A 72,089-nucleotide genomic window follows, 5' to 3' on the forward strand; every position below is an offset into this window, starting at 1 on the left:
CGCGCGCTCACGCACACACACCCTCCTCCTCCCACTGCCACCAAACACCACTCAAACGTTCACACGCACGCGCGCAATAAATAATAAATGGAGCTCTCTTTGCGTCCAAAAGAAGTATCCACACACACACTCTGCCCTGTGATACGTGCCGTTGCAACAATTCTATGTTTGTTTGTTTATTTCACGCGCCTATAGATGGTTTGTGTATTATTATAATTATTTTTGAAAAAAAAAAAAAAAAAAAAATAAGAAAAAGAAAAAAAGATCCACGCTGTCATTTTCTGCTAGAATGATGCTCGTTGTGTGTTGTTGAGTACAGGGAGGAAAAGCGCAGATTAGTCCACGCCTCGCACGCCACGCACGCACCAAACAGGGTTTTTATGTTAATTATTATTTTTGAATGGTTATAATTATTATTGTTATGAAGCTGCCTGAAAACAAAAGGACACTTACTTATCTATTCAAACCAAAATCCCGGCACATACACACACACATACACAGCATCAGAACACTATAAACTGCAGCACTATACAATGTAACTACCTATTACCTCAGCTGTACTTATACATAAATATATATTATATTATTCTAATTATTATTTTTTTATTTTATTTTGTAATCTTATTTTCACTCGCTCGTTGAATGAAGTGACTTCAGCTTTTATATTTTTTTAAAAGATGGTGCGACGAGTTATTATAGTGACGATGATGATGATAATAATTACAATTATTATTATTGTTGCCTGCAATGCAAAAACAAAGCGCTATTTCATTTGTTGTTTGTGAAAGAAGACCATAGTTATTTAATTAAAAGTGAAACGGTGCATGTTCGAATGTTTATTTCCCATCTTTCTTTTCTCTGCACATGAAATGCGCGCACACTTTTTCTTCTCCTTCTTTTTTACGTCTTTTCCTCCTTTGTTTTTTATTCTGCAAGTGTAATATTGTTTTTTTTCTTACATTCCAAAGATCAAATGATGATGTGTATGATAACTAATAACGGTATTGTTGAACACGTGTTACCTCCCCTGATGTATGTGTGTAAGTTGCTTATTTCTCTGCCCACTCAGTGTCTATATACCTTCGTATTATTTGTAAATAGCCCGTTGAAATTTAAATAAAATGACTTAAAATGTCGTATTTTCTGGGCTCTGTTTCTCTCAAAATCACTTTTTTTATCTATTTTTTTTTTCCTAAATGTAAAATTTAGAAGAAGAAAAAAATCATCTTTTGATTTACAGCAGCTCTTTCTCGTGCTTTGCTCTTTCTCAGTGCAGGATGTTTGTAAAACACACACAAAAAAAATAATCTCATGTAATTCTATACGTTTGGGGTTTTTTTTTTTGCTCAACAAACGCACATCAGCGAGCTGACGTGAGAAATTTCGGAACCCGTTGGATGATTAATCTATCCCGGCCTTGACTGATCCTGGTACATTACGTCCTGTAATCTCGTTTTAAATCACACAGAACGTCCCTCCGTTTCACTCCCGTTCTCCCGTTAATTTAACGGCTGCTCGGGCTCGCGCGCATCGGTCCGACAAAGACTGTGGGGGCACCCTTACCCCTCCCTCTTCCTCTTCTTCCTCCTCCTCCTCTTATGGTTTTGAATTAAACAAAAAAAAAAACAATTAAATAGCAGCTCGGTTGTCTTTTAACGCTTTAATGAGTGGGATTTTTGCCCACGTTTCTCCTCGTACCGTGGCACAGAGTATATGTGTTTTATTTTATTTATTTTTTTTTCCACACATTACAAAAAGGGGGAGCAGGCCGGCGCCATAGCTCAAACCCTGACAACCAAATAGATAATCAACAAGACGAATGGCTTCTTTTGTGAGGCGCGGCTCCCGTATTAATTTTCATTTTCTTTTCTTACAGCAGGTATCGAAAAAATATAGAGCAAGAAGGAGGGGGAGCGAGAAAATAGCATTCCTCTCCATGAACTTTAAACACAAAAAAAAGCCGTGCCCCCCAAATTGGTCCGCTCGCATTTCTCGGCCCAGAGAAGATTCCCTATTACTTGTTGGTTGATTTCTCCCTGGGCTTCTTGCCACAGAGACTCCCTCGGCCCATTTATCTGTTTTTCTTCCTATTTATGAAAGGCTCCTGCAGCAAAAAAAAGCGCCCTCCCATCAAACTGTATACTTAGATGTGCTCAACACACACACACACATTCTGCACCATAATGCGTAAAAGTGCGTAAATACGCACGGGGACTGTAGCCTCAAGGCTTGTAAAAACAGCATTTACACACATTATTATTAGTATTATTATTGTTGTTATTAGCCACGATGATGAGTCACACAATTTCATCCCACTATTGTGTAGACAATAAGGTTCAGCACGACACGCACACCTGCATTTCTATCCATTTTAAGACTCGCATTGTCTCCCAAGACCCTTTCCCTAACCTTGACCCAAACGCAACTCAAGCCTTAGCCATAAAAAACTCCACCAGTTCCTCACAAATTAGCTTCTGCCTCGTTAGGACCAGGTTTTTGGTGTCCACGAGGACAAATACTGGTCCTGACAAGGTGAGAAAAACGGGAAAAAAACACACATTCAAAAGCCCACAGGCGGCGCGCGTCTTTCCACACATAATATTTGTACCACAGTGCTGTAATTTTCTTCCATACACGCGAAATTTCCAATATTGGAGCATCTAAACACATCACCCCCACCCCCAAACACACACACACGTGCACTCTCACATATAGTGCTTGCACAATAACCCCTAAAGCCCCTTGAGCGTCTACAATGTGGTTTAAAATAAATGGATTTGCGTGCGAGGTGACACCGCGTACAATAAAATCTATACCAAGGAGTCCTAATTCTTTCTTCTTCTTTTTTTTTGAGCCACCTTTATCAGCCGGGGCCTTCTGCTGTTTCTGTGAATGGGAGCAAGGGTTTTTTTTTTTGTCTGTGCGTAAGAAAGAACCATCAACACTAGCATCACCACACTATCCAGTGAAAAAAAAAGAAAAAAGTTCACAGCCATTATTTGGTGGACAGGGCAAAGGGGGGACAGCACCTCAAGAAAAATGCGAGAATTATACAAGAAGGGGAAGAAAAATCATTAATCACGTGTGCTTCTTTTAACACTTCTTCTCCGTCTTCTTCTTTCTTCCCCTTTGTCCTCGCGACAGCCGCACACAAGAGCCTTCTGCCAGGAGACGCAGAGGGCAAGGAACAGAGGGGCAGACACAGAAAGAAAGAAAAAAGAAGAAGTAGAAGAAGAAGACGTCTTGGGAAGACACTTGGAAGACACCCCCCAAACCCCCCCACTACACACACACACACAGGCAGACAAACACTTGTACACACACACCTCCCCCTTCCCACGCACCAGAAAGCTATTTTTTTTACACCCCACAAATATCCCACCATAAGAAAAGAAAGGGAAAAAAAGTTTTGTTTTTTTTCTTTTCCTCTCTTTCATTGGAAAGAAGAAAATCCCTACAGGGAAACTCTCAACGAACCAGTCGGAGAGTTTTTCCCTTCGCGAGGGCAGAGGAGCGAAGATGGCCCACAGGTCGCTGAGAGGACCGGCGTCCAAGGTAAGAGACACACAGACACAGAGAGAGAGTGAGTGAGAATGGGTGAAAAAGAGAGAAGGAAGGAGGTCTGGGAATATCATTCTGTGCCTCTGCAGACAAACGCTACTGTGCCCTGTGTTTTTCTTTCCTCCTTTTTTTATGGTTTTATTGCCCCCCGTGCGCATTTGGCGAGGTCAGGCGAAGGGGGCATTTATGGCCGTGGGGGCTTTGATTCTGTTAGCTGCGGTTGTTTGTGTTGTAAGGTAAAGAGAGAGAGAGAGTGTGTGTGTGTGTGTGTGGCTTTTGTTGTGCTGTTTTCTCCCGAGTTTGTGCAACTGTGGTGTCACCTCAGTGTCTGTCACTCACTCACTCACTCGCGAGGCCTGCAGCTCCTTCCCTCTGCTGCATCTGCTCCGCGTGCGTAAAAACCGCGGCCATATATGCGCGTCTTTTGCGCATGCGTTTATTTATTAATGTATGTATTTATTTATTTATTTCACTTGACACGATGGCACAGAGGCTTCATGGGAATTTTTTTTTTTAAACTGCTCTAGGCTACAGTGTTGAGGAAAGTCACTCAGGCAATATAATAAGTTACTTAATACAAATTATTCATTAGAAGTTCAGAAAGTTCAGTTGCATGACTTAGTTTAACCAGAAACTTTTTTTTTTTTGCTGAATCCACACTATTTTTAACACAAATTGCAAAGTGCACAAAAGCAAACATATGGTATCAACTCACAAAGAATATTAATAAATCAATTTAAATTTCTTTCGTTACTCGCGTGGACACGTCATCATAAAACAGCGTCTAAAGAACCCAACATCGCAATAACTCTGTATTGCTTAGTAATTGTTATCAATGACTGGTTTTTTTTAGTAATAGTAACCTCTTTACTAGTTAAAGTAATCCATTACTTGGTTAATATATGGTGGAGTGAATAATTCCTTGTTTCACGCGGAGCTTATTAAGCATTTTTATTTTATTTTCTAGCCTGCACGTGCTTCCGTGGTCATAAAGTGTTACAGTTGTGGTTTATTTTTTTATTTTTTTTGTACATATGGCTTTTAATGAGCTACTGTTGTGTGTGTGTGTTTTGTCGACCAGGTGCAACCAAGCCGCAGAGACCCGCGTAGTGGGAATATGAGTAATAATACGGTTGAGGGGTAAGGTTGAATAAGAAAAATTAAAAGAACTGGGTTGGAGCGGTGTGTGTGGGGGGGGGGGGGGGGGGGGGGAGTACTGGTTAATGGATACTCTCTCAGTCGTTGTGCTCCAAAAGACAATTTGCCTCGAAAACAAACGATCTGAGCCGCTTTTTTCCAAATGAACTGCGAACGATCGCGGGTCGCCATGTGCGCTCAGGCCTTCTGTATCTGCTGAGCCGAGCAGGAAACGCACTCACTCCTGGTTGACCTCTTCAGAAATCAATTTTCCTGGAATTAAAAAAAAGAAGAAGACGAAGGAGGAGGAGGTGGTGGAGGCAGAGGAGGCGAGTCGGGTCAGGGCGTTGCGCGGAGGAGAAACAAATGGCAGAAATATAAGAGGCAGGTATCGAAGGGAAGGCGGAGGAGGAGGCAGAGAAATCGATGGTCATGCAGGATGATGAGCGGAATGGCCAAGCTGCGGCCGCTCACACAGGCTGAGGGTTCAACCAGGGGACAGGGCTTTTTCTGACCGATGAGGTCCACTGGCTCTGAAGCCAACAGGCTGACCCCGAGTCCACACCAGTCCCCCCCCCCCCCCCCCCACCCCCTCTCTCTCCCAACTCCTGGCTCCCCCTTGACCTCGCAAGACTGCTAGACCCCTCCGCTCCCTCGGACATTCCTAGACCTCCGGGGCCCCCCGGGCCACTTAGTCATAACAACTAAGTTCAGGCCACTGTAAACCGAGGGCACCGCGGAGATGTCTCTGCTGCCTCACACACACACACACACACACAGACAGACAGGCCGAAGCACCCGGACAGGGGTCAGCTGCAGGACACTGCTGACGGCTAAGAAGAGGGTGAGACTTGGCTGCGATGCAGAAAGACACAGGAGGGCTGTGGGAATGTGTTTCCCCCCCTGAACTCCCTCCCATGACACTATGACGCTCCAGATCCGGAATACTGCTCAGAATAAAAGCCAGAATTTATGATATTATGGTCTTCTGTTTACAAGAGGTTTTGTCTTTTAAAAAAACACATTAGTCCAACTGCAATGCACAGATTCAAGTGTTTCACGGTTGAACTAAGTCACAAAGATACTTCAAAATTACTCAAACAAGGCAATCGGAGATGGGAAACTTCACCCCGGTCACACAACAAGCCTCTGGCGGCCACTGCTGGTCATATTGGCGAGTGCAGAAGCGCCAAACAAACAGACAGAGCCATTAAAAACAATACTTCACTCCCACTTCATGGGGTGAAGTGATAACTCAACACTTTGCCATTCATATGCAGTTCATCTAAGTTACTTGTGTGCGACTCCACTCCACTAGGTGGCGATATTAGCTGGCAGGAATAGCTAATACAACATCAAGCACTATTTCCTATCTTGCTTTCTACCATTCAAGAACTTTTAAAAACTAATCCAGACGGCGCGTAATCTCGGTGAACTCACCCACGTTAAGAGCCTGGATTCCACCGTGTTTCTTTGTCCATATATCAGCTTCTTCTGTTATTTCCAGGTGAAATCTACAGGGTTAGAGATTAAAGTTAGGATTTTGTTGTAATAGTAGTTCATCCACAACATTTGCAAACACACTTTAATACAACTAAACCGAAACTGGCCTCAGCGTTTGTTTGTTTTTTTTGCATATTCCCCAAATCTAACCTCCTTGGGGTTTGCAACAGCGACACAAAAACGTGCCAAAAGTACAGAGCGGGCTGAATTTATGCTCTGTTAGCTTAATGTTTTGTATACTTTGAAGTTAATGGAGGGTGGAAAAACCACACAACGATACTTGAAACGGTCCCAAATAGCCACCAGCTAAGGTTTATTCGGTCTGTGACGTTATCGGGTCGACCGCAAACTATGCCACGTGAAGCTGAAAGCGGTCACATCGCCACCTAATGGGACGGAGGCCGACACGCTTGTGCGGCGTCGGAGCGAGGCGTTTACCTGTGTGACAGCGTGTACACAGACTGAGTGCTCAGTGCAAACAGAGGCGGCACCTTACCAGTTTTCTTACAAAAGCTGCAGTGTGTGGTCTCTCTCGACGCCACTCGCTTGCGTTTTGGTAGAAAAATCAGGACGGGAGACTCGTTTTGACGCGATATATTAAGCGTTTTTGATTCGAATCGAATAAGAACAGACGAGCGATAATTTGCCGTAAAAAGCTCACCGTTCTCCTTACCACTATTTACTAAAAAAGTGCTGGTGGCTGCTGGTCGTGTTCCAGCCTGGTAATCTGACCTCCAGCTGGGCGAGGTGGTGTGTGTGTGTGTGTGTGTGTGTTGGGGCCAGTACTGATTAATCAAAGGAACAGTGGCATATGGGGAAAATGCTGTTGGCCAGTTTTGTCCCACTGTGCCCTCTTTTGCTGCTGTAAAAACGCTTCCCATACGCAGCGTATGGGCCCCGTCATTCCCCTCCCCCCCCCCCCCCCTTCTTTAAACTCCTCCAAGGTCTCCTAAAACATCTGTAGTGCCACTGATGCAATCTCTTGCAACTTACAAGATCCCTCTCCTGGGTCCACCACCACCATCATCATCATCATCATCATCCAGTCCTTCTGGGTGTATTGTCTCTGCCTCACACAACCGCACACACAGCTTTGTTTTCATTTTGGGTCGGCGTGCATTCATATCTGCACCATATGCACCGTTTGCTGTGACGGTGGCATCAAAAACATCAATCTACAAGTGACTAATGTCTCATTTTTGGACCATATGGTTTAGTAATGGAGGGTTTTTTTCTCTTGTTTATGTCTGCAAACCGGGAGAAAAGTAATATTTAAAACATTCTGTCCGTGTAAAATACACATTTCGGTGAACTATGGCGTTCACAAACAGAGGTGGAGAGGTTGTTTTTTTGGCACACGTTGGTGTTATGAAGGCATAACATTGTGTTTTGGAGTGGCTCCCAAAGATTTTTTTTTTTTGGGCTCCTTGAACAAATTAGCACTGTGTTCCCACAGATTTATGGGCATATGTTTTTAATGTAATCCCATCTACCAAACATCTACATATGTGGATGGAAATCATTCAAATATTAAAGTAAAGTATTGCAATTTGGCTTAAAAGTGGGGACTCGTATAGAACACTGAATCATCACCTTTAGTTTTTTACCACAAGTGCCTAAATCACTGTACGCCTGTATATGTGAATGTGTAATTTTGGTTTTTAAGCTTACTTACCATTCCAAGAAACATATAATCCTTAATCCTGGCAACTGGGTTGCAGCTTTGTTGAGATCGCACCTGAGGGAAAAAACCAACCAAACGTTAATTTAGCTTATACGGCAAACAATCCGCACAAACACCTTATATAGTACGTTGAATTAAAGTTCCTGTTTGAGAAACTGTACATAATATCTGCAGATTGATATCACTTCCCTTTTGAATTCCCTGTTAAAAATGGGAACTAAAATTAATGGCATCCCATTAATTCTGGCTCCATCTCATCAGACCGGTTCAGCGTTGAACGCGTCTATATTTAAGCTCGTTCTAAAACTCAGTCATGATACAGTGGTTAAACTGGGACACTTTCATCTGCTATGAATCTCCCAGTGCATGAAGTCCTGCGCGGTGCAGACGTTTTGATTCAAGCTGTGGATGTGACACATGTGGTTAGAGCTTCCCCCCCGTGGAGTTTCAGCTGCACAACATTGAAGTGTCTGATCACTTCCATGTTGTTTTTTTGTGATCATTAATCTCGGCCGCACTGTGCAACACGCAGTCAACAGGATCACATGTTGTAATAACCACATCTGAGGCCAAGTTCCTAAACAAAAATCATGTGTGCTTGTGCCACTTTTGGCAGAAATAGGAGTGAAAACCCTGCTTTTTTATGAATGTGTTTATTCTTAGGCAGAGAAAGCATGTTTTTGGGGGGGTTAGGGTTAATCTGGTCTTCCAAAAAAACGGGATGAACTCATCATCCGATAACAGCCTGCAAATCTTTCAACATTTGGCCTGGAATGGTGGTCTGCTGCTCGGCGGACATCTTGCAGATGTCTCACCAAACGCTCACTCTTTGTCTCTATTAGCGCTTTCACACCAGCAAGCACTTTGTTCTTTATCTTCAGTGTGTGAACACAATATAGTCGAATTTTCAAATTTTGGGATGCCTCAGCCGTGCCACGATGTGAATGTAGGGATTTGTTTTTAACGTGGACAGAAAATTACACTAAATCGCTATATTCCCCTCCTCGCCTGAGGTGGCGCTGCATCAAGAATTACTGACAGCAATGAACAGTGAAGAAAACTCACTCATCTGTTGGTTAATGCAGGACAACTTCGTTTTTTTTTTTCCCACATTAGAGCAAAAACACTAAGCTGCATCAAATCCTATCGATTTACGTGAACATACGTCACATAAGTACGGTGGCCCTGAGGTGCATAACACAAGCGCAAATCACAAAACACAAATCAAAAACACAAAAACATTAACTCAAAACGTTAATGTTTTCGTGTTTTCTGCTTTTGTGTTTTGCACCTCAGGGCCACCGTACATAAGCGCTGCAAGGTTTCACTTCTGTTTTCCTAGTAAACAAAAGTTGCACATGTCTCCAGTGCTCTTATGGTTAACTTGGATCATCCATTTAGCAATTAATATGCAGGTTCCTCCCAGGAAGCCGGAGAAACATAGAGAAAACCCACGTGCACATGAGAAGAACATGCCAACTCCACAAAGAAATTCAAACTGTGAGGCAACATTGCAAGCCGTTACTCCACCATGACACTGCTATTAACAGTTACCGACATCTAATAGTGACACTCCATGTTCCAAAGTGCACCAGGAAACTGCATCATGGCCCTAACACACCAGAGAGGACATCGGACAGGGGTTCAATTTAACCAAAAACAAAGATGGCGTCACCGACGTTCTTCCCTTTAATTTATTCAAGCCAAGGTGCGCATGGTGAAAAATATTTATATAAGTGGGGAAAAACACCAACATATGAACAATGTTCAAAAAATGCACAATAGCATAGCATCATACCATTTCAAGCAAGTTCACATCAAAACGGTTCAAAATGAAAACGCAGTTATTCGCATTAGGTCTTACCTCCTCTGTCACCTGACTCTTAGTGAAGGAGCGCGCGGCAAAGGCTGCTTATATATGCCCTTTGCCCCGCCCCTCCACGCGACTAATTATCCACAAAATCGCGATAAATCCACACAAGCACGATTATTCCATCAAACAACCCGGATGAAAATGAAGCCAAAGTGTTCCCCAAACCGACCGCGCCGTAATAACCGCGGTCCTCACCGTTAATAAACAACACTGACGGATAATTAGTCGTGGAATCACGAAAAAGTGACGTCACGCAAAGCTTCCCGCCATCGGCGTCATTTAAGCGCGCCGCTGACTTCCGCACGGTTTGTCACCCTGTCGACGCAACCCGAGAATGACGAGCGAGGTGAGTTTGAACCGAGTTTTTAGAAAAAAATCGCGATTATTCTGTATGAGCGGCGAGTGTGCGCCATTTTTGACCGTTTATAAATGTTGATGAAAGTGTCAAAAAGCAGTTGTGTGTGTGTGGTATGCATTTCCGGCTGTATGTTGGAGTGTGTTGCGTGTTTTTTGCGCTCAAGTTGCTGCGTCACAGATCGATATACTGGGCTAGAAAGACTGTGTTCTTATAAATACAGACGCGTTAAAGTTTGTAAAAAATGACACATAGTCACGTGATAGCAACTGTTTGCTCTGGTTTGCCCTTTTGGGCTGTTATTAGAATAAAATAATTGCAGATTAAACGTAAAAAAAAACGTATTCTAAGCCTATACGCAAACGAAACAAGTCTAAAATAACAATGTTTCGTTTATGTATCTCATTTTCTGCTCGTAAACCATCGTAAATGTCATAGACTGGACCTACATGTGAACTCTGATGTGACATGTATGAATCTATTTGGCAAAAATGTTATTTTTAACATTGCAAAACCGCGTTTCCCATAGTTTGAAGGCCTGCTTTGGGCGAGCATGTTGGCACAATAATGGCCTTATTGAAGGCAACTAAAAAATAATAGGATACGTGAGGAAATGTGATGCAGTGTAGGCTGTGAACCAAATGGATATTCTGTGCATCCAGGCAACCATTTAACAACACAACAAGTCCATCTTAAATCGCTTTAATTGATTCATACGCAAACCCCAGCAGCGGTATATATACTTCTGCAAAGTTTCTCCTTCGCGCGCGCCTCAAACCTTTGAACGGACTAAATCTAATTGTGCAAGTGAGCTCATGCAGGTTCATTAAAAACATGCTTGTTAAACGAAGCCCCCCCTGCTGCTCCGCGCCTGCATATAAAAGCCCGCTGAGCTCCGAGTTAGCGAGGGCACAACATTAGTGTTGGTGTATAGTGAGGTGGATTCTGCCTTCAGTGGAAACGCTGAGACGCGGCTTTACGACTCCTGCCCTGATGCTTCTCCACATCGAGATTTGCATTTCATTTTGTAATCTCAGTGGGATTAGCAGTTAAATAAGAGTGTGTCCTCCACACAGGTGAAACAGAGTGTGAGTGTGCGCGTGATTTGAGGCCTTCCAGTGCCTCCCTCGCGCTCATGTTTTTGTGCACTTTGCTGTCACTGGAAACAGCTGATGTTTCAACAGCAGATTTACACCGGAAGCTGCAGGCTTTTCCGAGGATCATCACATACACGCTTGGAACATGTTATACTAACTTATCCCCCTCTCTCTCTCTCTCTCGCTCACGCGCGCGCCCTCTCTCTCTTTCTGGCCTCGCGGTGGTTTGCTAATTGCCAGACAAATCGCCCACGTGCTTTTCTTTCTTTTCTTTTTTTTTTCTCTTCCTCTTCTCTCTCTTTCTCTCCCCACGCTTGTTGCAGCCAGCTTTGGCTCGAGAAATTTATTATTTCGAGGAAGCCGCGGAGAGGTCACGGGTGCAGGCGCGCGCGGGCTTCAGGAGGAGGTCGTCACTGGAGATATATGGCTGCCAGCCGCGTGTGTGTGTGTGTGTGTGTGTAGACTGTGATCCAATTTAAAAGCAGACATGTATTAAGTATTAAAAAGGCACGGCCAAATAATGGTGACCCGCACGCGGATGTCGGGTGCACGCGCGTGTTTCTGCTCCTACTGTGCTGCTGCTGCTGCTGCTGCTGCACAACTGTGCAAAATGAAGTAGTTAAATGATTTAAAGATAGTTCATATGTAATAAAATCAGGATCCTCAAACACTTCACACATTGAGTAGTTAGAAAATGAAGTTAATCATTTGTTTTGAGTTCATTAAGGAGATAAAATGTTCGTTTTTAAAGCTTTATGTACCTACATGCAGTAAGTAAATAAACTCAAACATCTTCAGTGCATGGAAACATGTGAAAAATGTCACTTCACTTTCCCTCAATGCAACTATTAATAAAAACGTGATTCATACAAGTACAAACCACATGAATTATGTCCAATAAGAAGAGTATTTTCAATAACACATAACTCAAAAACCTCCCCGAGTTCATTCGTAACAAATGCAGGAACATTAAAACACTTTAAAGTATATATATATATATTTGTTCCTATTACAGGCAGCAGTTTAAACACCAGTCAATGACACATTCAGGTTTTTGAAGGGAATTGATGCAGAAAAGATGTCATTTATCAGTTTTAACTGCCGTCTCGACTCCTTGTTGTGGGGGTGAAAACACGCTTCCTATTGTGATTATTTCCTTCCTCTGGGTCTAAAAATCACAACCTGGCCGCGCATATGCTTTGTATTTAAACACCAAAGGATCAAATATTAACAATTACACCGCCGTGACTCATGAATCATGCATTTATTGTTGTGTATCAGTATCCTTCAGTGCAGAGTGACGCTGCTGCTGCTGCTGCTGCTGCTTCACTGGAGACAAGTGGTGTTGTCGTTGTTGTTTGTTGCAGCATGCAGCGCTCATATCCTTTTAGATGTGAGTGATAAATGCACTTCCGTGCGCGTGTGTGTGTGTGTAACTAATGGCGGGGCATTACAGGCCCGTGATAGTACAGTATTAAACGAGGCTGCAGCTCCGCCTCCCTCTTCCTTTATGCTTTTACTTATCAATATCCTGATGACAAAAAGCGCGTGCAGGGGGCTGCTCTATAATAACATCCTGTGGTGTGGACTTACAACAGAATCTTGAAATTTAACTGATCCTTTATCTTATTTGAAGTTTTCATCACATGTAAATATGCTATGTAGGAAATTTAACCCCACGTGTTAATCTGTATAGTCATCATTCCGTGGCATGTTTGTTTATTTTAAGCACTCTCCCACCCGTGTGTTGTGGTGGGTTTTTTTTTTTACAGCCCACATTAAAGCGCGCACGTCGTTTCACTCTTCACAGTTTATATGAGCTGTAAAAGTTGAAGTGCGCCTCCATTAAAGTATTAAGACCCTAAAGCATTTGGCCAAAACGCCTGTGTGTGAGTGTGAGTGGAGAGGAGAGGGCCACGCGCGTGGAGGCTTCGTCCGCGTTTGTTGGCAGTAAATCACAGTGGATCACTCAGCTGAAGGAGCAGCGTGAGAAGCGCAAACGTAAAAATGTGAAAAGTCATAAAGTGTAATTGATGTGTACTTAAGCCCAGCAGGTTCTCAGTCTTTTACTATAGTGAGGCTGTGTGTGTGTGTCTGCGTGTGTGTGTGTTTTTCTTCTTTTTACTGTGCGCACACTTCACACATGACAGGATCAATGTCCTGACACGTCTGACAGCAGCAGCAGCAGCAGCAGCTTCACTGCAGCCCATTAAAAAGCGCTGCGTTTGCTTTTAAACTACACACGCGCGCGCGCTCGCGAGCCCTCCAATCACGAATATCAATTATAGAAGTCATAATAATGAATTAGGAGGTTAAATAGCACCGCTAAATATATATATATATATATTAAAAAAAACATGTTTGATTACACACAAAGGAAAAAAAACAAACTGTTATTGATTTTGATGTGGTCCTTAACATTTAGTCGCGAGAGGCCGCGGGGATGTCTCTGTCTCCCTCTCTATCTATCTCACAGCGCGAGGGGAAGACCTCACGTCTCGCGCAGGATAGGAGAGGGATATATATATATATATATATATATATAAATATATTTCAAAAAAAGAAAGAAAAAGAAACGGCCGCGCGCGTGCTGCCGCCTTTAACAGATTTACGAGCCGCAGTAAAAGACGACATGTCGGGGCTCGGTAAATCCATCTCTGTCTCCCTGACTGTCTCTCTCTCTCTTTCTTTCAGCTCAGCTCACACAGCCTCAACAAAAGCAGTAATAATAATAATAATAAGAGTAGTAATAATAATAATAATAATGATGATTTTCTTCTGTGATGTAACATGTAACCACTTCATCACACACTGGACACTTTAATTTTATGGCCATTCTCCACCTGAACAAAGAGACATATTCAGTTTCTCTCTTCTCTTTCTTTTTTTTTTTTTTTTTAATTCAAAGCCAGTTAATCATTAACGAGAGGGAAGAATTTACCTTGTCTTAATCCATCATGGACCAAGAACCCCCCCAACCCAACCACCCCCCCTCAGTCTCTGCAACTCCCCCCCACACACACACACCAACTCCAGCAGCATCAATTAGCCCAGTGGCCCCTCAGTGTTGCTCTGCACCAAGATTGGAAATAATATTAAAAAATAAGAAGTAAATAAATAAATAATCACCCAACAACCACACATCACTTATAAAAGAGGGCTTTTATTGACCAAAAATGTTATGTTTTATGAACACATGCTAATCTGTTACCACATAATAATAATAATCCTTATTATTATTATTATTATTGCTGTTTTCTGCTGCTTGTGTGTGTGATTCGTTCATTGCTGTATACTCGGCGCGTGCAGGTTTGCAGTGCTCGCGCTGCTGCTGCTGAGACTTATCTTATAGCTGTTGTTTCACACTGTGATTGCCATAATTTATGGCCGTCATTACGCGCGCCATCATCACCGCCGCGAATGTTTGATTCCAATCTTGTTGTGGGTTTAGAAAAAAAAAAAAAAGGAAAAGAGAGAGAGAGAGAGAGAGAGAAAAGGAAAATAAATCTCAGGCAAGCGCGTGCATCTGTGGTCCGTGAACGCAACTTTAAACGACTTCACTTCTGTGTTTGTTTGTTTGTTTGTGTTTTTCTGTCAGGGCAAAAATAAGTTGCTGTTTTTTTCCCTTTAGTTTTAATTTGTTAATTCATTTATTTTTCATAAATCTGCTTCAATAACTGAATGAAACTTAATATTTTCAGATTTTCCTAGTTTTAATTTCCGCGCATATGTTTTTACATATATATATTTGATCTCCTTCCACCCTCACGCGCAGGAACAGCCTCTGTGTCTCGAGGCTGCCGCGCGGGGCCATTGTTTGACCTTGAAGTGTTCCTTCTCTCCATGTTGGAGCCTCAACACTTCTTTTTTTCCTCCTCCTCCCTTCTTCGTCTTCGTCTTCTTATTTCTCCCTGGTGTCTCCAGCTCCATTGTTCTGCTCTGACTGGAACCTTCTATTGTTGTTGCCCCTCTCGCGCGCACACGCGGCCTCGCGACGGGGTTTTTTTGTCTCTCCTGTGTTTTCCTGGTTGATCTCACGCGCTCCATCTTTTTTCTTTACCCTTTTCTCCATTCATCTTATATATATATATATATATATATATATATATACATAAATTAATGGATTTCTATTTCCAATTGAATAAAATAAATGCAAATTAATAAACAATTTAGCCCAAAGATGTATGATAATAATAAAGTAGATGTGTTAAAGTGTTAATTTCGATGAAGAATGTTCCCCAGGTACACGTTTAAATCTGGATTTTGCTGTGTGCACGCGCCTTGTTTGTATTATTTATTATTATTATTATAATATTTAGTTTGTCTCTTTCTGTAGAAAAACCCCCCGGATCTGTTGAAATCTAACTCAGGACAGTGTCTTCTCCTTCTTTTCCTCTTTTTCCTCTCTTGTTCTGCCAAGTAACGGTGAACTGAGACAGATGTGACAGTGAGGAATAACGAAGAAAGCGTGTGAGACTTGCAGTCATTTTTCTTTTTAAAAAAAGGGACAGAGAGAGATAGAGATAGCAGTGGGTGACAATCACCTTTCTATCGCTCTCTTTTTATTCTCAGATACAGACCTAACAGAGGCTGAAAGGTCAACAAAACTCTCCTATTTAGCTGTTTTTGAATGATTATTATTTTTCTGTAATTTCATTTTATTTCATTTTATTCCTAAGCCAAATATCCTCCAGCTCTCCCAGGGTCCCACGAACTAACACGCCCCCCCCCCCCCCCTCCTTTTCCCCCACTAACTCAACCCCCCGCCCCGACGTAAAAAAAAAAAAACACGTCACGTGACTCATTAAATTATTAATGCCGAGGTTAAAGAACACGGAATATTTTATTCGTCAGGAGCACAACAGTGAGGCGCGGCTGCTCCCGTTTGGCGTCGTGTGACGTGGGGAAATTCAACTTGTACAAAAAAAAAGAATACAAGCAAGTGGGGGGAGAGAGAGAGAGAGAGAGAGAGAGAGGAAGAGGAAGGGGAGAGCGAGGGAAACAACGCCAACAGAGAAGAGAGAGAGAGGGAGAGGGAGAGAGAGAGGGGAAGAGAAAAAGAGAGAAGGAAGGGGCTGCAATAAAACAAATTTGGACGGGCGTGCGTCTTGCGGGTCGCTGTGGACGCCGTGAGTACTGCGGAAGGAAGGAAGGAAGGAAGGAAGGAAGCGTGGAGAGAGAGCGAGTGGACTGCACGCGGGGAAAAAGAGCCACACTTCTTCTTCTTCTTCTTCTTCTTCTTCTTCTTCTTCTTCTGCTCCTCATCTTCTTCTTCGCCGCGGCCCTTTTTTTTCCTCTCACTGAATCATATTTTTTTTAAAACACCGTGGTAAATATTCCACACACCCCCACTTGCAAACACACATATACCCATCATCCTCATCGTGCATGTTGCTGTTAAGTGTTTTTGTTTACACACCTGGCCCCCCCCCCACCCCGCCCCCCACCATCACCATCACCATCACCAGCATCATCATCATCATTGTTTATAGGTTGCAAATCAAAGAGAAAGCAGAGTTCTGGAATGGAAGCTGAGTTGGATATTCTTCCCTCATCTTTCCTGCCTTCACCTCCTCTCCTCCTCTACATCTCTCTCTATCTGCCTCCCTCTCTCCTTCTCCTTCTCTCTCTCTCTCTCTCCTCCCTCCTCAGCTTGCTACTTCTTCTTGATTTATAGTGAGGCATCGGTGTCAGCGTGCGGCCGCCGCTGCCATTGTGTGTTTGTGAGGGAGTGCTGTTGTTTATGGTTGTGCTCGCGATAAATCACGTTTTTTCCTTTTTCTTGGATGGTGGATGCATGAAGGCGAACTGATGGTGGTGATGATGATGATGCACCGGAACTAGGAAGCACACAGAGGGAGAAGTAGGGTATTTTCCTTCCTTCCTTCTTCCTTCACACACACACACACACACACACACACACACACACACACACACACACACACACACACTCCCCCCTTTGCTTTTCCTTTACACTTGATTATAACTCGGGCTGTTTTCTTTTCCTTTTCTTTTCCCCCCCTCTCCTCTCTCTCGTCATACTCAGTGTGACAGTAGCTGGCCGTGGCCGCGGCTCTTGAATTACTGCGGCGACCAATTAACGGGAGATTTGTTTAAATTTGGCACAGCGGCTACGCCTCGGCCGCCGTGAAATCTCATAAAACAAGAGTTCACCGCCGTCAGGGGGTGGAGAGGGTGAAGGGAAGGGGGGGGGGGGGGGGGAGATCTCATCCATCTAGCCAGGAGGTGCGAGTGAGTCCAAGTTAGTGAGCTTCAGCCAAAGAAGCCCCACCGCTGCTGCTGAAGCTGCTGCAGCTGCAGGGCTAAGTGATGCCGGGTTCATGTCCAGCACTCCTGCAAAGGCACAACATGGCCGCGGCCTTGGTTTAATCTGGAGGGTATTTTCTGCACCGATGGCAGAGGCTGTGAGACTCTGCGTGGCTTTGTGTTTGTGTTTCATTCACGTGTCAACAAAGCAACTTTTACGTTTTAAAAAATTGTGAATCTCCCATGATGCATCTGCTTTTATAGTTCATGTGCATTGAAAGTTCTCCTGTAGGTGAATTCGTGTTCCTGCTCCTTGGTATTTGTCTTTGGATGTTTGCTGGAATGGAGCTGTGCGCCATTATTCATGTCAGCACTGCCAGTGTCTCTGCTTATGCTCAAAGACTTGACTGGAAATCAGAGCTTCTTTCTTTCTTTCTTTCTTTCTTTCTTTCTTTCTTTCTTTGGTCCTCTTCCATGTTTTTTTTCATGTTATTTGTCTAATATGAAACTGTTGCTGCCTTCGTTTTACTCACAAATGCATATGGGACGAGATTGTGAAGTGGTTGTGTGGTATTTGCCTCCCCATTGCTATAGGTTGAGTAGTGTGTGTGTGTGTGTTTGGAGAGGATGTGTGTGTGTGTGTGTGTGTGTTGTGGGGGGGGGGGGTGTATGATATGCTATAAGCTCATAGTAATAGCAGCAAATGTGTGTTATGGCAAATATATATAGTATATTTGTATATATGTGTATATATATATATATATATATATATATGTATGTGTGTATATAATATATATGTGTGTGTGTATATGTATATATAGTGTGTGTGTGGAATCTGCTGGTGCATATGTGTGGAAAAGTACAAAATACAGAGGAAGACAGTGAATGCATCATCAGATTTATTAGCTCATACACCATAATATACCCATATTGTAGAGGCAGCTTGAATATTAGTCATACTAATAATTTTAAAATAACAACAAACACTATGAGAAGTAGACTTTAATTCAAGGGCGTTTCAAGCAGACTGTATATATGTTCAGAACAGGAAATGGAACACTTAAAACAAAGTGTGTATTTGTTGTACTTGAATTTAGTATAAAAACAACGACATCCTCGTCAATATTATAGTTTTAGTACATTTAAGTATACGTTAATTTGTCTCCTGGGCTGTTACTTCTACTAATAATCAGAACAATAATAATATTATAGCATGGCATACAGATGGATGGATGGATGGTTCACCGGGATTCACTTTACAATTGCATTTCCATCCTCTCTCTCTTTGTGTGTGTGTTTGTGCGTGTGTTTGTGTGTGTGTGTGTGTCCTCCATCGCTGCATCAGTGTGTAAAACCTCAGTCTAACCAAATTAGAGCGTCTCCGTGGTTTCCCGTCACATCGCAGTCAGGCAGGAGAGAGTGGCGCTTCTGAAAATGTGTCTGCCTCCGGTCCGCCGCCGTGTCACAAACAATATCCCGCCTCATTTCTGTGGACACAAAGAAACGAGAGAGAGAGAGAGAGAGGAGGAGGTGACGTTTCCATGTGTGTATACACACACATATTTATATATTTCTTTGCACCATCTCCACCACGCGCAGGGATGGACGTTTCCAAACTGCTCCTGGTCTTCCTCCTCCTCCTCCTCCTCCTCCTCCTCCTGCTGTTGTTGTTGAATGCACGCTTTTTTTGTTGCTCTAAGACCACAAGTTTTGTAACAAATGAATTAAAAAAAAAAAACACAACATGTGCTGCGTTCAAACAACAGTCAGAGAGTGAGCAGCAGCAGCAGGTTTATCTTATCTTATCCCAGGCATGTGTCCACTGTTAAGTGTGTTATGTCTGGCGAGATAGTCCCCACATCAAAACCCGGGCAGAAATAGTTCAAATATTTGAAACGGTGTTGAGAAATGATATCACTCCCCCGTCTGACATCCATTATAGCTGCTCTGCATCCGAGCTGCAGGGGGAGGGAGGAAGGAGGAGGGTTTTCAGCCCCCTGTGAGGCCTCCATGCGATCAAAAACGCGTCCAAAAAAACTGAATCTGCCGCTGCACGTCCGTCCTGTACATGCATAACCCACACAAGGAAGGGAAAGGGTATGGTCGCGATGAGGAGCACAGGTATATACCGTACATGGCTGCAGGGTGTGTGAGGAGACAGTGAACGCAACACGGTGAACACGTCAGCCTTGAAATGAGCGTTTACACAGAAACCGTGGCGTGTGAGGAATAAAAGAGGGGCAACACGAGAGCTGCTGCTGCTGTTGCTGCTGTTGTTGCTGCAGGCGTTTTCATTTATTTCATAGTGTTTTAATGTAACAGTATGTTCAAGTGCAACGGGATTATTTCAGTGGAAACGGCCATTTTAAACCACAGGGTGCAGGCTATTTACTGGGTAATGGTTGTCTCTGTGATTTCGATAGATATCTATTTATATATATATATTGATATCTTAAAATCGGCTGTAGATTTACAAAACAAGCTGAGCTGTGCTTCTTTTGTCGTTGCCTGTAGCGTTCATCACATTTATTTCCTGTAGTGCGAGGAAAAAACGCTGAAGAAAACGGTTGCATTTTCCCCCTAAAACTGTACATTTAAAGATAAAGTATGCGATTATTATGTGATTTAAACATCACATTTTTCTCGCGTGTGGTCAAAGACAAGGTCGCTGCAAACCCACGCGTCTGCACGAGGACGGCACGGCACAACAAGGAGCATCTTCCCACTCACTGGAGTGACTGTGGCAGCCATATTGTCTCGCAAACTCCCTTTTTTTTATTGTAACGCACGCCGAAAGAAAGAATGGATAATGCAGAAAGGACCAAATATGTGAAATAAATAAGTTAAAATGCGTTAAAATAAAAGGAGCAGCGCAAATAAATCCAACAAGAGTGAGTAATTATTGGTCTAATCCGCTCTGAGCTGAACTATAAAACGCCGCGTTGAGTTGATTTAATGTTTGAGCGATTACGCGCCATACAACCGCCGTTAAGTGGAAAATCTCCCCCCCCCTCCCAAAAAAACTACATGCAGAATTAAAAAATATAAAATAATTGTTTCCAAAAAAAAATAGTGGAAGGAAAAAAAACAAAGAAAAATGGAGCAGAGAATATCCGAAAACAGTCAGACATTAATCAGGGAACCGCTCGGCGTCATAAATCTGCAGCCACTGGACGTTAACAAGCGAAAGATTTAAGTGTGTGGCGCGTGGGAGGGGAGTCACGTTAACAGCACGAGGCAACGGCTCTTTAAATCAACCGATTGGTAGAAAAATAAAGAGCAATAAAATACCTATAAATATACTGTGATCAATAATTATAATAACATTAGTGCGTGGGAATCTTAAAATAAGCCAAAATATTCCTTTATAATATATGTATTATTATGTAATGTAGTGTATTATTATAATATATTATTATTATCATCAGTAGTAGTAGTAGTAGTGTGTGGAACTGAGTGTCTCTTACAGGCTGCAGATATCCAGTCTCGTGCTCCATCATGCACCGTGATGCATCCTCGCCTCGCGCCGGAATGATCCACCCGTTCGGGAAAAATAAATCACCAAGACGCCTCGCGCTAATTTATAATCGTCACTGATTCTTTGCAAGGCGCGTGGAAATAGTAGCGACTGGAACTGTGTCTCGTGAGATCCACATCCCAACACACAAACACACACACACATATATATATAAATATATATTCCCTCCATCCACGGGCCCTGCATGCATGCACCGCAGCGATAAGACATAAGACACACCACCGGAAATGTGTCCTGCCTGCGCGAGCTGGCTGTGTCTCCTTCTCTTGGTTTTTTTTTTTTATCAACGCGCGCGCGGACACAGGAACAAAAAAAAAAAAGAAATGTATAAATATCGTTCAAATAATGTGTAATTGAACTTCTCTTCCCTCCTCTTCTTCTTCTTCTTCTTCGTGTTATCTCTCCTCCTCTCATTGTGTGTGCGCGTGTATGTGGGTTGTATGCGTGGGCAGATAACACGCGCACACACTGTGTGTGTGTGAGAGAGAGAGAAAGCCAAGTGCATGTCTGAGATTTATTTCACACAATGAATAACGGTCAGTGTTTCGCTTCAGGGCAGAAAAGGCTGAAGAATGATGGTTCATATCCAGTCTGTCCAAAAATGTCCTCCACGAGCTGCACTTTCACTATTTTAATATTTTAGCCGAGGTTAAGTCCACGCGCACGACAAAGAAAACGAATTGATTTGCAGGTTTTTTTTCATTTTTTTTAGCTCTTGGGTTAATTGGAATGGGGTTAAAATCAAATTTCTGTCGCTGAAAGGGTTAAAGTTTGTCTTTTTATGTGACTAATGATTCTAATATTCCATCTGTGAACCTGTGTAAACAAGAAAACACTTCCCTCTGCACACGTGCGTGCGGTGCAGACGCGCACATGCGGGTCAAATCACAGCGGAATTGCTTCTTCTTCTTCTCCTCCTTCTTCTTCCCCTCATCCTCGTCCCCTCTGATCGCTCTCTGTTTGACGCCATGTAATAACCAACACCTGGCCCTCCACGCGCGGCCGGGTCACGCTGCTCCTCGCTATAACCTCCCCGTGTTTCACCCTGAACCAGACCCACAGGAGTATACTGGTAAAAAAAAAGGAACGAGAACCAGATTCTCCCTCTTCCTCCCCACTCCCGCTCTTTGCTTTTCTTTGCCTTCTCCAAACTCCCTGGGATCTACAGGGACCTGTCGTAGCTGTCAGTCACGAGCCCCGGTTCACAAACAGTTCACGGGTGTCAGCTCGAGCCTGCGAAGTCCGAGCGAGGAGAGGAGAGGAGAGGAGAGGACACACGCGCGCAAAGGGAGAGAGGGGAGTTAGAGGAAGAAGGAGGTGAATGCAATGTTAAGGTAGATCTTCAGTAATCCATTCGCAATCTGCGGGAAACGGAGACAAAATCTGAGGCACGTTCGCCTGTGTGGGGAGGTCACAGGTCAGCGTGGACCCACGGAACAGGACAGGAGCGAGGAGAAGCCGGAGAACCCACGGGGGCCTGCACCGGAGCTCGCGCACTCCAGGGAGAGTTGGTTAGGTTCGGGGTTGTTTGCTCTTGAGCGCGCGTACGGTGTGTTTTTTAGCGTAAATTGTGGATCATTCTTGGAGCTTTTGCGCCGCGTTATGTTGCTGATGCGTTACAGTGGCTGCAGCAGCAGCTGGAGGAGGTTTAAACGCAACACGGATGCCGTTCCACTGCCATTTTGAAACTCGCCTATAGACCCAGAGCCGAGAGTCGTGCGTAATAACGCAGTGGATGATAATACATGTCCAATTACGCACGGGATTTCGCTGTCTTCGATCATCTCCAGCGTCTGTGTCCAGAAACACTCAGCATCCAAGGAGAGGGGGGAGAAAAAAAAAATCTGCAAAAACCTTAAACCTCTGCAGCAGCAGGAGGAGGAGGAGGAGAATAGAGAAGAGAGGGAGATCCAGGAGGAGAAACATCCAGGGATTAGCAGGTATGATCTGCCGCTCACTGTCCCCCCGCGTGTGTGTGTGTGTGTTCCAGAGGCGTCCCCACATCCCACGCGCTCCGCCGCCGCCCGACATGTCATTAATTATCTGTTGTGTGACCGTGTGTGTGCACGCACGGCTCACGCGCTCCCGAACTCGGTATCAGGCGTCCACGGGGGCGCAGTGGCCGCGTCTTCAAGCTCCAACGCAACACAGATAGAAACTTTTTTCTTCTTTTTTTTGTCTTCTCCTTCCATTTCCTTCCTTTCTTCTTCTTCTTCGGTGTGTGAAGGCAGCTGAGGACAGATGCCCTCACACAGCAGAGAGGAGGACGCCTCTCTGTCCCTCTGTGTGTGTGTGTGTGTGTGCGTGAGAGAGAGAGAATAGCGACCTGACGTCTAGGTGTAAAGAAAGAAGATGCATGTTCGCCACACCGTGATTTATGGTAGTGTGAAAAGATTGCTTACTCAAGAACACCCCCCCCCTCCCATTCCACACATTGTCATGTCCTTTTCTGTCCCCCCCCACTCCACCCTCAAAACACACACACACACTCAAACAAACACACACTAGAGCAAATGGTGCAACGAAAACAAACTTTTCATCCAACCACATGTGAGCAAATGTGACTATTTATGACCGTTTGACTTTGAATGACTGTCATCTCACTTAATATGCTGCATTATTGTCGTGACCACATGTAGCTTTAAGTCCAGGAACACTGAAACCATAGGAAATAGATGGAATTGTTGCATTTCCTAGGTTAAAACATGACCTATTCTTCCTATACTCGTAAAAAAAACAATATAAAATTAGTTTTATGTCACCCAAAAAAGAGAAAATGTCTGACAATCTTGGAAAAAAACACTAAAATTGTGAATTAAGTTAATATTTTTTCTTTTGTAATACTTTTATTCTAATATTTTGTATTTCGTAGTAGTATTTTCTTCCTTTCTTGACATATCTATCTATCTATCTATCTATCTATCTATCTATCTATCTATCTATCTATCTATCTATCTATCTATCTATCTATCTATCTATCTATCTATCTTGTATTGTTTTTGTCAGTATTGGAGCACTGTCTTTGACCTCAGCGGTGGTTTCCCCGCCTTGCTTCCATGGTACACAGTACTTTAAAGTGGGTGGAAAAAGCCACAGTCGCTCCAGCAGAGCCGCTGTCTAATAGATTTTTTCATACATCACTGACAAACTACGGGCAAAGCGGCCATCAGAGTAAAATATTGGGGGCAGGCGTGCCTAACACTGTCACAGTGTATAAAGGCTGACAGCTCTGGCCCGGATCCATACATCCGCCACTCGGTCCTGCTCTAACAGGCTTAATAGCGGGCCTGTATCTGCTGCTGCTGCTGCTGCTGCTGCTGCTGGGCCAAGTGGCCTGATTATATTACCATCACTGGCTTCTTATTCTTATCCCGTGTGTCACAGGAGGAGCATTTGTTAGGGAAACGGACACCGGCCTGTTGTAGCGGTCGCAGGTTTGTTCGACACTCAGCGTAATGAGGCCTCAGAGCAATACAATAACATCTTAGCAGAATCCATTTTTTTACACTGCCAAAACCACAGATTTACACACAAACACATGCACAAACTACTGTCCCCTGCACTCACTCACACACACACATACACATTCATAGAGGGAATGTACCTGTCGTTGTCCGACATGCAGCCACAGGGCCTGGTCCAAACACAATGACTGAAGCCTGAAAGAAGATATTCAGTCAGTGTGATAATGTGAGTGGCAGAGCTTGGGCTGTGATAGTTAAACATTGATGAGGCTTTAGTTTAGAGAATCCTCCCTAGATCTTTCTGATGGCCTTAATTCCCGGGGTTTTTCTGCACAGGAACTAGTGGGAATGGAAGATTTTTCTGCAGATAAAAGCTGCAAAAACATATTATTGTTGAAGTTTACAACGTGTTTACAGCTGAATATCCCTCAACTCGCTCTTCACTTTCAGGCTCTTTGAAGAACCCATGTGAGTTGAGTTAGCGTCAAAACTGCCAAAGACATTTAGTTTGTCCTAAATGTGAGGTCCAAAATGGCTGCTTCTGTTTAGACCTGATTCTGGGTTAATGAAAAACAACAAGTAATTTTACGCTTATACAAAAGTAAATGTAATGTTTTACCCAAAATTTACACACTGTACCTTTAATAAGACTGTAAAATGTGCTGAAAATATTCTTCGTTGTGTATTTTAAGCTTATTTTTGCTTCTTTTCTGTGACTATTTTATTGCAAAGTGTTGTCATAGTGCATTTTTTTTGCAAAATTGCAGATAGGACGAGTTTAGGTTTACATGCAAGGCACATACGACTTCCATTGAGCACAATATAATAATATTAATAATAAACATATATATATATATCTATCAGAGGCAGCTAAATCACTGCTACAGTTTACTGTGTATTAGATGCTACAGTACTTAGTGTTTTCCTGGGCATTGGATGCATTATTAATGTTATAATCCTGTTAATGTACGTCAACTTTGTTTAATAATTACTGAGGAACACACACACACACACACACTCTCACATCCATCCCTCTTCATCCTCAGCCCTGACAGTCTTGGTGAGCTTGGCACTTTTCATGGCCCAGGAGGCAAAAGAGGGCAAATTGACTCTGCCCCTCCTCCTCCTCCTCCTCCCTCCCTCCTCCTCCTTCCCTCCCTCTCTCCTTCCCTCCCCTCTTCCTCTTCTTCTCTTCTCTCCTGGCATCAGGGCTTTCTTTGAGCGCCGGGTTAAAGATTAGTATCTCTGATAAAGATTAACTCGGTGTCAAAGGAAGGTGCTGATGGCGTGGGTTCACGGTGTGGAGCTGCTGGTGACACGGGGTCGAGCGCCTCAGGGTAGATGTGGCAAACCTGCTATGTTTTTTTGAAATGATTTTGGTTGTAAAGAGGTTGTATTGTGGTTCTGTTAATGTAAAATGGCTTTTTTTATACCTAGAACTGTTTAAATATGTGGAAATAAGATGACTTTGAAGAATCAACAGTGCTTTTTTTGTTTGAAATAGGCACGACTTGATGCTCTTAGACCGTAGAAAACTCAATGTAGTCGTCCTGTTCTCCTAAGGATGCCAATGCAGAAGTAAAACATAGATTTACCACAGGGCGGCTAAACCTACTCCGTTGGAAGGGAAGTCTTCTGATTCCCACTTGTTTTATAACGTCTGCAAACTTATTTCTCCAGAGTTAATGGTCTGAATCAGTCATTTCAGGTCTTCTTTAACAGAGCATAATATCAGATTTAAGGGGATGAATAGTGGGATTGACAACTGTTATCTTGCAATAGGAGTCTGTTCTGTGGATTTCCAGTTTAAAAACCTCAACATTTGCCTCTTAAAACACTTTTCAGCTGTTAAAAATACGTTCATGTTGATTATAGCTATAATCATTTATAATCATCTCTATTTTTTGCCAGTATTCTACTGATACAGATACCAAATCGGCTCTCATCCCTGGCTTAAAAAGAGCAAGAACCCCTTGCTTTTCCCTCCTTGTTAATCATTCACTGAAACCACAGTTCAGCTCTGATTGTTCTTGTAGAGACTTAGAACTCTAATAAACCTCATTCAGCAGAAGCCTGATTCACTTTTTAAACGGCTATATTCAAATGCCTAATGTTGTACAAAGCCTCAGTTCTATGTTGACGCTCAGGGCTACGGACTTTTATAAGTGGAAGTTCTGTTTCCCGATTTCACGAGGCTGAATTAAAGGAATGCCAGCACAAAAACAAATAATAATAATAATAATAATAATAATAATAAAAAGAGAAATGATTGGCACATCATTACGTGCAGCTGTTCTATGTACCTGAGTAGAGGAGGTTGTGTTATTTGGACTTGTCGTGACATAAACAGTGTGTGGGAGGGGGACAGCAAACCCCCCCAAAAAGCTTTTACTTTAAATAAAGTAGATGGTAAATAAACGCACACAGAGTTTTTCACCTCTCTGAAGCAGAGTGTATTTATCTGCCGTGTGAAAAACAGTGTTGAAACGCATGTGTCATTCGTCCAGGGAGGAGGAGGAGGAGATGAGAAGTGGTGCAGAGTTTGTCTGGTTTGTCATCGCTTGCCCATTCCGGTTGTGGCCGCGTGTCCACGGCGTCGCTCGCTCCTCGTATAGATGCTGCACGCTTGCGTTGGCCGTTCAAGCTCATTACACTTCAAGGAAAAAGGGGGCTTCCAATGGAGTTGATGAAAAATGTCTTTTGAGGAGGGAAACAAGTGAGGATATTGACTGAGTTCTTGGTGGTGGTGGTGGTGGTGGTGGTGGTGGCTGAAGAAAGGTCAAACTGTGTGTGTGATTTCAGAGAAAAAAATGTGGATGAAAACAGGAAAAAGACTTTAATGGACAAGCAGGGCCTGTGCAAGGCTTTATGGGGCCCTAAGCTGAATTCGATTGCCCCTCTGACACCAAACCAGTGTGTTGTTTTGTTTTTTTGCAGAGAAATCACAAAATTAACCGTGTATTCATTTACATATTCAAGGTGAAACTGAACTTGAAGTAAACAAGTTTAATGACTTTAGTTTTCAAAGGTGCATTATGTAATAAATCTAAATCAACTGGCCATAAAATCCTCCTAATATGTCACAGAGACTCAGGAATAATGTTCATATAACAAACTGAACTCACCAACATCAACATTACAGACAAAATATTTGCATTAAAAAAAAAAATATTTTGCAGACTGCAAATCATGTTTATGTTTTGAAATCATGTTTTGGCATGTGGCGCCACCTACCGCCGTCTATTTATCATTGCAGTCAGTAGAGTCTCATCTGCAGAGCAACCAGTTAGGTCAGAAAACGAAACTTAAAAGACCTCGGTATTTTGAATTTGAATGTAGTAACTGTTTTTGGCCACATTCTTGCATATGGCACCTTTAAATCTTAGAACAAATGTGCAAACGCCAAAATAAAACCAAGCAACTTCAGCTCAACACTATTTATCTACATATATCTGAAGATGTGTATATTTATTTATATATTAATGTTGTAAGAAAATAGTGAAATATTGCCATATTTCATGTTGTGATACTGTTTTTAAGTGCATGTATTGAAGGGAAACATTTTTAGCAGCAGTTTTCAACAGTAGTTTTGAGTTGTATTTTAGCCCCCCGCCACTAGTTGGCAGCAGGCTTTTACCACCATTAGACTCTCTCGCTTATCGTTTAACTCATTTGTTGCAGTTATACTATATAATCACTCAGTGCGCTCCTTATTTCTGGGTAAAATGGGAGGTTTGAAAAAATTCCAAATATATGGCTCATCCACTGTAGTGAACCCTAGAGTGGGAGGAGCCAAAATAAATAACACGTTATATTATTGTATGGCCAGATTCTCGCTTATGGCACAAATTAGCAGCAGAGAAAACAACCATGGACAGATTGTAGCTGCGATTACAACACGTCTAATAAAGAGCACGTGTGTTCACACAGAATAAGTCACGCATGTTGAAGTGAGACCAAAAACAGCGAGTGTTTCAGGCTTCTGTGGAGAAAGAAAAAGAAGGTGCATGATGAAATGAAATCTGAACCGTGGAGATTATTTGAAAAGAATGTACACGGTTGTGGAGAGTTTTTGGAGAGAGGTTGTTTGAGGACATTTAAGTTATCGTTAATGCCACAGTTCATTATCATTGGATTCCCCATTTTGCTATAATTTATAAGTGTAAGAACTTGGCTTTAAATCTTCATTGTGTTTGTGTTTATGACATTTATTTTTCTTCACTTCACAACTGAAGCAACAAGGTGATGATTCGTAATTTCAGTAACCGTTCAGGATTTATGGGTAAAAAAAACAAAACACGACCTTAAACAGTGAATGGAAAAGCGATTTCCTTTGGCTTTTAGCCGACGGGCTCATCATTAAAGAACGGAGCTATCACTCCTCCGGGTCAAAGGTCACTTTCAGAGAGCTGTGCAGCAATATGTCACAGTGAGTGCTTCAGTGAGTGCTGTCACTTCCTGTGTCCACACCACAAGCTTTTCTCTCCTTTTCTTTCTTTAGGAGACACCAAATTTTGGTTTGAACGTGTGCAACTGTTTTTGTCTCTACTAGGTTGTGTGTGGACAACTGTTTTTGTCTTTAAATCACTGTTATGAGGACACTCTGACATTGTGAGGACATTTTAGCTGGTATTAAAAACTAACTTAAAAAGAGCTTATTTTGAGGGTTAAAACTTGGTGTTAGGGTTAGGCTGAGATGGTCAAGATTAGGATAATGCGATAGGGGGATGCATTGCGTCTCTGAGCGCCCCCCACACACCTCTAAAGATCCAAGTGTGTGTGTGTGTGTGTCTGACCACCAGGCACCAGACCATGCAGGCACAGATAAGAAGCTCCTGATAAAGTTTTTGTGAGACTTTAAAAATGTAAAGATGTAAAGAAAACCTGCTTCACTTTACAACTTGAGAGCAATATATGCAACAAAAACACACAACTTTTTCCATAGTAAAATAGCAGTTTAAATAGTTTTTTTTTTACTCTATCGTTAACCAGTGAACACAAAACCGGATCGTTATTTAGAGCATTGGTTCTCAAAGTGCGGCCCGGGGGCCAATGGCGGCCCGCAGACACATTTCTGGCGGCCCTCGATGCGTTACAGTTGATAGTTTTAATCCAGGAGCTACTAAGCTTGTTAAATGTTTATTGGACATTACTGGATACAGACCAATAAGTGTAAACTGTACCTGCAATCGGGTCATTAAAATGATTACAAATGTTTTTTCCCTTTGGCGGCCCTCAGTCCAACGTTGGGTTCCTAAATTGTCCCTCAGGTATCAAAACTTTGAGAACGCCTGATTTAGAGGAAAAACACAGCGTCTATGGGTTGTTGTTTTTTTTTTCCTGTGGGATACATGGACAACTGGAGCATGTTGAGTGTCAGGATTATTCGTGTGGACGTATTTGAGCTGCATCCATCACCCATCACTTCATGCACATTCTGTGAAACCCTGCACTCTCTCACTCACTCTGACCTCCTGCAGAACAGTTTCTGCTGCTTCTGCCTTTTCTCCCAAAACTTTCACTTCATCAAGAATGAGGAGAGAGAAAGAGAGAGAGAGAGAGAAACTCCTCCACCTTTAGATATGTGACCCTCTCTCTTTCTCTTTCTCTTCCTCTGACATTTGGCTCATCAGCTGTTTTTTTGGGGTTGTGGAGTGGAGGCGGCCTCCTCCTCCTCCTCCACCTCCTCCTCCTCCTCCTCCCTTGCGCCTTTGTCTCGGCCCATAGTAGGCTAGCTGGCTAAGCTAGCCGGCCCCTTCATCACTTTGTGGCCAACTTTAGACTCGTCCACTCCTGCTCCCGAGGCTCCAAATTCCCGACTCACCCGCGGGGCTGAGGCTGAGGGTGGGGAGGGCTTTGGGGGGGACGCATGCCGTTTTCAGGACTCTCCCCGGCTGCATGGATTGGTGCTGTGATGGCGGTGGACGGCGGCCAGCAGAGCTGTGAGTGAGTGAGTGAATGGATGAGTGAGTGAGTGAGTGCATGGAGGGGAAACAATAAATAAGTTTCCAGCAGCAGCAGCAGCGGCAGCAGCAGCAGTGGCGCTGGTACAGGCTGGTACGGGGAGGTCGGGGGGGATCCTCGCTCGTGATTTATGTGTTTGGGTGAAGCTGTCACGAGCAGAAACAGAAGCAGCCTGAGATTTTATTTCCAGCCTCTTTAATAATCACAGCAGCCACTTTATGCAAGCACGAGGACAGCCCTTGTTTTTTTTTTGGTTTTTTTCATGGATGCTATAACTATCTATCCTACTATTACACACGTTTTCTTTCTTATTTTAGTTGGTCACAGTGTGGAGCAGTGAATGGATGAGGATTTACCAATGGATGTGAATGAATGAAAGATGGAGAATGAGTGCTTTTCTGTCCCACATGAGGAGAACCTCACCCCGGGTCCTGTGACACTTAGCGACCGCGATATGTGCCTTATATCCCGGATAGTGCTGTAGTTGTGTCCGCTGTGGATGTGGAGCCGCTGGTTCTTATTGTTGCTGCTTGTTATTATTCATATAATATTATTATTTTGATTTCTCGAATTATTATCACTATATAGCTAACATTTTCGTTTAAATATATATTCAAAATGCGAATGCAGCTATTATAATTGTAGAATAATTTACCATTTGTTGAAGGATCACACACAGCCATGTTGTTTACTCTCATTTATCTTCGTTATATGTGCGTATTAATCTCATTATTCCACTTTCATCCCATATTATTATTATCATTATTATTATTATTATTTCCCTCTAGTGATTTTTCCTTTTAAAAGTTTTTTATGTGCATATTCATAAGCTACTTGTAGGAATCCGTTTACTTTTTCCCTTTTTCAACGTTAAATATTGGATAAATAATGTTATTATTTATATAAATATATAGAAAAAAGAAAAAGACTAGCAGACTGGAGGTTCCCACCGGTTTTAAACGCATGCGGAGAAAACATGGCAGACCTATTAGGATGTGTAATATGATAACCATAATCAATAACATCTGAGATCACTTCCACCCGCGCAGCCTTCAGCCTCCTGTCCTCTCACAGCTCTTATCACTTCTTCCTCTTTTTTTAATATATATATATTTATTATTCCGGGATTTCTGCGAGAAATCAGGAATACCTGTCTGCGGTTTGTGTGCATGTATATGCCGCAGCCGCTCGATACACAACTGTCTGATTATCTGATTTCTACCAAGGCCCTTTTTGATCTCATCTCTCCTTCTCTTTCTTCTACCCTTCCTCTCCCCTCCTCCCTCCTTCACTACAGTTCCTAGCAGCTTTCTGGAAGCAGTTTCCCTTCATCAAAACATTGGGATATAAGAGAAAATCTCTCGGTAAGTTTTAATCTCTCGTTTTTTTTCTTCCCCTCTCTTGTATTTGTGATGCTCGGCCTCGAGTGTGTGTGTGTTTGCAGTGTCGTTATCAGAGACTGGACACTTAAAAAAAAGAAAAGAAAAAACCTTTTTGATTGCAAGTGGGTGTGATTAATGTTCTCTTATCTGTCTGTTCCCTTTGGATCAAAATGACCAGGCTTCATAAACATTTATTATTATTATTTATTTTACCATTTATTTACGTTTTTATTCGTTTATTTAAGCAAAACGCAGGTCAAGTTTCCCCCTTTTTGTTCAACCGCAATGTTTAAGTGCATTTTCTTACATTATTATTATTATTGAAAATAATAGTAGTCGTATTTTTATGAGTCCATTTCGTTAAAACAAATACAACAGGACGGGAAGATGGTATTAGATTTGTTTTTATTTTATTTTATGTTATTAATTGTGTTTTATTTCTATTTGTTTTAATTTAATAATTCCGTTAAAAATCGAATGTAATTTGCAGTTTTAATTTGAATTTGAGTGTGTGTGTAGGTGTGTGTGTGACATGTACTGACATGTTTTAATGTAATATAATGCAGAGGCGTGTGTGTGTGTGTGTGTAATGGCCGCCGGGTCAGAATCGCAGCAGGAATCATGTGCGGGTCAGCTCTTTATTTATTTGATAAGACACTGATTAAAACAAACAGCCAACTGCAGTGACTCATGAGGAGCTAATGCTACATGCTACATAGCAACACAAAGCTAACAGCTGTAGTGAAGGCAGGGCTGTGATTTCCAAATCTGTCACGATAAATATCATACAAATAAATCGAAAATCGAAAACAAAAATCGATTAGGTAAACAGAAATGTCCACATATTTGAGGTAAAACGTTAAAAAATGCTGATAAGTGTATAAGCGTAACGACCTGAATTATAGAATAACTTTTAAACAACTATATTCCGATATATATTGTTATCGATATTCGGCCCTAAGAGCAAAAAAAAAACCCTCTTACTTCCTCTTCTATAAAAGAACAAATTGTTCTATTACGCATTATTCGTGGTCTGTATTTAAGAATTGGACATGTGCAGCAGTCCGACTGTTTCCATGCACCGTAAAAAAAAAAAAAGCGTCATGCGTGAAAAAGAGGGAAAAAAAATATTAATCTCTATCTCATAGTGAGAGGAAATTCCTTCGTGTCATCTTCAGTGACCTACATGTCTGACATCCCAGAGGGGGGAGAGAGAGAAAAAAAGAAGAAAAAGAAGAAAAATGGAAAGAGGATTTCCATGGCTCTGCAGGGCAAAGAGAGTTTCAGTTGTGAAACCCAATATCCGTGACTCGATCCGAAACACGGAGGCGCCGATGCGCGTCTTCCATCCAATGAAAATAAAGAAGAAGTGCCATCCTGTTACAAGCACCGGCGTGCTTTCACAAGTCAATACAGGGACGGGGAAAAATCCGCACTGCTGCTGCTTCTGCTGCTGCTTCTTCCCACACTGTGGCTCAATGGGGGGGGAAAATAAGAAAGAATGAAAAGATAATAAAATAGCTGATTAGTGGTTTTGGTTAATGAGTGATGAGGGAGGGAAGATGGAGGGAGGAGAGGGGGGGGGGGGGCTTTTTCAGATCCTTCCACACAAAGAGGGGAAAAAAGTTGCAGTCGGACGCATTTCAGGCTCCCACCTTCCACCACCTACACTCAGCAGCTCATCCTCTCATTTCTGCAGCTTCACTGCGAATGCTATCTGTTTTAAAGTTGGGGCTGTTTATACGCACGCACACACACACACACACACACACACACACACACACACACACACACACACACACACACACACACACACACACACACACACACACACTGCTGGGTGCGAGAGGACTCATAAATCTTACGCGGCCATAAACGACAGGGGTAGCGTCCTGAATAATAAAAAATACAGTGTGTGTGTGTGTGTGAGAGAGAGAGAGGGAGGGAGAGAGAGAGATACGCCTTCTTACTTTCATTTCCATTTCATTTCTCACCTCTCTCTGTCTTTTTTTCCTCCCTCTGGTTTTCATTTTCATGTCATTCTTGTTCCTTTATTCCCCTCCTCTCCTCAGCCCCTCCCAGGTGTGTGTGTGTGTGTTTAAGTCAAAACACTAGCACAGGCATCACATCAACTCTTTTGAATGTGTTTTCTATCTTTTAAAAATAGATTATTATATGACAGATATGTTTGATTTGCCTCTGCTGTGCAGTGGAGGTGAGAAAAATGCCTCCCTTCTCCCCCTGTTTTCTGGTTTTTATTTACCTTTTCTCTGTGCATAAGCAGCTGCAGAGGGAGAGGAGGAGGTGTTGAAATGTTCACAATACACATGACATGTATGGTTTCTGCAGGGAGATGTGGAAGGGCCTAAGAGTGAGAGAGAGGGGAGGGGGGGGGGAGAAAAGTAACTTCCTGTAAGTTTAAAAAGATATAGACATAGGGAATATTTCCAATATGCAGATGTTAAATACTGTCACATTTACATAAGATATCAGCCCCTGAAATGTTGCATAAACTCTAAAAACTAAGATAATTTTAAGACAGATTACGTAATTAACATATAACCTTTAGTATTAGCATTTGTATCCACCAGAGATGTAAATGCATTATGATTTTTAGACTCTAAAACAGCTCAAATGCTGATTTTACTGTCAGCGTTGATGTGTTAGATTGAATTGTATATCTTACTTTATCCTGGTAGATTGTAAGCCTGATTGGTTTAAGTTATACATATTATTTTTTTCTAAATGTGTATGTTTAATTTGCATAATTAGGCCACAAACCTTTGGGGATCGAAAAAACTTAGCAGGCAAAAAAAACATACAAGTCCCAACTGCAAAAATTCAACTTTAATTAATCTTTGGATAGCGATAATGTGAGGAAAGAAAACAAAGGGCCTAAAGATAATGATCAGACAAGAGGAAGTTTGATGCAGGAGGACAGAAAGAGAACAAAATGAAAGTTTATGCACCAAAAAACTTTTTTTTTTTTTTACCCCACTATGGCCATTTAAAGTTCACCTGCAAAGTGACATTAGCTAAAAATTAGCATACTTATATATACAGCCTGTATGTATAAGAATTACAATTTGAATTTCAAATCATCACAAACTAATGCTAACATGTGTAGCATGTGTTGCTGTGTGTGTGTGTGTGTGTGTGTGTGTGTGGCCGCCATGTTTCACCTGCAGCCGCTGTGATTATCAGCATACATTCAGTGACGAGTGTCCAGGGTATTTCTCTCGTGCGCGTGGACTTTTTTTTTTTTTTTGTCAACAATAGCACGAGAACATCCACTATAATGAACTACTGCACTTACTGCAGCTGTATAGAGTTCTGTGGAGGTGGAGTGAAAAGCCCACCACCAGAGGCTGGCAGAGACCGGGGCGAGGCGAGAACTCACGCCCAAGTAGAGAGGGGGAGACGCGGCGGGGGAGAGATGAGGAGAGCCGGGGAGATGGAGGGAAGAAAAAAAAAAAACATTTATTTTAAAAAATGACAGGGGGTTAACATGTTGTTTCTGGGAGGCTGAATGTGCTTTTATTTTATGTTTTTGAAAAACAGAGGATTAAAAAAAATCAAGAAAAGGGGAAGAAACCCGAGGCCATTGTTATCAGCAGCAGCAGCAGCAGCAGCCAGTGCTGGTGCTGGTTGCTGGTGCTGCTGGGGCGGAGGGTGGAGGTGGAAGGAGGGGGTGGTGGTGGAGGAGGAGGAGGGGGAGGTGGGATGCGTGCGAGCAGGGGAAAGCAGGCGGGCAGGCTCCCGGTACTACGCTCCGTTCAGCTGGCGCTGTGCTATAGCTACATAGCCCCTGCCCGTGTTATTATACAGCCCCCATTTACCGGAACCTAATTCCGCCCGGACACCGAGGAGCCCCCCCCCCTCCCCCCTCAGCGACGCGTGGAAAGTCGATCCAGCTTTTTTTTATTTATTTTTTCATTTCTTTCCTCCTGAGCCGCCGGTGGCCGTTCATGCTACACGGTGCCCGGTTCACCACCGTCGCGCAGCCCGGTCTGCCGCCGCCGCCGCCGCTGTCGCTGTCTCCAGGCGGCGTTGTAGTGGTGGTTTGTCGCGCGCTGTGTCGCGCTACAGTCTCGAGGCAGCAGCAGCGGAGAGAGGAGGAGGAGGAGGAGGAGAGCGGAGAGGGGTCGCGAGGAGGATTCAGTAGATCCGTTGTTTATTATTTAATTACCAATCACTGCTATCGATCACCTGGTGAATGCGCGAGCGCGCGGGGGACTAAATTTGGTGATGCGGTGCTGCTGCGGCCGCCGCCGCCGATGCTGCGGGGTCCGCGCCGGACTGGACCGGGACCACCGGGGCTAAAGGAAGGTAAGATCTGAGGATATACCAACGGGGGGGATAAAAGAGCTGCATGAAGCAATAAAGGCCAGCAGCTCCGGTTCTGCTGCTGCTGCTGCACGAGCTGCACGAGCTGTACGAGCTGCTGCTGCTGCACGAGCTCCACAACAACAGGGGGAAAAAAAAGCCCAGGAAAATACAGAGAGCGTGTTTGTGGACGGCTCCGTGATTTATGGCCCAATAGACTTCAATCCCGGTTCAAGAAGAGTTCACAATGCTTTAAGCTGCAGCCGCAGCTTTTTACCCGCCGCAAGCAGCTCACCCCCCCCCCCCTCATCCTCTCCCCCCAGCCTTCCATCTCTGTCCTCTTTTTTTTCTTCTTCTTTTTTAACCCATTTCCTCTCATTTCTTCTCCTCTTCCATCCCTCACTCTTCCTCACTTAGAGCTATTTATTTACAAAGCAGGGCTACACCATTTCTCTCACACACACTCACGCACACACACACACACTTGCCCCTGGCTTTTCCTTCTCTTCCACAGGGGCCTCCCTTTTTATTTTATTTTCATTTTTTTTTATTATTATTATTATTATTTTCCATTTTAAACTAAAACACTGAAATTAAATAAATCATTGCTGACCCCTCTAATCTGCTGGATTATTCAGACTACACAGAGGCCATGGACACACACACACACACACACACACACACACACATATATATATATATATATATATATATATATCTATATAGCAACAATAGCTGTGATCAGGCCAATCCTTCATTGTTTCTGGACACAGCTCAATATAATTGCAAGCCACCACCTCCACCCCTTCCCCTGTGTGTGTGAGTGTGTGAGTGTGTTTTTCCATGTGTGTGTTAATGGGATAAGGAATACGTGGATTGTCCCAAGTTAATGCATTCTCCCTCACAGTCTTCCTGCACAGCTCTCCATGGCAGGCGCCATTTGTAATTTTATATCTCAGGATGAAGCACAGACACTGGACACCAAGGCCGACCTCTCTCTCTCTCTCTCTCTCTCCCTCCCTCCCTCCCTCTCTCTCTCCCTCTCTCTGTTGTTGTTGTTTGGGTGGCCGCCTCTCCTTGTCAGTGTAAGTGGATTATTCAGGGAGGCGTCTAGTAAACTTGGTGATTGTATTAAGCCCGAGTCCTACAAGCCAGTGGCAGAGACATTACGTGTCCTGTTTAATGGTGAAACAGCGATATGATTTAATAACATATTCCTCCTACACTCGGTGCCACGGCCCCTCTCTCTCTCTCTCTCTCTCTCTCTCTCTCTCGTTCCCTCTCTCTCTCTCTCTCTCTCCTTGGGACTATTCCTCAGAGTAAATAATTAGGATTCCAGCTTGTCTACCAGAAAGATAAATGGCTGACATGTGTGACGTGCTGAGAGCTGGAGAAGGGCTGCTCTGTCTGCTGCTTCACCAAAACAACAAAATAGTACAAAAAATATATATATATGAAGGAATAGGAGAAGAATTTTGTTTTGTTTTGTTTGGTTTTCGAGCCTGTTTATTTATTTTATTTATTTAATTCCTTCATGCTCTTCCTTCCCTTTATATATTTTCGCCTCACCAGCTGTTATTGACAGATGATTTATTTCTGAAACACCATTCAGTGTCAGGGTGCTACATTTCTTTTATTATTATTCTGCCTTCGTTTTTCATCTATTATTATTTGCAAATGGCAAACAAAACAGAGCCATTTTAACACTTGTTTTTTTCGTTTCTTTCATATTTTTCTTTAAATCACATTGTGTTTTTGCGCGCGCTTCCTTTCTGTTGCCCTGTCTCATCCACTGTCATGATTTACGGTCTATAAAAAAAAAAAAAACATCATGAAGCGGCTGCACGTGTGACATCTGTGTGGCCCGAGCCTCGTTAATTGGTCACCACTGCTTAATTTGTAACATATATCAGTGATAGCAGTTAGCTTAGCTTTGCTGCTACACTATATATACAGGAGTGTGTATGCGTGTGTGTGATATCTCCGTGTGGGCTCCTAAACTCATTTTTTATTTTTATTTTATTATTATAATATTTTATCTCCTCGGTGGAGAAATGGATGCCAGGTGCTCCCCTCGCGCTTGACAAGCCGCGGCCTCGCGCGGCCACAGGGCCCACCCCGGCGGTTCCTCGTGAGATAGGGAGCCCACGGGGACTCACACGCACACACACACACAGCTTTTTTTAACCTGGTTTTTTTCCACTCTTTCTCTCCCTTAAGGAGCCATGATAGAGCACTCTGACCGCTCGACCCTAATGCATCACCGTCTCGTGAAGCAGCCTCTTCCCTGGATTCTTTCCTCGCTTTATCTCGCGCTGGCATCTTTTGTCTTATGAGTGTTAAAGTTTAATTCTAATTCCACAACATATATTCCCCCATTTAATGTGAAATCTAACAATTTCCCCATGACCAAAACATTAAAAAATAATATTATTTATTTTATTATTCCACATTATTTCCCCCCATGAACGTACATATATCACTCCTACATCCCACAATTTCAATGTGAGCATTAAAACTTATTTTTAACATGCTAATTATGTGTAATATTAAAGCTAAATGTAAAATAAAAGCAATAAAAAATATAGGAATGTCCCCAGCAATGATTCCTCTATGAGTGAGGTAACAGGCGAGCAGACGGAATACACTAAATCATAGGTGGGAGGCAGAGGTTGACAGAAATAGGCTACCTACATCAGTCACGCTGAACGTGCAACACACACACACACACATACATACATATATGCACACACACACACACACAACCACGTCACGATACAAAAAAAAGAAAAACACCTGACACGGTGGGTGGGGTAGCGCTTTATTGCAAACACGTGCCAGAAAACAAACAGTGAATAAATGAGACAAAGAAATGAAAATAAATAAACGCAAAATAAATACAAGTAAGAGGGTGAAAAAAATCGTAAAAAGTATGAATTGTTGACTAATTGTTGACGACATTGAGCGAGCAAGAAACGGCCTATAATTGAATAATAATGATAATAATAATAATAATACTAAAAAAAAAAACAGGAAAAGTATAAATGGAAATGCTGACTCATCATTCTCAACAAATGATGCTGAAAATAATCCTGATGCAGTGATCTGTGTTTCATTTTGTTTTGTTTTATGTGAAAATGTGAAACAAAGGGATTAATTATGATGGTAATTGTTGATAAAATGATGATTTGTTGCATTACTCAGAAAGTGGGCTTTAATAATGTTGTTGTGATTATTATTATTATGATGATTTATATATCTAAGGACCACAAATAACCACAATCTTTTTTTTAAAGGACTAACGTCAAAAACGATGCTATTAAAGTAACAATAAGTGATCATTATTGTGTGAATGAACGTAGCATCTCTATGGAAACATTCATAAGCCCATGAGACATGAGAGCACAGTTTGCCCTCCTTGTGCCCCCACCATCAGAGCATCTGCAGGCTGTGCACCGGGCTCAGGGTGGAGGGGGAGGGTAAGGAGGGGTGGAGTGGAGGGTGGACGGAGGGGGGGGCAAAGAAAAGCAGTGGTTTCTATTCATGTCATGGCGCCTTTCACTGGAGGAAGATGGATTTATCGCTCTCATTTCTTTATTCTGTCTCTCCCCTAACCTTTCAGGTCAGATTGCAGGGGACCGTTGGAGAGACACCGTCACGTGACCCCCGGTACCAAATGGTCTTCCGGCAGTGGTTTTCAGCAAGGACCGGAGCACTGCGAGCAGACGCCGCCGCCGCCACCACTTCCCACAGAAATGCAGAAGACAACGTACTACGACAACTCCTCGACGCTTTTCGGTGGCTACTCGTCCTATCAGGTGCAGGGGGCGGCAGCAGCAGCAGCGGCCGCCAACGGCTTCGGGGGCTACGACGCCCCGGTCCCGGTGTCCCACCACCAGCCGGCCTTCCAGTCGGCGACCCATCTGGATGTGGACTCGTACCAGCGCTCTGCCTGCTCGCTGCAGTCGCTGGGCAGTAGCAGTAGCCACCAGCAGCAGCAGCAGCAGCAGCAGCAGCAGCAGCAGCAGCAGCAGCAGCAGCTAGCCAAGACCAAGGAGCTGAATGGCAGCTGCATGAGGCCCAGTCTGCCACCTGAGCACCACCCCAGCTCCCAAGTGTCCCCTCCGTTGCCCCCAAACCCCAACACTGGCAATACAGGGCCTCAGCAGCCGGGGGGCAGCAACGGGGCCTCCTCGGCCTCCAAATCAGCCCCCAGCAAGTCGTCCAACTCCTCCTCCTCGACGTCGTCGTCCTCCTCCTCGCTGCCCCCCAACCCGACTTTGGCCAAGCAGATCTTTCCGTGGATGAAAGAGAGCCGGCAGGCGACCAAGCAGAAAAACAGTTCACCCAGCAACAACTCTGGCAACGGTGTGTTCCATTACACCTGTCTCTCTCTGTCTGTCTGTCTCTGTCTGTCTGTCCCTGCTTTGATGTCCCCCAACACAATACCACAGCAGAAGCCCTGTAGCCTCCTTCATTTCCCTCCCTCATTAGTGTCTTTCCACCTACTATCCCGCCCTTTTCGTTCCCATCACCACGTCCTTCTTTCTTCACCTCTCTTATCAACATCCTCTGTCCAGGCCCCCACGTCTCCCCAGAGGTTTCTCAGACAAGTACGGCCCAAATAGGTTTTCCACAGGAGCTCTGTGGATTAGAACAGAGAGAGATGACCACTGGTAAATGGTTGAGCTGGTGGTTGTTGTTGTTGTTGGTCTGCACAGCTTTGTGCTTCTGGTGGACCTTCACTACAGTATGCATGCATGGCAGCATAGATGATGGTGGAAAGTATGAGCAGCGATTGCTGTTGCAGGTCACTCAGAAAATAGTGAAGGACCCTTCGTGCTTCCTTTAGCTTCTAGTAAAGGTAGAGGCTTAAATTTTCATCTTCATGTCTTGCTAGTTGTCACTAAATGCTGTTGTCTGGGGAGAAAAAGAGAGAAAATAAACACAACGGTGTTATCAACATGACTCAAAAACAGAGGTACAAAACAGTCTTAATCTAATTTCACTAAACCATCTCTTATTGGGAAAAAATCTGCCTCCGCTCCTGTGAAAAGTCTGCCGCTGACTTTGCTTCGGCCTATTTACACCGCTGTGTTTTAAGAGGTGGTGTAAAGCGAGCAGTTGTGCTCTTTTAGGTACACTTTGTTACTTCTATTCTTGGGTGTGTTCAGCCGTTCCCCAGACGTCCACCCAAACAATGAAGCCAGGAGCTATAGTTTCCACTCAATGACCAGACAGTTTTTTTTCCCCCTCCTGGAAATGTTGTTAGTAGGAAATATGAAATAGGAAGTAGCTTTAGAGGAAGAAAACGCTAGAAGCGCTTTCCCGTTAGCTTTCCTAGTCCTTAAAGGTGCCATATGTAAGAATGTGGCCAAAAACAGTTACTACATTCAAATTCAAAAATACTGAGGTCTTTTAGGTTTCGTTTTCTGACGTAACTGGCAACCCGTGGTTGCTCGGCAGCTGAGACTCTTCTGACTGCAATGATTGGTAGACGGCGGTAGGTGGCGCCACATGCCAAAACATGATTTCAAAACATTAACGTGATTTGCAGTCTGCAAAATATTTTTTTAATGCAAATATTTTGTCTGTACTGTTGTTGTTGGTGAGTTCAGTTTGTTATATGAACATTATTCCTGAGTCTCTGTGACATATTAGGAGGATTTTATGGCCAGTTGCTTTAGATTTATGACATAATGCACCTTTAAGCTTCTCTATGAGGCCAAGTGTGACCATATGGAATAACTGGTCGGCTCACCTGTCTGTCACTAAGTGACCCGCCTACTCTCGCAGCATGTGACCGCGGGTCCTCACAACCGCTGACAAAGAGATGATGTTATAGCGAGTGAGTCACTGGAACACACCAGAGCCAAAATGTGCAGGTGTTGACAAGAAGAGCCGACGGGAGAGGGCGGGGACGTGTCCTTTCCATTTTTTGTCAAAGTGGTCGCGTTGCTATCGCTGGCTTTTCCCAGACTTTACCCACCAGGAGCCGCTTTGATGCATCTGTGAAGTCGCAAGCAACACTCGTTAATGTTGCATGATGCATTACGACACAGCTGCGTGTTTAGACACTCAGGCGATATGTTGAAAGGTGATACTGGTTTAGTGCCTTTAGGGCCTTAAACCACAGTTTGGATGTGAATCTCAGTCAGTGCTCTGACAAACCTCCCACGAGCCTACGACTGATGAGCTCATAAAAGGAAAAAAAAAGACATCGTATACAGTACCGTTCAAAAGTTTGGGGTCACCCATAGAATTTTTGTGTTTTCCATTAAAAGTCTCACTTTTATTCATCAAAAGAGTTGCAAAATGAATAGAAAATACAGTCAAGACATTGACAAGATTAGAAATAGCAACCTTTTGAACGTATTGTATGTTACGAAAAAAGGGAATAAATTGCAGTATTACACTAAGGTTAATGATTTCAGCTAAATGTTTTTTGCAAACCTTGACCTCGTTCACCATACCTTGCAAGATTGGGAATAATATCCAGGTGCAAAAACACAAGGTTTGATGTTGATTGTTACTGAAACAACAGTGTGGGATGATTTTGCTGTTGAAGCCTGAGTAGCTCAGTCGGTAGAGCATCAGACTTTTAATCTGAGGGTCCAGGGTTCAAGTCCCTGTTCAGGCTAATCTTTAAGAAGGGGAACAGTCCAAAAGATCCTCATGGTGATGCCAGAAATCATGCTTGCACTTTGTTAAATATTTAAACACTCTGATCTACTGTGTTTGACAACACGTTCATGATTTCATCCCTAACAGCAGCACTGAACAGGAAATTAGCCAAATGTTGACATCCCTGACAGCAGCTTTACAGTAAAAGCAGCAAACTTCCCTAAGAGATTTCCATGACATTAACTTTACACTCAGTTAAAGGATGATCTGGATAACTAGCTGCCGCCAAACCTGCAGCCAAAATCATTATCTCCACCTTCCTTCCATTCGACTTGTCTTACATCTCCTTGTCGCTCCACTTCCTACCCTTTTCCCCCTGTCGGAAACCCAGAGTCAGAAAAAAAAAAAAAGAAGTGGAAGGAGATATAAACAGGAAGGATTTAAATGTCATGTACAATCGCTTATCACGACCAGAGAGAGACAGAGAGACAGAGCAAAGAATTGGCGTGCAGATGCGTGGGAATGATAGATTTGAATAAAATCTTCACGTGCGATAAATAACACAGTCACTGAAGCTCAAAGACGTGTTGCGTTATTGGAGCTGATAGTCATCAGCGAAGGAGAATAAAACAGCGAATATGAGTCTTTGATGGTCGTTCAGTTGACTGGACAGAGTGCCGAGAGGAGATTAGCCCCGTTTATCGATGACACTTTTAGACAATCGTTCAGAGACGGATGACTCCGTGGCGACCGCTCTCATCTTTCTCTCTCTCTCTGTTCGTGGAAGTAAACACCAGAGTCAACTGTTTGTGCTGTCAAGAGACGGATAGAGTTATACACATAATAGAAACTAGATAGAAACTCGCGTTTATTCCGGCTATAAATAGTATAAACATATTGCAAACTCTCGATATAGCTCTGTCTTTGTTTACGCCGTCGTGACTCCTATAAAAGCCAAGTTTAGTCAAACGTATTTAGAACAGAACTAAAATGCTGTTGTCGAGTTTGACCTTGAAATGTATATTTAACGGCCAGTTTATTAGGTACATTAGCTAAAAACCGTCGAATTAGTTTTTTTTCTGATATTTCTGTCCTAATTGTTACATATTGGTATATTTTAGCACCTGTATACTCATATAGATTCATATCTATTATCATCATTATATAATCCATCAGCTGCTAGTTTTAACTCCAGGATAAATATGTTGTCATCGTGCAAAAGTTTACTGGTATACTTGTCCACATACGAGCGCCAAGAGGTTGAACTTTGCAGGTCTGGTTGATTTTCTGCCTTTTTCTACTACATATTTTTACGACACCACCACAACCTAATACTTTGTCCTCACCATTGTTAAAAAAAACACCTCTGATGTCCCTCCCCCTTCTCCTCTCCATTTGCATTTGTTTTTAATGGAGCCATGTCCATGCCCGTATCCGCTTTGCATCTCGGTTTTTCAGTTCTCGCCATTTGAAAAGAAGCCGGTCCGATGTTTAGTTTAGCGCTAAAGTAAAGCTATCGCTGCCTTGATCTTAGTTTAAAGCCAGTACCCAGATATGGGGTGTGGAGACCCCCGAGACTTAGCGAGGTCCTAGGCTTGCAAGGCTTGTTTTCTGCTAACAGACAGTAGGGGGAGTGGAGACAACCATCTAATGTCTCCAAAGCTCTTAAATTAGGATGAAAATCCTGCATAGTTCCATACTCCATGAGGGCCCACGGTTGGTGTAGTGGTTAGCACTCTTGCCTTTGCAGCAAGTTCGAGCCCTGTTTGGAACAACTTCGGAACAAGGGCCTTTCTGCAAGGAGTTTGCATGTTCTCCCCGTGTGTGTGTGGGTTTTCTCCGGGTTCTCCGGCTTCCTCCCGCAGTCCAAAAACACGCTATATGGCGATTAGGTGAATTGAACACTCTAAATTGACCGTAGGTGTGAGAGTCTGAGCGAATGGTTGTTTGTCTCTATATGTGGCCCTGTGATGGACTGGCGAAATGTCCAGGATGTACCCCGCCTATCGCCCAATGTCAGCTGAGATAGACACAGCGACCCTCTGGTGGAGGATAAAGCGGTAGATAATGGATACTCTGCATGAATAAATAAATAAAAACATAACCTTATTTCCTCGTAGCGCCACAACAATCAAACTGTGGTCTGCTGCTTGATGGACACCTTCTCCTCGTGTCAGAGAGGTAAATGTGTCACTCGGGAGAACCAAACCGGAGATTTAGATGACTCAAATTATTTGACTCCTGCCAGTCGTTGACTGGTTTCAAACGTTACTGCTGAGTACAGTGGACGTGGCGTCCGTTCACAGACAAACAGCTCCCTGCTGAAGTGACTTTCATTAAGCAGCGGAGTGAAGTGAGCGCAGGTCAGACTCAGTTCATGCTCCGCCGTCGTCCTTTTGCGTTGCAGCTGCTGCTGCTGCTGTTTGAAGGCAGGCCAGGATGAAGAGGGAGGGAGGGAGGAAGGAGAGAGGAAGGAGAGAGGAAGGAGGGAAGTGATGTCTTTCCAGCCGAGATGCAATTTAGTCGCCCTCGGCCAGCGCCAAGGCCTCGGCCTCTTAATAACTGCCACTGTTATGAAGTGTTGACAACTAATATGAAGGTATAATTCAGCTGGCTTGCCTGGACCCCCCCCCCCCCCCCCCCCCCTCAGGTTTTATTAAGAATCTGAATGCTTTCAATTTTCTCCAGCATGCAGGCTGATTAGGTTTGATTCTCTCTAGCTCTCTGGCTCTTGTCTTTTTTATTTCATTATAATTTGACCTCATTTCTACTCCACTCCCCCTCCCTCTTATTTCTCCTGTTTACCACCTGTACTATTATGCAGCATATATGAAACGCCATGTAGTCCCAGGTATAAACAGGGGGAAATGTGTTTAATCAGTATTCACTTCTGGGTCAAACGACTCAATGCCCATGTGACTTTACCGGCTTTAGCTCTGAAGACACTTTCTTCTTTGTCTGCTTGCTTTTTGGCATCAGCGCAAACTACACCATAGTTTTTGGCGCAATACGCTTAGCATAGCCATTTGCATGGATGTTTTCCAGATCAGTTTTATTGGACTAAATCAATACTTTACTCGCTGTTGAGTTTAGTATACTGCTGTTGAAAAGTTTGGGCTCACCTATGCAATTTGTTTTCCATTAAAAGTCAGACTTTTATTCATCAAAAGAGTTGCAAAATTAATAGAAAATATCGTCAAGACATTGACAAGATTAGCAATAATGATTTTTATTCAGAATAATAATTTGGACACGGGTTTTAAAGAGTTTTCTAATCATCCAATAGCCTTCTAACATAATTAGCAAACACAGTGTACCATTATATACACTGGAAATGGGCCTCTATACATCTATGTACATATTCTATTAAAAACTAGACGTTTGCAGCTAGAATACCACATTAACAATGTATAGAGTGTATTTCTGATTTATTTAATGTTATATTCATTGGAAAAAAAAGTGGTTTTCATTTCTAACTGACCCCAAACTTTTGAACGTTATCGAGCCAATATTAATGTAAAAGAACCATTTTTTGATGCTACTGCCCTGTCTAAGTCGATGCTAATGTTTCCCTCTCTGCCCTCAGCATCAGGAGGAGCGGAGAGCGGCAGCAGCGGGGAGAAGAGTCCCACCAGCGGCTCGTCGGCGTCGTCCAAGCGGGCTCGCACGGCGTACACCAGCGCCCAGCTGGTCGAGCTGGAGAAGGAGTTCCACTTCAACCGCTACCTGTGCCGGCCGCGGCGCGTGGAGATGGCCAACATGCTCAACCTGTCCGAGCGCCAGATCAAGATCTGGTTCCAGAACCGACGCATGAAGTACAAGAAGGACCAGAAGGCCAAGGGCCTGAGCTCCAGCTCCGGGGGGCCCTCGCCGACGGGCTCGCCGCCCCTGACCATGCAGTCTTCCGCAAGCTTCCTCAACTCGATGCACCCCATGGGAGGGGGAGGCGGGGCGGGCTACGACACGCCGTCCCCGCCGTCTTTCGGGAAGCCTCACCAGGGCGTTTCTTACTCCATGTCCACTGCCTACTCTAACGTCCCCATGAAGGGCTGCCCCTCCCAGCAGAAGTACGGAGCCCCGGACCCGGACTACGGTGACCCGCATCCCCACCACGGCCTCGTGCAGGCCAACAGCGCTGGCTACGGGACTCCCACCAACATGCAGGCCAGTCCAGTCTACGTGGGGGGTGGCGGCTACGTGGAACCCATGCCTGGCTCGGGGCCGTCCATTTATGGGCTCAACCACCTCGGCCCCACGCCGCCTCACCACCAAACAATGGACTACAATGGCGCGGGGCCGATGTCGGCCGCCAACCAGCACCACGTGGGCGGAGGGGGGCCTCCGGGCTCGTGCGACCCGCCCCCGCATCCCACGTACACCGAGCTGTCAGCGCACCACACCTCGACTCAGGGCAGAATCCAGGAAGCACCCAAGCTCACTCACCTGTAGCAGGTTTGGAACAAAAAAAAAAACGTAGGGAATAGTTGAAGACGACACAGAAAAACGAGTGACACGACGTGACTCACTAACGGACTCACTGACACGTGTGTGTGTGTGTGTGTGGGGGGGGGATCGTAGCATCGCTGCACTGGGGAACGACAGGGGAGACGGATTGAGACAGACAGGAGACGTCCGGTGGTTTGTCCTGTGCTCTTTGGGCACAATCAGTGTTTTAGTGTTTGTAAGTCAAGCCCTATTTTTTATTACTGCCTTCACACAGACAGAGCTCCATCAAACCAGAGCTTCTTCCATTGTTGCCTTCAAAGTTCGTTTAGGATCAGCAGTGCAGAAAATCCATAAAGAAATTATGTAGACGCAAACATGGTACGAATATTCAGAGATTTGTGTTTTTCTGATTAGGACCAAAATTCTCTAACTTGAAACTCAACTATTTCCTATTGAATAACAGGCTGGTTTCAAACTTATTAAAGTTTAAGGGGAATATCATCAGTCATTACATCGTAATTTAACAGTTAGCAGTGGTACTGGGGCACAGATTTGTTTTATACCAATATTAATTCCAATTGTAATATTCTAATACAGTGACGGCACAGTCAAACTGCAGTATTTAAAACACTTAACTGTAAAGGTAAATCTTCAACGGCCGCTTGTATTCACAGTTCAGGCATCATCATGTTAGACTAAAACACGTGATCATGATCATAGAAACAGAGTCTGTACGAGTCGAGAAGGATCAGGCAGGTTCCCAACTCACAGGAGCTATATGATGCTAATCTCTATATCGATATGAAGCTTTTTTTAGCCAAAAAACAAGCTTTTGATTCTGACCCCACAGCAAAACTCATGACTTAACGTGTCAGGAATAAATCCACAGCGTTCAGATATACACTGACAAAAGAAATCAGTTGCCAAAAACAGTCAATTAATTCAAGCTAAACTAAGCTAGTTGTTTTCACATAGCTCGCTAGCTTGAAATTTAGCTTATTTAGGTTTTAGCAACTGAAGAATTTCTTTATTTTTTCTCAGCGTATTCAATTCAGTAGCAGTTTCCTGTCATCTTGTTAGGGGTCGAGTGTTGCATATTGCATCTTTAAAATATTTAATAATATAACACCTCCGTTAACGTTACATGGCAAAATACACCGTCATTATTTACGATTGTTGCTTAAACTGTGGCAGTCGTTCTGCTAAACAAAAAAGGCCTGTAATGACTCCGTTTAAAAAACAAGTATGTTATTACACACACACACACACACACAAAGAGCTCTCCCGCCTGCTAAATGAAATAGTTTGAGACTTTAATGGGCAGTTAACGAGGTGGCTAGATTTATGACGCCGAGGTCTCTCGCCCTGCAGGCAACACATGTTGTTGTCAGCCGGGGCCTGAGCTACGAGGAGGGCCCTGCCTCTCCATCAGCTATAAAGCAGGAGGAGGAGGAGGAGGAGGAGGAATTTATATTTATATCTATATATATATATATAGATATAAATTTGGCTGGAAATGATTCCAACATAGGGCACAGGGAGAGAAATCACTGGACGGTCTCCACCTTCCCGCTGTCTCATTCTGTCTCCTGTCCTCCGTCAGTCGGTCCACACTGAATCACCACTGTCTCTAGCAGCATCAGCATCAGCAGCACATGGCGGCTTCTGATGGAGGCAGAAAGCCTGCACCGCTCACCCCCCCCCCCCCCCCCCCCCTACAATTCTGCCCCCCACCCTTACATCCTCATCAACGCACATGCACTCATACCATGATCGAACAGGGTTTATGAAGAGCTACAAGTGAGGCTAGAGACACACACACACACACACACGCACGCGTGGGGCTAAGCTATGTTAGCTATAATCACACCTGCACACATAGACACACATGAGCGATGCTAAGCTAGCCTCAGCTCGGCGACTCACATTTCCAAACACGCACACACACACACACAAGGACATGGAAGAGGAATTTAATATGTTCTTATTTTAGCACATCATCGACACAGGGTAAATAATAAGAGTGGAGAACACTATTTATATTTATGTTAGGACGAGTCATTGCCCTCCTCTCTCTCTCTCTAAATCTAAATCTCTCTCTCTCTCTCTCTCTCTTTCTCTGACTTACATTAGCGCCACACCAATGTTTTGTCGTTGTTGTTTCCCCTCCCCCCCCCCCCCCCCACCTTATGTTCTCACATATCTTGACTTTTTTTAAAAACGTGGATACAGGGTATATATATTTGAACAAAAATGCATGTCCCAGGAATCTGAGCGGGTGTGAATCGAGACGCGTTTAAAGGCAACCGAGTTCAATTCTGTGGTGAACGGTCAGTTAATGGCCAACAAACAAACAAACAAACAAACAAACAAACAAATTAGCTGCACTGGGCGTTCCCAGGAATAAACCGGTTGTTTTTAAAGAAAATGCAGATCCACACAATCGCTTTCCACATCTGGGCATCATTATTGCACTTAGAGTTTACATTTTGATGGTTAAAGGTTAAAGAAAAAGAAAAAAAAGAAAAAAGAAAAGTGATGATGATAATAATGATAAATTCTTATTTTGAAGACGGAAGGCCCTCCAATCAAAGCGTCTTTCCGCCAAAATGTGTGTGTTCGAGTGAACATTCATATCTGAATATTTATTTGTTATAGACAGTTTAAAGAAAAAAGAAAAAAAGACTTTTCTGTTTTGTATTATTATTTATCCTTCATGTATTTATATCGAGGAAAAAAAAATACTGTACTTTTTTAGTATTTACCTGTTATGAAAAAAAAAAAAAACAAAGTTGTGTTTCTTCTTGTCCATTGTACTGAGGTTCAGTTTTTTTTTTTTTTTTTTTTTTAGTTCTTGTATTTTAGAAGAAAATGAGTAGTTTTTATGTTCCTATAATGACCCTTGTACATAAATGTCTTGGCTTGTACAAGGAAAAAAACAAAGGCGAGGACGGGGATTGGTGATCTGTCCTCGCATAGTCGGAAAAGTTAGACCAAACTATTAGCTGGGATAAAAGAAAAAAAAAAGAACTTCTTTTTTTGTCATTTGTAGCTCCCTTTTCTTTCAATGTCGAGAGAGTTGTCTGTCGAACGATTCTTTAATAAAAGGTTATGTTATTCAGACCTATTGTCACTTTTTTAAGGGGTTTGGCGACCGATAACCGCCTCGCTGTCAGGTTGTTGGTCGTCATGGCGACGTACACAGAACCCTCCGCACTGTTGAGTTCTGCACCTGTTTACCATCGAAAACGTGTTTAAAAGATGCTTATTTTTGCTTCATTATCGACTTCGGCAAACACTATGCTTCCCGCTAAGCTTAGCTAACGGCTGCTAGCACGATTGTAACTGCATCCAAATCCTTTAATACTGTTAGTAACCTTTGACCCTCATGCATGTGATGTGTTGTGTACATGTTTGACCACTAGGTGACGGTTGAGGCATGATAACGCAGCTTCTGTATCTTAGATGTGGTCGTTTTGTGACTTTAAAACAGGCATTGTGTTGATTCAGGTAAACTTTAAAGATGCAGTTCAGTTTCTTTTGTTTGTTGACGATGTTTTGATTCTGCCTCTGTTTGGTCTTTGAAGAGAAAACAATGTTACGTTATTTTTATGTCAAGCAAAACTATCAGACCTGACTGCGGAAGTGTTTGTGTGTCTACGATGGCAATGCAGGGGTGGGTGGGGTCAAGATGCGTGTTTTTCTGAAAAAGAAAAAATGGTTTTCAGTCCCACCTCAACCTGTGTGTGCTGCAGCGTCTCGCTTTACTAGCGCAATGTTGCTATTCTTGTCTCCGTATGTTAATGACAGCAATGAGGGGAATGTCACCGGGCGACACGAGATCTCAAAACTGCTATGCTGATAAAACACAGAGAGAGTTGTGCGGAGAATTGGGTATCGTCATTCCCAGTTCCGACTTCTGATGTACAGTAAATGGAACGCGGTGAAGGCTCACATGTGATCTGTTGAGTGGTCAACAGAGAAACAGGCGATTCCTGTAAAAAACACAAAATCGTGCTGTGTCCAGCAAACAACAAGAAGAAAGCAGTACAGTCGTTTTGTCAGTGTCACATGGTTATGACATCACTCGAGTTCAGCCTTATCAGTGTTTTGCCTCCCAACCAGACGATGATGAATCTGAACTGAGTTTGGTGGGAAACGGCTCACATGTAACATTCCCCTTCTGAACTTAAAGGGATAGTTCGGAATTTTGGACATAAGACCTATTTTCCAACTCAGCCGGTGTGATGGAGACGTTTTCAAGAAATTTCATTCAGTTCTTCTAGTTGCCGAGGTTCTCTGGCGCTATGGCTAACGCAAGTCAATGGTACCAGCTAGAATGGCGTTAGAAACACTCATACCGACTCCACAGTGCACCCGAGGCAAATCAATTGTAACGGCAGACTATCAATGTACATATCTGTGTTGATAGAATGATATTTGAAACAAAACTAACCTTGCATCGCATGAATTTTTGAGGGACTACTTTCTCAGCAGGAATCAGTCCGCCGCTGCCGGAAGTATGACGCGCTGCTGCTGCTGCTGAGACATAAATCCTTCAAATTGCAAGGTTGGTTTTATTTCAAACATTCCATCAACACAGATATGTACATCGATAGTCTGCCGTTACAGGTGATTTGCCTCGGGTGCACTGTGGAGTCAGTATGAGTGTTTCTAATGCCATGCTAGCTGGTACCATTGACTTGAGCTAGCCATAGCACCAGCGAACTCGGCAACTAGAAGAACTGAATGACATTTTTTTGAAAACGTCTTCAGACGTCTCCATCACACCGGCTGAGGTGGAAAATAGGTCTTATGTCCACAATTCCGAACTATCCCTTTAATACGTCATATAGACACTTGTGTTTAATCACTAATATCACTATAGCTAACCCAACACTGGATCATTTCTTCTTCTTTTTCTCTTGTTGGGGGAATTGCTTCTGTGAGGAAATGTGATTCAAAAGTAAAAAAGTCAAATCTGACTGAATCTTGGAATCTTCCAAACACACAGATCACATGATCTCTATCTATCTCAACTCCTGCCCCACTTTTCTGTTTATCATACACACGGACACGTGATGAACCTCGTGCTTCCTGTTTTGTCCAGTGTTCGTGTCACATGGTCTCCCCCTCCATCTCCATCCCTCTCCCTCTGCCTCTCCCCCTGCAGGAGCAGCTCCAAAGTTGTGAGCATAAATCAGCCTCCCATAAATAATGGCCGCACTTCCCTTTACATCTCCGTTGGACTAACAGACAATAAAAACGCCAATAAGCAGAGATTGGATCTAATTTATTGCCTCGTAAAAGCAGACGAGGAGCTCGCGCTGAAACCACAGCAGCAACAAAAAACAGCTGAGGAGAGTCTGGCTTTTAGTCTATATATATATATGCTCTTACTGTGCAACACACACACACACACACACACACACACACACACACACACACACACACACACACACACACACACACACACACACACACACAGAGCCACTTCTGCAGGGAGCTGCTCTGCAACATGTTACTGTGATTTCATCACGTGACCACTGTGATCTCACATGCAGACGTTGTTCGAGTAATGTTAATAGTGTGATAAGTTTGAATTTTTTAATTCGCTCCATAAATGTTATTTTTCTTTGCTGCTAAAATAACTTTGCTCTTTTACTTTTCTGCAAATCATGAGAAATTAAATAGTTATTTTATCTATTTCTTCGTTTTTTCAAGGAAACAAGCAGTGAGTCGATAGAAAATTGGAATAAAAAAAAACAATCATCGCTAGTTATTGTTAATTCACGTTGATTTAAATGAGAATTTCGATTTTTAAATTTTTTAAAGGAATAAAAATAACGCAACATAGTTATCACGAGCCCAAAACTAAAGGGCAGACTTTTAAAAACGTAAAGTCAACATTTTCAAATGAAAACTTCAGTTACATTGAGACTTAATTAAAAGGGAATAATTGGTAATAAAGACTTAAAATTAGATTCGGACTAATTTGAAAGCGTATTAGATAAATAAGTCGTAAAGGAAAAAAAAAACTCCCATGTTGAGGATTAATCCGCGTTCCCAGTGTCGCGAGACACGCTGGTTCCTCCCAATAAACTTCGACAAAAACAACAAACAACTAAAAAGTATAAAGAGAAAAAAAATAAAAAATAAAATGAAGTGGGAAAAGTTTGTTAAATAGAGCCGAGTCAGCAGCTTGTTGTGTGCTCTGTTGTGTTTGTGTGTGAATGTGTGTGTGTGTTGGCCTTCTGCGCGCGCTCAATGGCTGCTTCACTCCCACACACGTTCCTGTTTCTCTCACTCATTCTCCCCCCCCCCCCCCCCACCTCACTTAAGTCAGTGGGTGAAGCCAAATGTCCTGGGAAACACAGAGTCCATCTGGCTCTGCTGTAACAACTCCCTGTTTTCTGTTTCTGCTTCTGTTTTTTTTCTTTTAAACCGATAAAATAAATCCATGTTTGCTTGTTGCATGTGCGCGCATTTTACGCACGAGAAAAGCTCGAAAAGGCCAAAGCAGTGAGGGCAGATAGTGAGGAGGGTCAGAGTGGAGTTTTGGGGTTGTTATTTAGGGAAAGGGAGGCTGGAGGTGAGGGGGGGGGGGGTAAGGGTCTGTCAGACTCTTTGCAGGCACAGAAAGATTGATCACCACACTTCTTTTTTTTCTTTTCTTCTTCTTCTACTTCTTCCCACTCAGGCTTCCACATGGACCTCCCCAAAATATCCTCAGCTAAACTCCCAGTCAGGCCCTGATCATATGTATATATATGTTTATATGTATATATATATATATATATATATATGTTTATATGTATATATGTATATATGTATATACATATTAGTGTTATTAGTACTGCTTTTAACACTCTTTTATAGAAGCATGGATCGACCTCACTATGAACTCTCTCTCTCTCTTTGTGGATGTAAACACACAGTTTCAACACACGCACGTTTGCGCACCTATTCTTGTCAGGACTCCACGTTGACTTGCACTCATTTGTGTTTTTTTCTTTTTGTTTTTTTTTATGGCACTGCAATTCGATTTTAGGCATCATCATCATCATCAGTGTTATGATGCACAATAACTGCAAAACATGACAAAGACGCCACCGGTTATCTACGAAAGAACCAGTGTGTGGAATTTAGTGGCATCTAGGGGTGACGTAGAGCATTGCAGCCAACTGAATCCACGGTCAACTTTTTTAAATCGATTTGAAATATCCTATTCACATACTGTTAATGATCTGATTTTAGAGATATTAATTGTACGAATTACTAGTATTTTCGAATTTGCATAATCACATGTGCACCAATTACATTGCAGATCCAAAGAGTTCATCATTAACCATAACAAGACCAGGACTAATCCTAATCTCAAAACAACTCACATGAGTTTGTGCTTCATTGGGACTGGACCTTGGTCTCTAAGCACGAGGACGACTACTGGTCCTGAAATAGTCTGTGTTTACACCAGGAAAATAAAAACAAGCACACACACACACACACACACACACACTGTGAGAGACATAAAAAACACCAACAAAACAGAGAGGCTTGCAAGATTAATTTTGGAGCCTCATGTGCACAGACTTATTTTTGGTGGTGATTATATTTAGGCGGTATCTAGGTTTCCTCTTGTTCCTCTGGAATACACACACACACACACACACACACACATACACACACATACACACACACACACATAATGCAAGAATGCATTTTTTTTCAAAAAGTTTAAACAAGTAAACACATCATAAAATAATTTAAAAAAAGAAAATATAAAGATGTAAACTTACACACCAACAGGCTGCTCTCCTCACTCTCTCTCTCTCTATCTTTCTGCTTCATTCTAAGTGTCTCTCTCCCTCTGATCTCAGATCTGACTCTGACTTTATCCTCCACATCATCATCATCATCATCATAAAAAACCTCTTCTTTTTTTTTTTTTTTGTTTCCTCCTCATATGTCTAACTTTGAGATTTCCAGCCTGTGACACATGTTATAATAAGATTAATGAGCTGAGTGCTGTAAAACACTGTGTGTGTGTGTGTGTTGTGTTGTGTTCTTCTTCTTCTTCTCTGGAGGAGCCATATTGCAAACGTTCACCTCACTGTTAACGGTCATTACATCACAGAAGAAGAGGAGAGAAGAAAAGAGAGGGGAGAAAAAAAAAAAAGCATATTTCGGGGGTGATGCTCTATTGTTCGGTGGCACCGGGATGCGCCCACACGGCGCACATGGTGACCGGAGCAGCTTCTTTTTTTTTTTTTTTTTTTTTTTTTTTACTTCCCACCTCCTCCCCAGCTCTGACCCCCTGTAAAGACAAAAGAAAAGCAGCTATCATGTGGCAGCCCCGCGCTTGTCTTTGCCACAGCATTTGGTGGAGGAAGAAAAAAAAAAAAAAATAATAACGCTGCTGCTGCTGCTTCTTCCCACAGCCATCACTGCTCGCCAGGCCCCGGCTCCTCCGGATTGGCTGATTTTGGCTCACATGACCAGGAATTGGCTGCAATTTCGTCCCGTAGTTCTTCAGTTTAGCTTACCCAGGTCCCCATACGCTAGTAATATCACCAATATACACAATTATTATATAGCCACCGCATTTACGCCATTGCGGTCGGGACCCTGCAAAGCTCGTGCGTTTTATTTTTTTTCGTTCTCTTTTGTTTTTTTTAAGAAGCCATATTGTGTTGTGTGTGTGTATGTGTGTGTGTGTGTGTGTGTGTGTGTTTGTGTTGCGTGCGCACCGTGCCTTCTGTGTATGTGTTCTTGTGTTTTTGTGTTTTCGTTTTTTTTTTTATTTTGGGGGGTAAGGGATTGTTGTGGGGGTCTCGCCGTTTGAGGGTGAAACCGGTTCGAGGGGAGCAATGAATTTTGAATTCGAGAGGGAGATCGGTTTTATAAACAGCCAGCCATCCCTAGCAGAGTGCCTGACGTCCTTCCCCGCCGCCCTGGAGTCATTTCAAACTTCATCAATCAAGGAGTCGACAGTAATTCCGCCTCCCTTCGAGCACACCATCCCCAGCCTCAGCCCCTGCACAGCCAGCCAGCCGAGACCGGCAGCGAGGAGCCAGCAGAACCGGAGAAGCTCCGCCACCAATGGCCTCCAGACGCACCACCGAGGTGCCCAGCAGCCCGGACCGCCGGGGCAGGCCACGGCCACGGCCCCGGCCACGGCGACCCCGGCCGGTCCGATGGCGCACGAGTTCCCCTGGATGAAGGAGAAGAAATCCGCCAAGAAGTGTCCCAAGCCTGGAGGCAGCTCCAGCGGCGGTGGATCCATCATCCCGCCCGCGTCGTCTTCCCCTTCCCCGACCGCCTCCGGGTACGCTTCGGCGGGCATCGAGTCACCCACAGGTCGGTAAATACGCACGCACGCAGGGATGCGGGAGCCAGTATATGTGAGTGTTGTGTGTGTGTGTGTGTGTGTGTGTGTGTGTGTGTGTGTGTGTTTATCTCTATGTTTGTGTGTTAATATCGCGTCCACATCAGAAAACATTCATTTCAAACAATAATAATGCTTGTTTTCTTCCCCCCATTTCCTTGCACCGTGTGTATGTGTGTGTGTGCGTAATGTGTATGTGCGTGCATGCGCGCGTGCGAGCATGCATTGTGCAGTGTGCTGTGATGCTGTGTCAACATGCAGGGGGAAGCCATATCTGCACCCCTGCATTATGCTGCTGCAGCAGTGATTTACCCATCGTGCATTTTAAATATATGGCTTTATTGGTGTCATATAAAGTATATATATTCATATGTATGTGTGTGTGTGTGTGTGTGTGTGTGTGTGTGTGTGTGTGTACAGGTTTCACAGCAGCATCCTGTTCTTTCTGTGCAACCTGGAGCCTGAACTTCCACAATACAAAATTATTCATGCATTTATGTTTTTTTTCCTTCATATGTGCATGAACATGCTGCTACTGCTGCTGCTGCTGCATCATTCTGGTCCTATAAGGTGCTGTGATTTCACATAATCATCATCACCATCAGCAGCAGCAGCAGCCAGATATTATATATTCATAGCACAACTGAGAGGGTAGCCATATTGGATTGAGGTGGGAAAAAATAATGGCGTGCGGACATATAATGTGGTAGAAGAGGTGGGGGTTGGGAGAGAAGCTGCAGCCACACAGCAAAACAGACTGGGTTTTTGTGCGTGTGGTTCATTTCTGTTCCTATATGTCATTTTATTTTATTTTTTCTTATTGATATATATATTTAATATTAATTATATATATATATTCACCCCACTTTATTTTTTTTATTATTATTGGTGAAATAACAACAACAAAAAAGTCTTCGTCTTTCATTCTGGCCTCTATAATTTCCTGCCTTTTCCACACTCACTCACGCTCTCGGTTTGTGACACTGGCTCCACATCGATATTCCCACATTTCCCTGCACATTTCCTCCCTGCAGCATGATGTATTTATTTCCCCCCCCCCTCTCTCTCTCTCCCTCTTTCTTACATATCCGCTGATCACACGCTGCTGCACTTTACCGAGGAGGGAAAATCCACTTTGACATGACGATCATCCGTCTTTATCTGCGCCCCCTTTTTTTTGTGTGTGTGTGTCTCTTATTTATTTTACCAGCTCATGTAGTGTTCGGTGTCGAGCATTTCTTTTTATGAGAAGTGTGTGTTTTATTACAGAGAAGACGATCCGAAGGGATTTGTGCTTGAAATCTTTACGCAATAAATCTGCAGGCCGCAGAGGTTTTATGAAGTAGATCACACATTGAAGTTAAAGGAGAATATAACACTAATATATATATATATATATTTAAAAAAAAAAAAGTAAATCCTTCACATAACTCTTCTCTGTCTCCTCTTTTATTTGTCCTTGTCCCCGCAGACCCGAGCCAGGCGGCTCTGGATGCTGGAGGAGCCGGGTCCCGCCGCCTGCGCACCGCGTACACGAACACGCAGCTGCTGGAGCTGGAGAAAGAGTTCCACTTCAACAAGTATCTCTGTCGGCCCCGGAGAGTGGAGATCGCCGCGCTTTTGGATCTGACCGAGCGTCAGGTCAAGGTCTGGTTCCAGAACCGGCGGATGAAACACAAGCGCCAGACGCACCACAAAGACGGCGGCGGCGGCGGCGGTGGAGGTGGAGGTGGAAGTGGTGGTGGAGGCCACGAATCCAGCGACCCGGGCGGGTTTGAGCCGCTCGAAGGCGCCGATGCCTCGTCCCCGTATTCGAGCCAGCCACTGGAGGCATCTGGAACCGGCGAGGCAACGCTGGAGGGGGAGAGGGTCAGCGGTGATCCATCTTCGGCCGCCGCCTACGCCGGTGACAGCGGGGACAATGCGCAGCCCACGCCGGAGGAGGGAGGCCGACTGAGCCGCCCCGAACTCCCACAGCTGCCCGCGGAATCTGGCACATGTGACGCCGCTGCGTCCCCGCATTCGTTCCCCACCACGAACTCCGCCGACAACCCGGGCCTGGTGGACGCTGGGCCCGCAGCAGCGACAGCGGTAGCGGACTCTTCTTCATTCTCGGAGCAGCGGGACTTATCCATCACCTCCATCACCTCCAGCGCCTCCTCCTCCTCTGCTGTTCCTGCCGCCGTCGCCGCCTCATCATCGTCCTCCTCTTCCTCCGCGCTCCCGGACCTCGCCTTCTTCGCCGGGGACTCGTGCTTGTCTCCCAGCCTGCAGAGCTCTCTGGACAGCCCCGTGGATTTCTCCGAGGAGGACTTCGACCTGTTCACGAGCACACTGTGCACCATAGACCTGCAGCACCTCAACTTCTGAGGAGGACAAACCTGACAAATAGAACTTCGGTATTGCAAATTAAACATTTTAAAAAATAGACATTTTAAAAAAAAACAGGAGAGTGTGGACGGTGAGGCCTGTGAGGAGGAAGCAGCAGCAGCAGCAGCAGCAGAAAGCGCTCGGCGAGGACTCGTGTTTTATAAATTCAAATAAAAAAGCTTCTCGGCAACATTCCTGACAACATTCTGAATGACAGTTATGTTCGTTTTGAATTATACTTTTTTAGGGGGTTATTTTGCGGATATTCTGTAGATTAAAAGATGCATAATTATTATTTTTATTTTTTATTTTAAATATAAACATCGAAGGATTTTTTTTTTTTAAATTGAAACATGGATTTTTTTTCCTCCCTTTTTTCCCTCAGATTTAAGGTATTTATTACCTATTTTTTCTTCTTTTTTTTGTTTAGGTTGACATTAATAACCCTTATCGGTGTGTGTGTGTTCGAGAGTGTGTGTGTGTTCCTCTCGTCCATCCTGGTGCAGCTTCATGAATCCCTTAATAACTTCTCAGGAACTGTTCACAGAGTCTGTTGGCGCAGATAAAGCTGGACTGATTTTTAGAAAAATCTGAACTGAAGAACGAATTCACTCTTTCTTTCTTTCTCTCTTTCTCTTCTTTCTCTCTCTTTCTCCCAGAAGAGAGGGACGAACCTGCTGATGACCCGACTTTTAGACCCTAGTTTATTTATTGAGATTGTTTAATAGTGAAAAATCCAAATTATTTATTGTATATATATTTTCATAGTGGAATAATAATAATAAAACATACAAACATTTATGATGTGGTTTTGTTTTTTTGTTCTGAATGTTATAATAAATAAATAAATAGATATGGATATGACATGCAGTAAATATAATTAGTTTAATAAAATAAAACCATTTATAATAATAAATAATCATATTTTATAATAAAAGTAGTAGAAGTAAAACTATAGGCTGAACTATATAATGCCATAATAGTTAAGTGTTAAGTGTTTTTAATCACATTTTAAAGTACAGTTTCTTATAATATCCGTTTTTATTATGAAGTTTTAAAAGCAGTGTGTATTTGACTCATTATCATATGTTATATTGATTTTGAGGGTACATATGAAAATTTGATTGTGGCTCCAAATACGAAGTGAATGCAAACACCAGGTTAAAATACTTAGACTGTGTGTGTGTGTTTACTTTAGAGCATTAGCATGTAGCTTGATAGCAGGAGTGTATTGGCCTGTGTGGAACAGCTCGTGAGTGTTTACTTAGAGATAACTCTGACTTTTAGGCTGGAAAAGGAGCAGATAAAAGGGGGCAAACAGTCTGAGGCCAAAGTGTGTGTGTTTTGTCTCTTTCACACACTGGGTTAGCATAGTTAGCTCTCTGCTATACTAGCAATTTAGCTTAGTGTATCTGTTCATGTCTGGTGTGTGAGCACGTGAACGTGGTTTAGCTATTTATTAGCCAGTGGTGAATGTGCATCTAAGCGTGTGTTAGCATGGCTGGCTAACTCCCTGCCTCGCAGTGTGTGTGTGTGTGTGTGTATGTGTGTGTGTGTGTGTGTGTGTGTGTGGATGTGAGGCTAACTAGCTGCACCTCCTCCCACGGAGTCAAAATGGCGCTGAAGACAAAGCAGGATGTGAACAATGAGCAGTGGCAGCCATTACAGGATGACTGGCTCACTGTGACAGGAGTGTGTGTGTGTGTGTTTGTGTGTGTGTGTCTGTGTGTTCGTGTGTGTGTGTGTGCTTTCCTGTCTGTGGGAGGGAGAAGGGAGAGCGAGTCATTCCTAAAAGACTACAAGGAATGGCTTGTGTAATCGGCGACAGTTTCAGGACAGCTTCATAGCTGACTGTTTAGCATCTTGCAATTACTAATACAAATATTGGTACACGCACTAATACTCGTACCAATTACCGCTAATCCAAAGCTTTTAAAAATCTGGGGGTGGGTAAAACTAAGGCTGCTTATTCTTTAAAACACAGATTGGGATGCAGACACAAGATTCCTCTGGTGGTACTTGGAGGAAAAATCAGGAATAAAGTTCCACCACAGTGTGTAGGAAATTAAATAAATAACAAAATAATAATAATAATTAGAGTCTTGGAGTAAATTATCTTTTTGGGAATAAATCTACTTCAAACATTCACAATATTCCAACTTGGTACGTGGAATAAGAAGAAGTTTGAGAAGCACTGATTTACATGAACACATCCACAGCTCCATCATTTATCACTGAACGCTATACAGTATGACTTTATTGCAATTTGCACGAACAATCTCTCTGTTTCGTCCTAATGTGTGGTTTTACAGACTGAAAACAAGACGTTCCAGACTGATCCTGCGTACAGAGGGGATTCCCCCCCTTTCTTCTCCAACACAGCTCAGCAAATATTAAAGGATCCTTGAACAGCGTGTCCCACATACAGCACCGTCACCGTTTATCTTACCGTATAACGATGACTTTAGCCTATTAATGCTGCATCATTGTTATAAAGTTAATTGCGACTGTCAACAAAAGTAATGGGGTCCTTGCTGTTGGTAATGATGAAACGCACTAATGTGTAGTTTATGTAGAGCTGTATGTAGCCAACGTATTCATTCTTTAAATGGCTGAATGAATGAATGGGTAAATAACAAAATAATTATTATAATAAGAGCATAAATACAAAGCTTTATTTGCCTATATTATATACACAATACTACTACTAGTACTACTTCTTATTCCACATATGCCGTATGGATTATGGATGTATAGATAAGGACTTTTTGATAAATAGTAGAAGTTTTTTTAACTTTTTGTGCTATTGTTATTATTTGCTTTATCACAAAGGTCTAATGACCAGGTGAGACCTGACATAAGGAACAACTACGTCAATGTGTTCCACTCCCATCCATCAGGTGGGGGTAATGCAGACGACTGTAAAATATATGACCAACTATAGCAATAATAAAAATGGGGATTTCAATGAAGCTTTTATTTAAAACACCCCTTATTGCTATCTGCTAATGCATGTAATAAAAAAAAATGTTCCAGTGACTCAACCAATCATGTGTCCTCAACTGTATAAGCCCCACCCAAAAATGTTGTCTAGTATGTGTGATGTGTCCTATTTATTTGGCACTATTCCTGATTATTATGGTGGTTTAAAAAAAAAAAAGAAAAAAAAAATGTCCACATAACTTTATTTAAACCCTGGTCCTGCAGGGACACTAAACAGAAACAGTAGTGGGCCCAGTGTAGGACCAGGTAGAACACCAGGTCATGTTTTGTTGAAGTTGAAAAGCATATAACTATAAAGCAACACTGTTTTCTTTGCCCTAAAATAACACATTTGAAAATATGTTGACATGTCAACGACATATAAAGTGAACTTCTCACCTAAGTAAGTTAATTAAAGAGTTTTGCTTAAATGATATTCGCTAAAAGGTCTTAAAGGTCATTAAATATATGATGTCCTTAAGCAGTGTTTGCTGTAAGACAAACATTTAAGAGACACAATTCCAGTGTTTTTTACACAGTCATGGGACAAAAAAGCACCAAATTAACTTTAGCTGGAGTTGAAATCAAATATTTTATTTAAATATACTGTGTAACACATAGTTTGCCTGTCTAATCATACTCACATTCAAACCTAAGGGTGTTTTGGAGTCTCATATCAGTCCAATGCTGTTCCTGCTTCACTTACTGAACCACTTTTGCTGTCATTTCAGACAAAGGAGAGCCAGGAAGTTACCGACACAAGGAGCCATCTGTTTCGTTTTCTATAAACAATAAATCTATCTGGTTCATTTCCACGTGTCGGCAACAAAACGGAGCAAAAATTCTGACACGACTAGAGAGGAGATGACATTGGTTAAATATCCACTGACAACATGTGGCTCAAACTCACTCCTTCTTTTCAAACCTCTCGTCTTTCTTTCACGTCCTCCTCGTTTTTCTTATCTTCTATGTCGATGTGTTTTTTTTGAGAGGTGGAAGCGAGGCCTTTTTTTTTTTACGTTTACAGTTTAACGTTTGATCGTTACGACCTTGAATCGCTCATCTGCCAAAGTGTATGGGTGTCAGAATAGACCAAAATCACCCAAACATGAACAGATTTTCAGTATTTCAATTTAAGACATTTTCTTAATGACTTAATCCAACAAATGTATTAAAACAATGTACATTAAACAGATATATTACGTATGTGACTCATATTATAACCCAGATTATGGGACTGGGATATGCACACGGCCTACACACATGCAGCCTCCCTCCCCTCCCATAACCCATCCATCTGAAAGTATCTTGTATACAGAGAGATTACAGAAGAGTACATCTCTATGCTGTGAGACATATCTCACTGTCTGAGCGTGTGTGTGTGTGTGTGTGTGTGTGTGTGTGTGTGTGTGTTAGTTCCAATAATCTCTCTCTTCTGGCTGTCACCGCCTGTCAGCCTACTGCCACGCCGTGATACACGGACTGCTCCTTTATCTCTTGCATCACCGTTTGCCATCACAGTTATGATTTCTGCTGCTGCCGCGTGTGTGTGTGTGTGTGTCTTCGTCCGTGTGTGTGTGTGTGTGTGTGTGTCATATTGCATAACTCAGAAAGTGATAGATCACCCACTTAGCAGCAGCGGTGAAATGTGTGAGTGGTAGATTTTTATCCTCCCGGGGACCAAGAGGAAACTTTACCTTCACGCATGCAGCGTCGGGGGCTCTGTCACACCATCACCACACCAACATATTGGCTGCTGATTCATTTTCCACCTGTAAGTCAATGTGATGGGACACGTAGAATAGGACATCCAAAGAACAACAGTCACTTTTTAAATAATAATAAACCTAAGAATAAACCTTCAAATTGATTAAAGGTGCGTTATGTAATAAATCTAAAGCATAAAATCCTCCTAATATGTCACAGAGACTCAGGAATAATGTTCATATAACGACAACAACAACAGTACAGACAAAATATTTGCATTCAAAAAAATATTTTGCAGACTGCAAATCATGTTTATGTTTTGAAATCATGTTTTGGCTTCATGTGGCGCCACCTACCGCCGTCTACCAATCATTGCAGTCAGTAGAGTCTCAGCTGCCGAGCAACCACGGGTTGCCAGTTACGTCAGAAAACGAAACCTTATAGACCTCAGTATTTTGAATTTGAATGTAGTAACCGTTTTTGGCCACATTCTTACATATGGCAAGTGTTATATTGTATTATATTATATTATATTATATTACTGAATGATGAATATAGTAGTAGACTATAAGAGATGCATTCACATTACAGCAGGATCCAGGTGAGGATGTGGTGCCTGGTCTGAGCATGTATGTAGGAGACAGGATATTCATCCATTCACTCTTTTCTTCTGTTATTATTCTCACATAAACTCACATGGACATAATCTGGAGATTTGTTGTGCACTGAAAAAAGTGTGACATGCAGTTCATTCAAACTATCATTCAAACTGCCATTTAAAACAGGATAAAAATGATTGATTTGATTGTGAAACTCATTCTTTTTGCATTTAGAGTCATCAAGTTTGATTTATACTGAACTAAATATACGTCCAAAGGACCGAAAAAACAAAGTTTTTGATTTCTCTCAATTTGTTTTATTTTATTTTTTTTTCATGACATGGAGGTAATATTTTTAGTGACATCGCGGATATCATTTACGTCCTGGGTGGTTTTCGTCCAAAAATAAACGGAAGTTGCCAAGCAGTTGCAGATAATTAAAGTTTTAGTTTTTTGTGTTGTCAAAATAGCAAAGAGAAGTCCTACTTAAGTTGGCTAGCTAGCTAGCTAGCTTTGGCGGTGGCTAGCTAGCCAGCTTAAATGGGGCGATAGCTAGCATGTTTCAATTTCAATTCATTAGTTTGGTTCAATAACTAAAATGTTCAGAAAATCATTTGGATGAATGCAAGGAATTAAGGTTAGGGTCAAGTGAGGTATTATTGTTTACATCTACATAAAATAATCAGGTCATAAGAAGTAACTCAATTTAGATTCTGTGAAGTCAAAGTTGTGATATCTGGACATAATTTTTTTCAATTTGAGCAAGTTTCAGTGTGGCTGTAGGGAGGAAAAATGTCCATTTCTGTTCTCACACACAGCTTTGGAACGTCAGTGCATTTTCAGAGAGACCACAGTATTCAACCAAACCTCTGTGTGTGTTTTCATTTCACAATTTTATCACGAAATGACCAAAAATCCACAATCTTTTCCCCGTCTCTTAAACCACACAATGATTTCCCATCACTCTCGTTTCCTTATTTCACTCAAAAGCGGCCACAACGCTATCATTTTCATAAGTACGTGTGCAGACTTGTACATACATGAGGAATGTTACGGTGTCGCTTTTGGGTCCAGAAACCCCCCCCCCGAGCTCACACATATCTGTGGCTCGCAACATATGGTCGTGGTGACCGGGTGTTGCATTATGGGTGGTTTTGTATAGCAGTTGTGTTAGGATTCCCTTACAGTCTGTGTTGGAAGATATTTTTTGACATAATTAGTGCAAATAGTGCTTCAAACGTAGTGTGTGATGTGTATCACTGCTACTGGGAGCAGTAACTTTAAATACTCGGACCAGTAACATTTATACAACACAAAACAAAGTTTAAACCTGAGTGTGAGTCCTAAGCAACAGAAAGGGGTTTATATATCTTAGATTATGCCAGTCAGGAGGAGCTTTTTATTGTTTATTAGTATTTTATATACAGTATATCTGTGTGCTCATTTTGCAGGTTGCAGGATCCAGATCCAGTTTCGAGGCTACTATTATTAGTATTATTATTATTATGTGTTGGCTCTTTTATATTCAACCAACAAAACAATATTGTGTCCTCAGACCAGATCTCTGCTGCTATATTACGTCATCCCAAGTCTCTGACCTTTGACCTTACGTACCCCCATAGAGCTGATCATTTAGATAGCATAGTTAGCATAGTTGGAATACTTCCACTGGCTCAGGAGGACGCTGTAGCTTCTTCCAAAACAAAGTGGCAAGATTATTATTATAAAATGAAACTGAAAATCAAAATAATTAACAAATCATGATCAATGGCGACTAAAACTCTACTACAGACAATTTACCATCGTTATCGTGTGAGAGGAAAGTCGTTATTTCTCTCTCTCTCAGTACATTTGGTTGTGTGTGTGTGTGTGTGTGTGTGTGTGTGTTTATTAGCATCCAGTAAGCTAAGTTAGCATCTGTTCTTTAGGTGAGACGAAGGCAGATGATCAATGCTGCAGCCTCTGAGGGCCCTATCAGCACACACACACACACACGCACACACACACACGCATTAAGCCGTATATTGAGTTGTCAGGTGGGAGAAGCAGAGGACACAGTCGCCCACGAACACAAATCACTCGTGTGCATGTTGATGCACACACAGTTCACTGCTGCTGCTGCTGCTGCTGATGCTGCTGCAGCCTCCGCGGGTCAATAAAGAGCCATTCCACTGGATTTACTGGTATTTACCAAGGGACCAGCTCGGACAATTGTCAGTCAATCCGACCGCGTACAATTAACAGCCGGTAAACGGACTGCTGAGTGGTCAGCTGCACACACACACAGAGAGACTCTTTCACTACCATTCAAAAGTTTGGGGTCACCTGTACAATTTTTGTGTGTGTTTTCCATTAAAAGTCACACTTTTATTCTCCAAAAGAGTTGCAAAAAGAATAGAAAATATAGTCAAGACATTGACAAGATTAGAAATAATGATCATCATTTTGCCCTTTCGTTTTCAGCTGTGCTAACATCATTAGACAAGGGTTTTCTTATCATCCAATAGCCTTCTAACGCGATACACCTATGCACATATTCCATTAAAAACCAGACGTTTGCGGCTAGAATAGTCGTTTACCACATTAACAATGTATAGAGTGTATTTCTGATTCACTTAATGTTATATTCATTGGGGGAAAAAAAGAATATAACAAGGAAAAATGAAGGAAAAATGCCTTTCCTTCAAAAATAAGGACATTTCTAAGTGAGCCCAAACTTTTGAACGGTCGTATATCGTGTGCGTATTCCAAAATTCCAACTTTCACCTTGGTATTATGTGAGCGAGAACAGGTAAAGAGGCCGAAAAGAGAGTTTGGATTATCTGCTAACTTCTGAAATAATATAATAATTTAATATAATTAATCTCGCTGTTGTTTTGTTAGCAGTAGCCCGGGGGGTATAGTTAGTCCCTGCTGTTTACTCCAGTATGTGTGTGAAAATGTCCTCCCGTTTTGGTTGTGAAATGCATTATTAGTAAGTTCTTTGATGTGGAAAGACACACACAAACACACCCTGTCACAGTAGCTTACAAGAGTCTTGGAGTCTGGCAAGCGAGCGACCCTGCAGACGACACGACCCCCCAAAATCAAAGTCTCAATCCCGGGGCCGGGGCTGTTAACTGGAGTTCTTAATAAACAAACTTTACTGCAACAGGAGGAAACTGTGCATTTGTTCAGGACAATTTGCAGATTAATCATCATTTGCATCTCCAGCGACTATTTCTGGCACCAGGACACAGTGTGTGTGTGTGTTTGTGTGTGTGCATGTGTGTGTGTGTGTGTGTGTGTGAAAAGTACACTAGCAAGTGTGTGTATGGTAATGAAGGAACATGTCTCCCAGAGCAACAGTGTGGCCCGCTGATGTGTTTTTAATAGTTTTTTGGACAACAACACAGCTCCCATGGCTCAGAGGAATTAGATATATCAGGCTTCAGATGTGCGGCGACAATGGTAAACACTTTAATGGCCTGGATCCTCGGGAACTTAAAAAAAAAGAAAGAAAAGAAAGACAAATGTATGAACTTCAGTTTCCAACACTTCCACTGATGTGACTTTAATCCAAAGTTCAGTGCATTTAATAGAAAACCGCCCTGTGCTGTGCTGGACGTGGCGGTTTGCTGTGCCTTTTGTGGCCCTTCTCCCCTGCCGTAGCGCCGGGTGTAAATGTGTTGTGCAGATAACGGCGGCCGAGCTGACAGCAGCTTATCAGAGATGGCTGATAGCGGCGAGCCAGCAGCTCCGGCTTCTCCGGCTTCTCCGGCTTCTCCGGCTCTGATTTCACTCCTCTGCTGCTCTTCTTCACCATCGTCCCGCGCTCACACGGCCGCTGTGAACTCTAACCTTTCACCTCTGTTTCAATACGTGTATATTCTTTTTACTGCATGTGTGAAATGATGGTGCTATTGCAATCGCTGTTATGACTGACTGTCACTACATGGATATTATCAGTGTTTTTTTGGACCAGCTGTATAATCCGTCTGCAAACCGTCTGTAAAGATAGATAAGAGGTTTCTGCTGCAGACCCACCCTGTCTGGCACCAGCAACCATTACATCACATTCAAAGTCTAAATGTATGAGATTTATCTACACAAATTATGACATTTTTTTAATATTAAAAGTCAGACTTTTATTCATCAAAAGAGCTGCAAAATGAATAGAAATCACAGTCAAGACATTGACAAGATTAGAAATAAGGATTTTTATTCCAAATTTTCATTTTGCCCTTTCTTCAAAGAACCATCATCATTGCACAAGGGGTTTCAAGGGTTTTCTAATCATGCAATAGCCTTCTAACGCCATTAGCAAACACAATGTACCTACCCTACCTGTAGTTTACCACATTATCAATATATCGAGTTATTTCTGATTCATTTAATACTATATTCATTGAAAAAAGTGATTTTCCTTCAAAAATAAGGACATTTCTAAGTGAGCCCAAACCTTTGAACGGTAGTGTTTGTTTGGAAAAAGGGTAAAATATGCAGTATTACACTCACGTTAATGATTACCGCTAACTTTTCTGGTGAAACGCCGACATTTTGTTCCTGTGTTTGCAAAACCTGGCCGCATCTATAGACCTGAGCTGTCGAAGCCTGAGTAGCTCAGTCGGTAGAGCATCAGACTTTTAATCTGAGGGTCCAGGGTTCAAGTCCCTGTTCAGGCTGATTCTTTATCTTTAAAATGGGGTCAACAGAAAAGTCCAAAAGATCTTCATGGTGGAACCAGAACTCATGCACTTTAATATTCCGACACCTCTCACTCATCTACTGTGTTCGACAACACGTTCGTGATTTCATCGCTAATAGCGGCGCTGCAACAGGAAATTAGCGACAGCTTGACATCCCTGACAGCAGCTTTACAGTAGAAGACATTTCCATGACATCATGTCTTTGCACTGACTCTCTGATCACAGCAACTGATTCATTTAATGTTATATTCATTGGAGACATACAGTAAGTGTTGACTGGAATCTTTGAAGGCTTCCTAGCATTACCTGCTACATGCTAAATTAGCTTGGAACCAGGGGCCTGCGTTCCTATTCAAAACCTTAGTTCAGACAATAACAATACATCATGAGAAGTGACATTTCACTGATGTTAGCTGCTTCTCCTGTCTCTGCTATAGCTTCTGCTAGCTTCTGGTCCCTGTGAAGCACAAACACAGAGGGAAAACACAACAAGACAACTGTTCCCATGATCCCACGCTGCTTCCCGACCGTCTTTGCTGTCACTGAGCGTAGAAATGACATACTGTGTATTTAAGTAAGTAAAAAAGCTGCTCATCATCATCGAGCATTACCTGCTACATGCTAAATTAGCTTGGAACCAGGGGCCTGCGTTCCTACAAAGCCTTAGTTCTGACAGCAACAATACATAATTATTATTATTATTATTATTATTAATAATTAAAAGTGTACTGTACTTCAGTCTGAACTTTATTATATTTCAAAAAGGACGAGATTAGTATGCTATATGTTTGCTGCTTCTGCTGTCTCTGCTAGCATCTGCGAGCTTCTGGTCCCTGTGAAGCACAAACACAGAGGGGAAACCCAACAAGACAACTCCTGCTTCCCGACGGTCTTTGATTTCATTGATAGTAGAAATTACAAACTGTGCCTTTAAAAAGTAAAAAAGCTGCTCATCATCATCAAGCATTACCTGCTACATGCTAAATTAGCTTGGAACCAGGGGCCTGCGTTCCTACAAAGCCTTAGTTCAGTAACAATACATAACGAAAGGAATTAAAAGTGTACATTTCACTGTACTTCAGTGTGACCTTTATCATATTTTAAAAAGGACGAGATGCGATATGCTATATGTTTGCTATATATTTGCTGCTTCTCCTGTCTCTGCTAGCTTCTGCTAGCTTCCCGACATTTTCTGATGAACTGGTTGCGTTTGCAGCTAACATTTGAATAATGCTTATAGGTTAATGTTCGGGATAATACTTTGTTTCGGCTGTGGAAATGAATAGAAGTCAAAGCGTGCGTAAATGTTATTAATATGAGTGAATAAATGTTGTTATGTGTCTGCATCAGTGGCTTAGGTTTCAGAGCTCAGTCTTTCATCGTCTCCCTTTCACACTCTTACTCTCTCGCCTCATATCATCTTTCATGATTTTCAGAAAGCCCCCTCATATCACGTGCACACACACACACACACACACACACATACACACACACAAACACACAATTCCAGGAATACTGACACGTGGGTTCCTGGTTCTGGAGTCATGTGACCTGTCAGGACAGTCAGACGGAGAAAGCCGAGAGGGAGAAAATGTATTTTATCAAATTGGGGCATTTCTGTGAAACTATATACAACTCAATGCTCGTATACTCTAGTATATGTGTAAATATACTTCTACATAACAGTACATGTAACTGGTTATAGTCAATAAGTATTGAACAACAACAGCAAAGACCAAATAAGATTAAAATTACTTCATTTTAATTCATTTAAAACACAATGATGTACAGTAAGTGACATATGGTCAGTGATGATAACAACATATGCTTCGCTGCTGGGAACCAACCTGAGATATGGACTGAAAACATTTACGTCGCAAAAGTAACTGATCAAATCTGTATCTGTGTGTATTTTCTGCTTTTTTTAAGTTTGTAAACCGTTCACTATAGAGAAAATAAGCATTTTTTTTAGCACATAGAGACATTTGAGCTGCTGCTGCTTCATTTGGTGGGACTGTGTCACTAATGTGAATAAAACATTTTACTGTAAAATCACAAAATAACACACTGAGTGATGAAGGTCAGCTGTGGAACAATAACTCCTTGTGTTATGTGATTTAAAATTGCAGATTTTGGTGTGAGGAACGAGATATCTTTGGCTAGTTCCCAAAGACACTTCAAAATACCTGAACTGTCCCTTTAAAATCTTCATGTTTTCCCCATTTTCTCCATGTTTTTTAACATGTTATTTTCAGTCATGAACAGTAACAGAGAGTCACAGTCTGTGATGCTGTCGCTCTTGGATGATCCTTGAATTCCACTGCTGACCTGAGACAAGACAGATGACCCCCACAGGAGGTCTCAGAGGTCAGGGCTGTGAAGAAGACCAGCTCCTGGAACCTGGAAGACATCTTTTTATTATTATTATTATCATTATTATTTACAGTTGTGTCTCTGTTGTGTTTAAAATCTATATCTAGCATTGTCATATACAGTCATTTTGGAACGTATGTGCTCATGCGCACTTTTAACGGTCCAGTGTGTGACATGTAGGAGATTTTAATAGCTTAAGTGATAGGTTTATTTATTTGTATAACCACTTTAAAATAAAAAATTGTTGGCTTTTTTGTGGCGTTTGTAGCCTTACAATACGTATTTGACATGTTCTACGCACCATATTTCCTGAGGAGTCCAGCATGTGCTGCAGTACCCACGCTAACCATTAGGTGTCACTCATTTTTTACACCCTGTGCCTTTAAGAGTGAATTCTCAACAACTTACCACTTTCACACTATCAACTGTTTCGTACACCACTGCTTTTCAACACGTCCTCGTGGACTGACGCGAATGTTTTATTCCACAAACGCAGTCTGTAACACGTGATACTTTAATTCTCAAGTATTTTACGAGTAATGAAAATATAGGTCACGTCTCCATCTGCACTAAATCCCATTTTCATTTTTTTTTTTAAATAAATGGTGTCGAATGAAACGGATCCGTGTGAAAATGACAGATATCACCACGGATCACAGCCTCTCTATGCAAGAGGATCTTCGTCGACTTAAACAAAATGACAGCTGAAACAGCTGTTACAGTCCCAAGCACACACACACAGGCACGGAACTAAAGAGTCA

General features: G+C 42.7%; 2 protein-coding genes across 2 annotated transcripts; both read left to right on the forward strand.

Annotated features, from left to right (window-relative positions):
• Positions 1–3,350: 3,350 nt before the first annotated feature.
• On the forward strand, positions 3,351–47,224 carry hoxb3a (homeobox B3a; the record flags this gene model as incomplete). Its single annotated transcript, XM_083896583.1, has 4 exons — positions 3,351–3,555; positions 31,741–31,807; positions 39,774–40,519; positions 46,362–47,224. The coding sequence occupies exons 3-4, from the start codon at positions 39,907–39,909 to the stop codon at positions 47,222–47,224; spliced, it is 1,476 nt and encodes a 491-aa protein (XP_083752709.1). The 5' UTR covers positions 3,351–3,555; positions 31,741–31,807; positions 39,774–39,906.
• Positions 47,225–56,091: 8,867 nt separating this feature from the next.
• hoxb2a (homeobox B2a) lies at positions 56,092–58,979 on the forward strand (the record flags this gene model as incomplete). Its single annotated transcript, XM_083896979.1, has 2 exons — positions 56,092–56,581; positions 58,081–58,979. 2 exons carry the CDS (start codon positions 56,092–56,094, stop codon positions 58,977–58,979), a joined length of 1,389 nt encoding a protein of 462 aa, XP_083753105.1.
• Positions 58,980–72,089: the final 13,110 nt, after the last annotated feature.

The sequence above is a fragment of the Microchirus variegatus genome, assembly GCF_963457635.1.
Source record: "Microchirus variegatus genome assembly, chromosome: 10".
Classification (NCBI taxonomy): domain Eukaryota; kingdom Metazoa; phylum Chordata; class Actinopteri; order Pleuronectiformes; family Soleidae; genus Microchirus; species Microchirus variegatus.